The sequence below is a fragment of the Solanum verrucosum genome, unplaced genomic scaffold (assembly GCF_900185275.1).
Source record: "Solanum verrucosum unplaced genomic scaffold, falcon-dt-bn FXZP01000278.1, whole genome shotgun sequence".
NCBI classification, from domain to species: Eukaryota; Viridiplantae; Streptophyta; class Magnoliopsida; order Solanales; family Solanaceae; genus Solanum; species Solanum verrucosum.
The window spans coordinates 4524721-4588545 of record NW_026020332.1 but is presented as its reverse complement, the minus strand read 5'-3'; the positions used below and the strand labels follow the sequence as shown (position 1 = coordinate 4588545).

Genomic DNA, 63825 nt, shown 5'->3' with positions numbered 1-63825 from the left:
AACTGCAAATCGTGTCAAATCGGAATAAAAATTGGTTGATGGTTTGTTTTGATTTTTGAAAAAAAAATCCAGACTATACTTAGGTTTCTTTTTAGGGAAAAAAGTCTGAAAAATACTCCAACTTTGGCCAAAATTGTTGTTACGATACCAAACTTTATGGAGGGCCTTTTACCCCTCTGCACTATTTAATAGTGTATTTAATTTTAAAGGTATATATAAGTCCACGTGGACACATTAATATTTATAATGATGCAATATTTATGATGTCCACGTGGGCACATATATACCTTTTAAATACACTATTAAATAGTGCAGGGGTAAAAGGTCATTTCCAAAGTTCGGTATCGTAACAACAATTTCAGTCAAAGTTCGGATATATTTTAGACCTTTTTCCCTTCTTTTTATAAATAAAATAAAATAAAATATTCTGGCTATACGGTTGATTTGGTTTTAACTAAAAGAAAGTCGATCCGAGACCAAACCAACCTAACATTATATATATCATTATCTTTTTTACTTTGATTTTTATACTTTACAAGTCCCTCAAGAATAATATACGTCTAGATCTAGAAGTTAACTAGTAGGTTGAATAAGTATGGGGTCTCATTCAAATTTCCAAATTATAATATAATTATATGACTAACTTTGAGGATTTGTCCATTTGTTGAAATATGTACTTGTGAGTTTTTCGTAGTTTTTTATCCAAATTTCGTACTGATTTGACTTGAAAGTTTTTCATAGTTTTAAAGCAATACTTAACTTCCTCTTCCAAATGGTCAAAAAGACATTCAGGGCGGTTTGGTGTGAGGTATAAGAGAAAATAGTCATAAGATAAAACTTTAGTGTCTCAGTGTGAAGGAAGGAATTATCATCACAGAGATATTAGAAACATGTTTTTTGAAATATTTATAAAAGGTTGTTCGGTACACAAAACAAAACATGTCATGTGTTAATAGGATTCGACAAAGGTTGCACTCAAGAGGTGATATGTAGACAATCTATGTACCAAAATGCAAATGGTTAGTGACTACTTTTATGTGTACGGTCGAACCATTGACCAATAAGTCACAAAGAAACAATTTTATTGTTGCTCCAAGGCTCCACTTCAGTTTCAATATATAGTAAAATCTAAGAACCGTGTCTTTTTACAATTTACTCAAGGTGATATTCTTCTAAAAGTTTGAAATGATGAGTATTTTACCACTACAACAACTTTTAGCTGAATGTAGTTGGCCATGAAATCATCATATATCCATGTTGTTGTAGTAGTTGGTGAGGGTAACCAACAAATAGATCAAATTTTCTACATAACTTTCATTTAATTTTTTTCAATTATTACTTTCTTAATTGTTCAACAAATAAAATAAAATAAAGTGAAAGTAGCTAGGTTGCTCAGATAAGGGGGAAATAACAACCTTGCCAATCATATTTATATTCACCTAATATAGGGACTGAATTCCTTCAAAATTGTTGAAATTGATTGTGCAAAATATGATACGTGGACGTTGAAGGAAAAATAAAACTCAAACTTTAAAGGTACGTACTTTTAATAACCAAAGGAATATATTTCTTTTTTGTTCCAAAGTATGTTTACATATATAAATTAACTATATATTATAACCTTTTTGATTTATTATAGTACTTATGAGAAAAGATGGAAGATAGTCAAAAGTAGTAGATTCCGTTCATGAGATCGATATTGAAGGTGTCTTTTTGCAAGAAAGATATTAAAGATCATATACGTGTGTCTATATTTCAAGAAGTATAAACAGATGCATGAGTAAAAAATACTGAATTTTTAGTAATTCGCGAAGTGTATATTTCAAGAAGTATAAACGTATAGATGCATGAGTAAAAAATACTGATTTTTTGGAGAATTCTTAGTAATTCACGAAAATTTTAATCCGTTGATTGCATAACAGAGTCTCATCATTATTATTTGTATGTCACTTATTGGATGGAGTGGGGAGCGGGGGTTCGGGGTGGCAATTGGCAAAGGTGAGATTGTCAAAGGTGAGGTTAGGAGCGTTGAGTAGGTGGGGGAGAATATCAACGATGAAGCCAGGATCATCACTAAGAGGGTTCAAATTTTGAAAAAATAGATACACAAACTAACTGAAGGAGTTTGACATCTATTATATATACATGAAAACTTTTTTAGCCATGTATATGTAGAATAATTTTCCAATTGAGGGGAGATAATAAAACTTAAAATATCATCTATGAAACTTATTTTTCTTATAACGGATGCAGAGTTAAGTGGGCCAAAAAATAAAATTCGAATTAACTAGCCTAAACAAAAAAAGTTAACTGGGCCACAAAAATAAAATTCAAATTAACCAAGCCCAAAAATAAATTCCGTTGCCGGGACTTGAACCCGGGTCTCTCGGGTGAGAGCCGAGTATCCTGACCAACTAGACTACAACGGATTGTTGATATATAATTCGTAGAAATATTTATAACTCTTTTCACGTTTATGTATCTGTTCTAATACGCTACATGTCATATAATTTTAGTAAAATTAATATATTTATGTTCGTTAATGATGATGGAAATGATTTATCATGATTGTGATTAAGAACTCACCACCTTCACAACACATTTTATCAAATATTTATATTTAAAATTCAAATTCGAGGCATCGATTATGAAAGTATTTTGATTACATTATTCAAGTAAGAAGGAATTCTACTTTGCCAATCCATCCCAATTCCCACAAGGAGAAGTCAAAACATATATAAATGCTTCATCTAATCCAACCAATTACTTTGCTATATAACAGTTGTATTCTCTTTCCAATGCTAATAAATGCTACAACAATTTTCAAGTCAGTATAAAACATTTATTATGGGATTATACGTATTTCTTACGTTTACTTTTATCTATCTACCTATATTTAAAATTAATATTTATTATTTTTAATACATTAAGAGAGTTTTTTAATTCTTTTATCTTTAATATTAATTATATATATTTCCACTTTCTTTTATTACTTTTTGTCATAGCAAGAAAAAATATATTTTATTTATTTATTTATTTTTAATATTAATTATTTTATATATTTTACTTTTACTTGTCATTTTTAATACATTAATATAAAAATATTTTTTTTATCATGTTTACATTTAATATTAATTACTTTTTCTAAATTATTTCTTAAAATTAAAAATTATATATTAATTAATATGAATATTATGTTAAAATATAATAATATGTTATTTATTCATTTATTATAAATTACTACCAATTGCATTATAAATCATCTGCATATGTATATATGTATGATAACTGTTCATATAATTTAAGGGGCGGAGCTTGTATGTGACTTTGATAGTCAAATATATGAAATTCATAAATTAAAATTTTACTTTTATTCATAAGTAACACTTAAAATTTACCATCAAAGGATGTAGTGTAGTAAATAAAACTGTTCCTTTCTTAATTAGCGGTCTCGAGTTTGAACCTTGAGTATGAAAAAATCTTTGATAAGGATCAATACCCCCGAATGAAATGCATAGATTAGTCTAGGAGCAATTCTCCTTGAATGGCACGTGATATAACATGAATTTAAATTAGTCAAACTACAATTAAGATATGAATACGAAATGGAAAAAATAAAAAGAAACCACTTATAGTCCTACTAGGCCTGGCAGGGGGATCAGGTCGGCCCGCCCCGCGACCGGTTCGAGAACCGGGTCGCCGGACCCGATCCTGTATATTTTCGCGGGTTGGGAGGGGTTCGGGATAGGGGACCGGTTAGGGGCCGGTTCACCCTTTGGGCCCCGTCGACCTGGCCCAGCTGAACCGGCCGGTTCGAGGGATCCCCTAATTTATTTATTTATTTATTTTATTTTTTTGAATTATATCCGTTGGGGCAACGGCTAGTGGGCCCCCCAACGGATTTATTCACTTTTTTTCCCTTCCCCAACACCCCCTACCACCCCTACTTTTAATACTTTAATTTAAACCCTCAAGTTATCATAAATACACTTTAACCCACTTTTAATATTATAAATACCCCTCTATCCCTTATTATTTCTTACAAAATCATCTATTCTCTCATCTATTTTTTATATCCTCTCAATCTTAAGTCTCAATTTTTTATTTCATTTAAGTCTCATATTATATCATAATACATATATTTCAATTCTTAATTTTCATATTATATCATAATATATATATATATATATATATATATATATATATATATATAAAATTCTCATATTTGCTATCAAGTATTGGACATTGGAGTTCCAAATTACAAGTTACAACAAACTACAAGCTTCAAGAATCGGTTATAACGTTTGCTATTAACGCAGACGTTTGGTACATTCATTTCATAATATTTATATTTTATTTTTCGTCATTAATTTTTGTGTTATTATTATTTTTTATTACACTTTACATATAATTAAATATGAGTTCTAACAAAAAAGATACCGGTAAAGGAAAAGAGAAAGAACCAAGTGGCATTAATAATTATTTAATTTTAATAAAAAAAGTAGTAAGGAAAAAATAAGAGTAAATGTGGTGGTACTTCTTCTAAATCAATGTCTAGAGTTAGATTTAATACAAATGATTCTACTTATGTTGATGATACTTCTTATGATATTGATTCAAATGCTCAACTCGATCATGAACTTTTACAACAAATTTATGGTGATTTTAATCCTTATCTTGATGAAAATTCAGGTGAAGAAGTAGAAGTTGGTTTGGGAGAAGATGAATTAGAAGATACACCTACTAGTCCGGTAACAAAAGTTCCAAATGAAAGTACAAATTCAACGGAGCAAAATTCTGGACGCCCACCCCTTATACCTCCTACAAGGGAGAAGATAAAGTATCAACGCCCTAAAACTTCTGTTGTGTGGCAATTTATGACTTTAGATAAGGAAAACTCTATTGCTATTTGTAATAAGTGTAAGCAACTTTTTAAACATAAACAAGGTGGAGGTCAAGGTGGGACGGGGAGCTTAAATAGACATTTGTTATCTTGTGTGCCGATTTAATATAAAGAAGCTAAATCATTAGCCGATAGAAAAAAAGGAATTCCAGTTAATGATTTTGATATTAATGTTAATGAATCGGTAGGGGCTTCTAACATGGTTCAAGGAACATCAGATCCTTCTAACCTCGGTGGTCCACTAACACAACGTAAATATAATAAGGAAAGAGATTGCGAAAATTTAGCTAAAATGGTTTCTGTTTGTGGTTTACCTTATAGTTTTCCTTCACATCCCGGTTTTATTGAATATATTCAACAAACTTATAATCCTAATTATAGAGGTTTTTCAAGAAATACTGTTAAATCTAATGTTTTTGTATATCAAGGTAAACATTGTCACTATCTTCGTTGTATATTTAGCATATTAGATTGTAGAGTGTCTATAACTTCGGACATGGGTCATAGTGTTAATGGACGTGATTATTTAACTATTACAGCACATTAGATTGATAATAACTGAAATTTGCAAAAAAGAATCTTAAGTTATAAAGAATGTGTAGAGAAAAAAATCGGTGCATATTTAGCTTCAAATATTTTGAGTGTTCTAGATTATTACATGCATATAGATAAAGTAACGTCTGTCGCATTAGATAATGCATCTAATAATACAAACGCTGCTAGTATGTTAAAAGTTAGATTATGTCCAATTGATGTTAATGTTTTTCATGTTAGATGTGTTGCACATGAATTAAATTTAGTTGTACAAAATGGTATTTCATTATTTAAATGTGGTTGTCTGAAAATTAAATATGTTGTTGCCTGGATTTTTTATGCTCATAGACCTGCTAGAATTAGGGAATTTAATGAGTGTTGTGTACTATGTGATTTGTCAGCAAGAAAAATTCCAAGATATATTAATACAAGGTGGAATTCTTTTTACGAAATGTTTTCAGTTGTTTACGAATATAAAGGACCCACACAAATGGTGTTTAATGCTCATAATGCTGACCATTAGACAACACGACCCAGCTATACTGGGTAATTTTATTTTTAAAAAAAATGCTGACCATTAGACAAAATTTGTGAAGAAGATTGGGAAGAAAGTAATGAACTATTAGAATTTTTAAGACTTTTTTATGATGCTACAATCATGTTTTCTGGAATTTATTATCATACTATTTAATCAGTATTAATAAATATTTGTGCTATTTCAATTCAATTTTCTAAATACAAAAAAATTGAAAAATTTAGAGTTGTAATTGAAGGTATAATTGAAAAAAATTAAAAATAATTTTTTTCCTTTTCCTCAATTTTTTTTAACTGCTAATTTACTTCATCATGACTATAAATTACGAGGTGTGCAGGGACTTGTTGACACTTTTTATGATACTTTAGAAATTCTACCGGAAATAAATCCAACTTATGAAATGTGTAAGTCTAGCATAAAAGTAGAAGCAAAAGTTTTGTATGAAAAATATAGAACTACAGGAAATACTCAAGGAGAAGTTGGTCAAACTTCTAATTCTCAGAGTAAAGCTCGAATTTCAAGTTATATGCGAGGTTTTCTTGGTCTTAATTTTACTAACCGTGATGATTTTGAAGAATACCTTAATCAATCTTTAGAAACAGTGGAAGACGGAGATGGCAATGAATACTTATTAGCATGGTGGAGGAGGCGGAGCGTTGCATTTCCAATTTTGAACAAAATGGTTCGTGATGTTGTAGCTATTCAAGCTTCATCAGTTGCATCAGAGGCTGCTTTTAGTGCGGCAAGGTTTCAACTTGGCGATCATAGACATTCATTGGCGAAAGAAAGTTTGAAAACATCAGTTTTATTTAGAGACTGGGTCAATGCCGAGAGGAGGAATTCTAATTTGCCAAAGTTAACTTCCAAACAATAATCTTGGATTTAGAGCTGTCAAAATGGGCTGGCCCAACCCAACCCTAACGGGCTAGAGAGTTAAATGGGTTGGGACGGGCTGGCCCTTTAATAGCAGCCCAACCCAGCCCTAAGCGGGCCACGGGTTGGGACGGGTTGGCCCTTCAACCAAAAAATGAACAATATTACACTCTTAGAAAGAGTATCGAACTTTGACATCTATGAACACGACATCAATACATACAAAAAATCATTTATAAATCACACTTCGGTGAATACTTACAAAAATACATTTTTGAATCCCACACGAAGTGAATACTTACAAAAATACATAATAGCCAATGTAAGATTTAGCGGATAAATGTTGATCATTCCAATTTCCACCATTCCTCCCACAAAAAACTAGCTGATTTACAAGATTTCCAGCAACACAAGGCAGCCCAAATACTTAACAAATCTAAATTGCTAAATATTACATGACCCGTTAATTAAAGTTTCACGACTCCGCTTCCACTTGTACCATCGATCACATTTGAATCAGCATGTGATATTGTTTCCTTAAGAAGTTCATCTTCATCTACAATTCACCATACAAGATGTTAGTTAGATAATAATTAACAAATACTTTCAAAAAAAGAGTGATATATTAATAGATTAGATAGAAAAATATTACCCTCATTAGGTTGAGTAAATCCATGCAACCAATTTCTGGTAGTGACAAGAGTTTGAACATTTTCATGATGGATAGAATTTCTATATTTGGTAACAACATGACCACCAATACTAAATGCCGATTCAGATGCTACGGTGGTAATTGAAACACTGAGGACATCTCGTGCCATTACCGAAAGATTAGGATATTTTTTTTCATTATCCTTCCAATACTTAATAACATCCATCTCATGAAAAGTCTGATAATCGAGCTTTTTTCCCTCCAAATAAAGGTCCAATTCTGACTTTCCAGCAATGCAAACTGATGTACCCTCAAACTCTTTAAATTCCTATTAATTTGAAACATGAAATATACTAACGATAAGAAGACGAACCCCATCATAGCAAGTAAAAAAGTAAACTGATTTTAACTTCAAATAAAATAGAGAAAGGTAACTCTACACTAATTTTAACTTCAAATAAAATAGTGAAAGGTAACTATAAACTGATTTTAACTTCAAATAAAATAGTGAAAGGTAACTCATAATTGATTTTAACTTCAAATGAAATAGTGAAAGGTAACTCATAATTGATTTTAACTTCAAATAAAATAGTGAAAGGTAACTCATTTTTATCTAACTACACATTAAATAGAACTACAAAAATCATCAAGTAGACAAAATTAGTTCTAAAATGTGTAAGTGCTTTTAATCACAACCCATCAAAGTAGAGAATAGAAGCGTTTTTAAGAAAAGATACATAATGATTTAAAGATAAAAAATTAAATACTTACCGCAAACAAAGTAGACTTCTTTTGTTTGGATTGACTTCCTTCTTCAGTTGGTTTGGACCAAGTAGTAGGAGCAGTTGTCCCTATTTGATTATTTGCATATTGTTCATAGAGGTTGTATAATTTTAACTTTATAGTTGCAGCCTGCGCTTTTGCCGAAGAAGAGTTCACCTTTGAGAAACAATATTCTAAAAGTTGCATCTTGAAGTGAGGATCCAAAATTGCTCCAAATGAGAGTACCAAACTATATCTATTCCAATATTTCTGAAACTTATTGAACATTCTTACAGCCATTTCCTTAATAACTTCATCTAAATTACTTGAATTCTCTTTCAGCAAGCATTCAATTTTCCAAACTTGCATAAAGTACAAATTGGAAGTTGGATAACTTGAACCAGAAATTAAGTTTGTTATTTCATAAAAAGGCTCCAAGAATCCAAATATTTTTTCTGCCCTTCTCCAATGATCAAATGTAGGACAACTTGAGTAATTTCTATCAATTAACTGTAGACTAGAAAAAGCTTTTTCATATTGTAGTGCACTCTCAAGCATCAAGTACGTTGAGTTCCATCTAGTTGTCACATCCAAACGTAAACCCAAATTTGTACTAATTCCAACTTGCTAAACACATTGCTCAAACTTTCTCATTCTACCATCTGATCCTTTAACATACTTCACACTTTCTCTAATTCTAAACAAGGCATCATTAGCTACTTTTAAACCTTCTTGGACAATCAAATTTAGAATATGAGCAGAACAACGTACATGAAAGAACTCACCATCACATAACAAACTCTTTTGCAAACCAAGATGACCTTTTAAAATAGTTTGCATGCTATCATTGTTAGTGGCATTATCTAAAGTGATAGAGAACACCTTCCTATTAATTCCCCACTCTTTCAAACAATCATATATAGTTGTAGCCAATTCAACTCCGGTATGAGGAGGAATCATGCGACAAAAGTTCAAAATTTTACTTACTACCTTCCAATTATCATCAATATATTGAGCAGTTAAACACAGATATCCTTCAGAAGTACCTGCTGTCCAGCAATCAGAAGTTAAGCAAACTCGATTAGGAATCTTCACCAACACTTGTTTTAATTTTTCTTTCTCTCTGAAATACACTTTTTGAACATCCACAACAGAAGTGTTCCTTGATGGCATTACCAATTCTGGATTTACATAATCTGCCCAAGCTCTAATTTTTTTATATTCAACAAAAGAATACGGCAGATCATGCTCAATAATTGCTTCAGCAAGCTTTTCACGGGAAATTAATTGATCGATCTTTCTTGATTGTATGTTACCTTGCTGATCCATATACATTTGACCCAAATCATAGAACTTAACCTTTTTACATTTAATTAAATGACGTTTCAAATGTGATGTTCCATAGTTCTTACCATTAGGTCCAGGAGTAGAACCAACCCTATATGGTTCCTTACAACCTCTGCATATTGCTTTTTCCACTCCATTTTTATCTCTACCAATCTTCTTGAAATACCTCCAAACAGATGATTTTAATTGCCTCACTTTCTTCTGTGGAGATTCTTTAGATTCACTCACCCTTACACTAGTTTCATGTGCACTATATTCATCATCATCCTCCATTGATTTCTCTGTATACGTTAAATATGTCAAAAGTTAGTTTCAAACTTCAAAATGAACATGTAGAGAAACTAACTTTTCTGATTACTCATTAGGAAAACACAACTAATACACATGATATCATACAATACGAAAATAATTAAGAAAAAGATGTTATATATGAAACTATCACAAAAGATGAACATGATTAAGAGTTAAGACGAAGTTCAACTCGTTTTGGAGAAGAAACAAATCGAAAAAATGATAGATTCTTACTTGTATGGTTGTATGCTTGTATCAATATTCAATACCAATCTGAAAATTGAACTTTGAATGAGCTTGGAAACTCTAAAACTTCAAAACCCTAATGTCATTCCTAAAATGAAAGAGAAAGCTGCTGCCTGCTAAGCTAAAAGACAAAGAGAATATATATGATTATATTATATACTTATAATAAAATGAATCAAAAGTCAAAACTCTAATAAAGTAATGGGCTTGGGCAATTAAAAAAAATTGTGGGCTCATGGCCTAAAATGTAAAAGATTTGCAAAAGACTTGATTTTTTATTTTTCAAAATATTTATTGATAACATCTTTACAAATAAAACACTACTAAAAATATATATATAAAAATATTTTAAAAAATTAATAGCCCACGGGCTGGCCTCTGAGGCTTGCGGGTTGGGCCTATGAGGCTGCGGGCCAAACGAGGCTGGGCTAAAAAGCCTCGTTCCTAAATGGGCCAAAAAAATTAAGCCCAACCCCACTTAATTCAAGGGTTGGGTTGGGCCGGCCTCGCGGGCCAAGCCCATTTTGACGGCTCTACTTGGATTAATGCGGTAATTGGATCTAGTGATGATGAATTAGAGTCACAAGAGTTTTTAGCAAGTTTGCCAACATCGGAGGATGTCACCGTCGATATGATGCGACAATTAGAATTGAATTTTAAAGGACAATACAAATATTAGATTACATCCGAGAACTAATTGAAACAAAACCCTTCCTAGAAGGTGGCAGCGTAAATTAGTTACTCATCTAATATTTGTAACAAATATTAGTTTTACATATGAGAACTTATTGAAACAGAATCCTTCCTAGAAGGTGGCTGCGTAGATTAGTTACTCCACTAATATTTGTAAATTGTAACTTCTAAGTTCTAAGTTGCAATTAGATTTTATTGATTAAATTTGAAGGCTTTATTCAAGTCTTTTTTATATAACTATTGTCTTGCATTTTAATTTTAATATATTCATACATATTTACATATATACTAAACTAACTTTAAAATACTTAATTTAAAAATCGAAATTTCAAGTTTAAATTACTTTAAAATATTTAAAATACAAATTTGAACTTCTCAAATTTGAAATTTGAAATTTGAAAATTGAATTATTTGAAAATTGAATTTGAAATTTGAAAATTAAAAATTGAAGTTTGAAATTTGAAAGTTGAATTTGAAATTTGAAGTTTAAAATTTGAAGTTTGAAGTTTGAAATTTGAAATTGAAATTTGAATTTTGAAATTTGAAAACTTAAGCATTATTTATTAGTTAAAAATATTATTGAAAAAAAATCAAATAAACTAAAAATGTTATTCAATAACATATAATTTCAATATAAATAAATAAGTATATAAAAAATAAAAAATCTCCAGTCCCGTCCCTCTCCCCAAAACCCGTCCTATCTCGTATATATAGTGGGACGGGATGGGACTTATTTTTGTGCCCCCAATCCTGGTTCCTATAATCCCGATCCCGGCCAAATCCCACCAGCGCTGTCCCCCGTCCCATCCCGTCCCCCAGTCCCCGTCCCCTTGCCAGCCCTAAGTCCTACTTACAAATAACGAGGCAAGTACACTAAAATCCCATAAATGTCACTCTCTATTTCTTCTTTAATTGGAATTCTCCTGCCATTCTACATTTAATTCTTTCAAGGAAATGATGAAGCCATTTTCTTGTTTAGCATTCTTCATTTTTCTATTTAATTATTTGATTGTAAAAGAGGCAAATGGTTCTCTTAGAGAGTTGAAGCTTTATGAATTCCAAAAAGGACTTGAAGACAAACATTTCCATTATCCTTCCTCTTTCATCTATTCCTCACCACCTTCAACTTCTCCACAACCTTCTATTCCCACCTCCAATGCCAAAAAGGTACTCAAAATAATACTGCTCAGTTTGTTTGACTATTTGAACTTTGACTTTATTGACACTTGTTATTTAGTAGAATTTTATAAAATTTCTTTCCTTGACAACTTCTTTTTTGTTGGTTTTAGAGTGAAGGAGGGGTTATATATCCAATAGGGTATGGTGCAGATCCAAGAGGGACAAGTGATAGTAGTGAAGCTATAAAAGAGGCTATTAATGATGCATTGAAATTGCAAAATAATGGACTTACATTACTGCCTGGTATTAGTGATCTTGGTGGTCTCATTATTGATTTTCAAGGTGGAAATTATAAAATCAACAATCCTATTGTATTTCCTCCTGGCATTGGCAATATTGTGGTATGTCATATACATCCTCCCTCTCTAATTTTGATTATTTGTTTAAGTTATGTACACTGACAGTAATATACGTAATTATTATGCAATACGGTTCCATGTAAAACAATCACAAGGAATAGAACAAAAAAGAAAATTTTCATTTGAAAAGAGAATGTGAACGTGAATAAATTTTTTTTGGACTTAGAAGTGAGTCCACTTTAGGATTCAATATTAGTTCATAACTTCGCAGTAACACGTTATTTGAGCAAATAACACATTATAGGTAATTCGAAAACTCGTTAATGGCTAACTATACATAAAATATGAGATGAGAAACTAATTATTTCCTTAGTTTTAATTTGTTTGTCTCCTTTTAATTCAAAACTAATTTAAAAATATTGTTAGCTTAATTTGAAAGTGTTAATGGCAACACTAGTGGTAGCAATCGATTACAAGATATTGATTTGATTGGGCAGTGTTCAAACTGAAAATGCAATTAAATTGTCTGTACAGATGTGTCCTACTTTATTGGAAAATGCATCTTATTTTCAACTTTTACCTATGACAAGTGCCTACCTATGTGGCAATCTAGGGAGTTAAAAAAAACGAAAGATAAAAGATTTTCAGGATAGTTAATTGATACGTGAGATAAGAATAATAATTTTTTAATAAAATTTTAGTTTAATTTTATTTTATGTTTTATTTGAGATATTAAGTTGATCTGAAAATTATTTTATTCCATCATTCTCACTAGATGGTGAGATCTATCCCATACCGTGTAGTACCAAAATGAGGTGTTATTGTACTACTTCCACCGTCTCATTTTATGTGGCACCATTTCCTTTTTGGTCAGTTCCAAAAAGAATGTCACATTTTCTAATATGGCAAGTGTTTAAAAGTACAATTTCTTTTTTACCCTTGTTGGTTCTACTTAATTTTAAAATAATACTCCAATACATTTATGAGGAGAAAGAAAAGTGATCTATTTTTTAAAGGGTAATTTGGTAAACATTTCAAGCCGGAAGGCTGCTATCCCAATAGGAAGGGCGGAACGAGGAGAGGAGCTGAAAGCCACTTGACTGTAAGGAGAGGGCCCGGCAATCATACCACGGCGGTCAAAAAAGCGTGTTCCCTTCAGATAAGACGCACCGTAGGCCATCCTCGGCCTTCTTCGTTTTCGATGAAAATAAAATTTCAATCTCCAAAAGCAAAGTCTTCATTTATTTCTTAAACTTCGTGCCCGGTCTAATGTTGCCACATAAAATAGGACGGATGGAGTACTTCATAAAATGTTTTAATTCAAATATTGAAGTTAAAAAAGTAATTTTTTGAAATAAAAATTATTAATTGAGCAATCATTTGAGAAATTAACATCCTTTATTGTATCTGCTAGCTAAACTAAATGCTCCAGTGTTTTGAAATATATGTTTTATAGTGAGATAATATCTATTCTTAAAAGAGGCAAAAGGCAAAAGATTAAAGGAGGATTTTCCCTATTGTTATTTGTTAGCCCAACGCATATTTTTCTTCTTTTGATCTGGTCCCCCTTGCATCTAATTATTCTTTGAACTTTTTAATTGAATTTTGTTTATTAGAGTTTAAAAATGAGTTGTTTATCAGATTGTTAGTATTTATAGGTTGTGTAATTTTTGTATTAGTATACTCTATACCCATACTTTAGTGATTTTTGCGTCAGAAGTTATGGTTAATCGACTCTTTATAATAATAATAATGATAATGATATTTAAGTGACTATATGTAAAATTTACCCATTTTATTATGTATAATTTACTACCTATAGTGTTAAGAGTTAATTACATTATTTTCCTATTCTTTTTCAAATTACAAAAATTTCTTAAAATTTATGAATTTCGGATACATCACTAGATTTCGGAATACATCACTGGACATTCGAATACATAGGTGAGGAATGTATCAGAGAGGGAATAGGACATCTGGATACATCACTGGACTTTCGAATACATCATTAGACATTCGGATGAATAGGTGAGGGATGTATCAGAGAGGGAATGGATGTATCCGATATGGGATAGGGGATGTATCAGCGAGAGGAAAGTGATGTATTCGAGAGAAGATTTTTTAATTTTTTTAAAATGGTAGAAAATTTTAGAGATAACACTAAAAGAAGATGTGTATTTAGATATTTTATCCTTTTATTATTGGGTTTCTCTTTTTTTCCCCCCGCAAATGTTGGGTCAGTAAAGGACTACCTTAGTTACGAAACCCATTGGGTTACTAGTAAATTTCATTCTCAAGCCCAAAATGACAGCCCATATATTTTAGGATCCATTGTTTTCCTCTTCTGTTTTCTGTTGCAACCTGAAAATCATATGAAGTTGTGTCCTTTTACCCTTTTCTTGGCCCTTATATCTGTCCAGAGGTGTCAAATGGGCTAAGTTTATTAATTAAAAAAATTACCTAATAAGACATACATTCATATCATATTTACTAATTCTCTCTATAGTTTGAAATAATTACAGACTAATTAACAATTTCATAGTAGATTTTGAGTCAGATTCATCTAGATATACATATTTTTGCTACTAGATACACTAAAATAGAGAGGGAGGCGAGTGGATACCAGATACAGAGAGAGAGGTCAGCGAGAGAAGAGAGTGACAAGAGAGATAAGAGCGAGACGAGAGAGAGCATCAGATACATGCGAATTCATTTGGATACAGTGTATCCAGAACGAATTACACTTAATTTTGACCCCATGTATATCTAAGATACATGTATTTGGGCATGCCAACTACATGTTTTCGAAGTCCAAAATCAAGCGAGATTTGCAATGTTGCAAACTAGTGTGAATCTAAGTAATTTTTCTCTTAAACTAGTGGAATTTCTGTAAATTACCCTGCGATCTATTGATTGGACAAATTGAGTTTGATCTTGGTGAATTGCCTTAATATTTTCAGGTAAAAGGGGGAACACTAAGGGCATCTGATACATTTCCGGGCGATAGACATCTAATTGAACTATGGTCACAAGTCTCTCCCAAGCTCATCAAAGACTACAACATTTCCCACCACCATAGTAACATTTTCGATAGACGTGACCAAAACATCGCGATTCGTTATGAGGGCATTACGTTCCATGACATCCTCTTCGACTCAAACTATCGAGGAGGAGGTCTATATGTAGTTGACTCAGCTAGAATTCGCGTAACAAATAGCTTTTTTGTTCACTTCAACACGGAAGGAGTCCTTGTCCTGAGGGGCCACGAGACCTTTATATCGAACACGTTCATGGGCCAACATCCAACCGTTGGCGGTGATAAAGGTGAGAGAGATTTCTCAGGTATAGCAATTGATCTTGCTAGCAATGACAATGCAATTACTGATGTTACAATTTTTTCATCAGCAATTGGAATTGTACTTAGAGGTGAGGCTAATATTGTCACAGGGGTACATTGTTACAACAAGGCAACAAATTTTGGTGGAGTTGGTATTTTAGTTAAAGCATCACAAAATAGAATAGACAATTGTTACCTTGACTATAACTCTATAGTCATTGAGGACCCTTTCTTAGTTCACATCTCAAATGGATATTTTCTTGGAGAGGGAAACATAGTTTTGAAAGCGATTAATGGTCGAATTTTTGGACTAAATGTGATTAACAACATGTTTAGTGGTAACCCTACAAAAATGACACCAATTTTGAGTTTGGATGGAGTGTTTAATGATATTGATCAAGTTGTTATAGACCAAAATAACGTGAATGGCATGAGTTTGAAGTCTACTACTGGAAAATTAAGTGTTGCTGGAAATGGGACAAAGTGGATAGCTGATTTTTCATCAATTCTTGTGTTTCCTAATAAGATAAATCATGTACAATATTCATTTTATTGTAGAGGAGGGGTTGTTGGATTTCCAGTACATGCTATAACAAATGTATCAAGTAATGTTGTGGTTATTGAGAGTGAAAAAATAGTTGATGGTGTGGTGTCAGTTTTTGTTGATCAACATAATATTGTGGGTGAAAAGAATTTTTTCATGTGAAAAAACAAGCTATTGGAGATGATGTTATTTAAATACTTGTTACCTCTTTTTTCTCCTCCTTCCTCAATGTTTGGTATTTGTATTGAGATTAGACTGATTTGAATTCGCATTAGGAAGTTGCACGTTAATGATAAAGCATTTCATATCTCCTTTAATTTTACTCCTCCCAGCTTGATGTTTGATATTTGTATTGAGATCAGACTAATTTTAATTCACACGAGGAAGTTGCATGTTAATGGTAAAGCATTTTATAATAAAAATACTAATTAAATATTCAACTTTTGAACTCGAGATAACCAAGAATAGAAATACTACTTGTTATCTTATGGTTTCTTTACTTAATGAATGTCTTTTGATAGAAAAATTTATCTTAGGATTAAATTGTAAGTACAATGATAAAGGTTTGTCATGTATAAAATATAATAAAAGAAATATATATATATATATATATATATATATATATAATGTTTAGGAAGTAATTTAAAAACATCCAAACACTAGTGGATATTATAATGGGCCATTGCTTTTTCCTTTTTGTTAAAATTAAAGCAAAAGGAGTTGATGATCACATATCTTGTCCCACTCCCCTTCATCTTTTTTCTTCTTCTGCTTAATTAGGCAAAGAAAACTCACAAAATATCTAAAAGACTAAAGAAAAAAAAAGGAATTGTACTCAAATAATTGGCCAGATTCATTATTTACTATTTTAAGCCGTCATATATAAAATTTACATTAATTATACATGATTATACATATATTATACATAAATTATATAGATATTAGACATTCACCTGTTATTTTTAGTTTAAATGATTGGGTGAGTGTACGTTATTTAGATTAATTCTACGAGAAACAAGTGTTACAATTCCACCAAATGCCCTCCATTGTTTTTTTTTTTGGATGGTGGGTTACCTGGTATCAGATATCTGTTTAGTGATCCTAACTAATTCGACTTTGTATGTTCCTTTTCTATCCGAATTTTTTCCATTTCGAAGGCTCGAACCTAGTATTAAATGATCAAGGGTGAGGAATCATATCCAACCCACCAAAATCTATGGTAGTTTCGTTGTTCTGCCTTTCATTTCCCAGTATTCACGTCCACTCTCATCCAAAAGTTTTTAAAAGAAAAACAGTTGATTAGAAATCAAGTTAATTTTCTTGAGAGTAATGAATATTCTTAGGAATATTTAAAAGACTAAGCCAGTCATAGAGTCACATAATGTGGTTTGAGCTTAATTTGATCCCACATTCCAAAAGTATCATAAAGCATTTAATAATTTCGACCCTTCAGCTTTCCTAAAAGTAAAAAATTAATAGCATAATAATACGTAAATGTGTCTATTAACTTGACATCAATTGATATTTATGTCTTTCAATTTTAAAGGTGTATAAGTAGACACTTAAATTTGTATAAAATTGAACAATAGACACACATGTCCAACGTTGCATAATACACGTAGAACACCGTGTAGGACATGTATGTCTATTTGTTCAATTATATACTGGTTTAAGTGTCTATCTACTTGTGAACACACAAAATTGAAAAATATAAATATCAATTGAGATCAAGTTAAAAGAGCAATTTTTGTGTATTATGCCTAAATTAATTAGGTCAACAATATGGTTCAGTGACATCTTTGTGAATATTGACACTGCCTATACTTGATGGTTTTTTTTTTTGTTTTTTTTAAAACATCCTTAAACCCTATTGTCGTTTTCGGAGGATGATGGATGTGATGGAGATGGAGATGGATTGGAGAAGATGAGACATTGTGAACAATGGAGAAAAAATAGAATGATTTAGGAAGATGAATAGAATGGTGTAGAAAAAATGAAAAGCATTAAAATTGATGTATTTTGGTGATGAATTTTTTTTAAAAAAAATTATTCTGAAAAATAGGTGTGTGCATATTACACTCAATAACAAAGATTTGGGGGTGACGCTTTAAGGGTGTCAATATTTGTGTTTAAAATACTCTAGGGGGGTAATAGGACCCCCATGAAGTATAAGTGTGTAGTAGAGAATCGGGTAATAGATTGAGGGGGTATTTGACCGTTTTCTCTATTATTTTCTTTCCATGACCAATCATCATCACATTGATTTAGTAGTTACTTGCACCAATGGAATTTGTACCACCAAAACATACTATCTTCATCATTAAATTAATCAAGAAAATGTAGATTTTCTTAATATAACTTTGGACTAGACTAGTTTGCACGTATCTTGACTTAAACTAATTCCACAAGATACATGTTACATCGTATTAATAGCAGATATGAAGTAATTTTGTTCATCAAAACTAAAAAAAATAAAAAGAAATTATATTTTTTCTGTACATAAATCTCAAAAAAAGCCTTCAACATTAGTATTGCCTTTAATTAGATCTCTCGTGGGACATCAAAGTAATATGCCTCCAAAATTTTAATATTTTATTATATTGTTGTCCATATACTTTGCTATCTTTCAATATCATCAAATCAAACATGTTATCATCTTATTCATCTCTTGGATAAGAACAAATCATGTTCATAATTCTTTTCTTATATACCTCCTTTGTGGGAGGGGGGTTGGGGGTCCCAAACATGTTTTTTTTTTTTTTTTTGGTGATAGTATAAACTAAAAGGCTAGACAATGGATAACCAACTAGCCATATCCTAATATCCTATGCCACCACTTTTTTTTTGCTTCTTCTTTTCATGAATACCATTGAATTAAGTTTCATTTTTCACTCCCTCATATATATCTCATGTTGAAGCTCCACCCTAGACCAAATTAAAACTCGATAAGGAAGGAGAGGTTGTTCTAATTCCAGAATCATTTTTCTCTACTTAATTAATATTTTCATGGCTAAACGTCCCCTCATGCATATGACTCCAACACAAAGCCCAATCATGAGCCTAGATCCTTTTAAAACCCCTTTTCTTGATCATGATCAAGTCTATAATAACAATGGAAGTACACTAAACTTGAACATGACATTGATCATTGCTGCCCTAATATGTGCTTTAGTTTGTGCTCTTGGCTTAAATTCCATGTTACATTGTGTGTTTCAATGCACTCAAAGGACTATCTCTGAGCCAGTTGAATGGGTAGCTTCAAAGAGAGTCAACTCTGGACTTAAGAAGAAAGATATGGTTGCTTTGCCAACATCTACCTATAATAATGCAATTTCAAGCACTATATCTTCATCATCATCATCGTCATCGTGTGCTATTTGCTTGTTGGATTTCATGGATGGAGAAAGAATTAGGGTTCTTCCTCAATGTACACATTCTTTCCATGTGGTTTGTGTTGATGAATGGCTACTCTCACATTCTTCTTGCCCTACTTGTAGGCTTCTTCTCAAGTCTAGTAATTGTTTGGGAATTTTCACATCTCTAGTTTAAAATTAATATGTCTTATGATAACTATGAGAGTTGTTTTTTTTTTTAAAAAAAAAAAACATTTTCATCTAAGAGATGAAGTGTTGATGTTTGATTTTGCTTTTATGATAATTGTGTGCTAGCTAGACACTATGTCATTGTAACAAAAAGTTGTTACAATTAGTTCTTGGTAAATTCTACCATAGTAGGAGAGAACTTCGAATATATTCATGTTATATGTTGATGAGGCGGGGTATTAAAGATGATTAATTTTCGATTTAGATGTCACCTTCAGATTTGGAGCGTATTTGATCTTTAAGTTTGAATAAAAGAAAGGGTCAATTGAGGATCAAACATAACATTTTAAGAATACAAGATATATGTATATAATCTAGGAAAAATTACAGAAATTCACATTTTAGTTTATTTATTACATTATCCCCTATAAGTTTTACAAATCTCAAAAATCCCTCATTTTCGCGCATCAGATCAGTGTATCAACGCTTATATTATTATATCTCGCGCATCAGACTAATGTATCAGCGCTTATATTATTGTATCTCGCGCATGTATCAATGATTATATTATTGTATCTCGCGCATCAGATTAATGTATCAGCGCTTATATTATTGTATCCGTTTGAGGAATTTCTGTAATTATAAACTTTTAAGGGATAAATTGTAATTTTACCTTAAAAGTATGTGATTTCTGTAATTTGCCCAATAATCTATCATAATTGCCCTAATTCTTTTTCAAAAGTTTAGCAATGAAATGTAACTTTAATTACAATAATTGAGAGTTATTTTTATGATAGATGAAACAACATGCCACTAATACTGAAAAGAAAGAAGGCCACATGAAACATGATCAACTTTTTTATGCCCTCTTTTTTTCAACTTTTGGACAATTTCCACTTAAAAGTTTTTCAAATAAATGGACTTAATTTGAAGTATTACTTTTGGTACTTTATTAGACTAATTGTCTTATGAGTTTATTTTCATTAATTTAATCCAAATTAAAGAATCTTAGGTGTAGCAAGAAAATACAAAATATTGAAACGACGTCTTTCCACCACAAATTAAAGGTACTCTTTATTGGGATTATCCTCCAAGATATTCTTTCTTATCACAAAAATTATTTGGGAACTGATACTCCAATCAGTTCATTTCACGCTCTCTATCCGTCTCATTTCAACTATCGTTTTTATTCATTACACATCTATTAAGAAATCATTATAAATACAACGTACAATACTTTACTAAGTTATCCTTTGGTTCCTTTTAAGTATTACTTTTTCTAATTTTTTGAATTCAATTTATATGACTTATTTTTCTTTTTCATCACTTTCAAAAAGAATGACACATTTTTGGAGATCATAGTACTCTAGCTTAGTTGGTTGACTATCTAAACTCTCACCTTATTAGTGAAGGTTCAATTTTCCATATTGTAATCCCCTTCCTCCATCTCCAATTATTTTTATATTTAGTAACAATTTAACTTTAAAATACTCATTTTATCCATAATGAAATAATTTTATAATCACACAAACATCTATGACTTGGTTAGGCCACAAATTTAACAAGTCTTTCATTCTTTTTAAAAATTCGTGTCAAGTCAAACTACATTATATAAATTAGGACGAAATATGATATTAAGGCCTAAGTGTATAATTGACTAAGTGTATAAAAACCACAAAACTAGAAAACCTAATTTAAAAAAAAAATCTTACCTAAAGGGTACGGATATCTAGAAAACCTAAGGGGTCGTTTGGTTTGAATATGAGTTATGATGGGATAAGTTATGTTGGGATAAGTTATGTTGGGATTAGTTATGATGGGATAAGTTGTCCTGGGATTATTTCTTATTGAGTGTTTGGTTTGTTATATTCAAAATAATATATATTGATAAATTTTAAGAACAAGTTGTTTGTTTACAAAATTACCCTTCACTTTATTTAAACTTTTTAAATTTTTCTTTGTGAGCTTTAGTTATTCATTTTTTAAAATAAAACTTTTATTTTTTTTAACTTAAATATTTTTGTTTATGTATTCCCATGATAAGTACCATGTGTATTTAAAAATATAACTTTTTTCTTATTTAGCTTAAAAATAGAACTTTCCTCTTAAGTTTATTAAAGAGAAGAAAATTTATGAGAAATCAAAATAAAATAAACATAAGAATTAGTCAAATAAATTCATAAATAAAAATTATATTTATATAGTATAATTTTTTAATAGAAAAATATGTATAATTATCATAAAAATAAGGAGTAGTAAATATTATTATACATGGTATTAAAAAAAATGTAAATATACATAAATGTAAAAAATGATATATAAAAAGGATTTAAAGGGACATATTTGTCATTTACCTATTCTATCTCGGGATAAGTTATCCCGGGATTACTATACCACCCATGGGGAGGGATAACTTATCCCGGTACTAATTATTAATCCCGGGATAAGTTATCCCGGACTTGCCAACCAAACAACATAATTTTTTTTTTATCCCATCACTATTTCCTTATCCCATCACTATTATTTCTAATCCCTCACACCAAACGAGCCCTAATAGTATTTGACAAAAACTAGCAATCCAACTTTGGGTTGGATATTTTTCTGTTCTCACAAAGTGAAGCCCACAGCTTAGTGTATTCTCACTTTTTTTGCTTTGTTTTTATTTCAATTTCATATAAAGTGATTAAATTTCCTTTTCCATATGTCCCTTTTCTCCCCTATTTGTCTTCACTCTTTGTTTATGTTGTCAACTCACACACATATTGTGTGGTTAAACATACATATCTTTTTATAATGTAGACTCTCCTTCACCACCAGCGAAATCATAATTTTTACGAAGGCAATTTAAAATATAGAAAGATAAACACATGGGGAAGTTTTAGCTCGAATTCGAGGAGTTTCATGCCTTATTAATCAAATTAGACATTACTAGTAGCTAGGCACATTTAGTATAGCTGAACTTGTACAACATGACAAGCCCATGGAGAAAAATGAGTAGAAGATGTCGTTCAAGTTTTGAAATTAGAATTAGCGATATCGACTTGGTCAAATGTGATAAAATAAAAAGTCGACCTAATTAGAGTAATTAAAAACTATGGGGGGTATATATTAAAATTTCGAATTCTTATGAAAAGTTAAAAATGCTGACTGGGAATCATTTTTGGTTCATCAAGAGCAGTCATGAAACACCAATCAATCTTCTGCCTCCAGATATATCAGTATTAGTTTTTGCTCATTTGCCAAATTTAGTAATCAATTAAAACAGCAATGTCTTCAAATTACTAGTTTTTGCTCCCAAAGCAAATTGACTATGACTATAAAATATTTGGTGTAATAAACCATGTATCAGTAAGATAAACAGATCTACATATCCATTTTGCTAACAGTAAGAGCAGCCAGCTCTCCCACTCCAAATTTGCAGACATAAACCAAGACCTTGCTGTCTAGAGCTGTCTCTCATCCAAGTGCTCGGGATGATGGTCTCATATGGCGGTGATGAAAACGTTTTATCTGTGTTACTCTGCAATTCACTCTGATGAACTCTATTTCCTGCACACATCCCAGAAACAATTAGCAAGAAATGTTTTGATGCTCAGTATGTTTCTTTTGAAACAGTATACAAAATGGCATAAGGACAAGTAGGTCGATACATGCAGAGAAAAGATGAGTTCCGTTACTTGAAACCTAAAGCAGGGGAAGTTGATGCATTGTTGTCATTACTTTTCTTTTCTTACAAAAGAAACAAACAGACAGAAGCTTTAATTTTACATTGAAATGAAGAATTTCCAACTGACCAACACCGGAATCAGGAACATGAAGCTCACTATCAAATTACTAGTTTTTGATCCCAAACAATTGGTAACAAGTTTTGGTAATTTTCCGCACATTTTGTTGACCCCAAGGTGTATTGTCAAAATTTATGATCAACTATGATGCCATAAGGAACGTGCACAAAGCTCACTGTCAAAAACTTTAAAGAAAAAGAGATTACTCCGCAATTGTCTGAGTGTCACATGGTTTACACACACTTCAAGACAACATGCAATACTTCTAATTTCAAATAATAAGCAAAGCCCAAACCAGAAAGCCTGGCTTAATTTCAAACAACAAGCAATCTTTACTAACCTGCTACTCTTTTTTGAAGGAACAACTAGTCCCCTTTTCTCAAGGCTTTTAAACCGATCTCTTGCAAGGGTGCAACATCCCTGTTCGAAACAGAAGACAAATCACATAAGAGAAAAACCTTGAAAATAGAAATAAATGTGACAACAGCCAATTTAGAGAAATTGAAATCAGGAATGCAACCTTTAATTTACGGAGGGAACCAGTAATCTCTTCAGACAGTAAAACCTGAGCAGGAGCAGGCACAAATCTGAAATGACAGAGGTCATTAATCTTTTTGTCAACATCGAAGTTATAGCAGGAGTAAAGCAAAACCACAAGAAAATGAGTCTCATTGCTCAGTTCATGCAATCATCATTCTTTCAAACCCCAAGCTCCCAGTTGAAACATTTTTAAGACTTACAACCATAAGAATTCCTTTGAAATCTGATGTTCCATAAAAACACTTTTTCACAGCAAATCAATTGTTGAATTTTTTTTACTTCAAAATGAAACAGCACATACTTGCGCTTTCCCAAGCGTGGTGGACAAGATTTTAGTTTTTCTTTTATAGCAGTAACACGACGTAGATGTCGTTTCTGTTTTTCTCCTTCCTCTCTCTCTATTTCTTGAATTATATCCGGTAAGCTGCAGGCACAAGAACATATCAGAATCTATACAAAAGGCAAATTCTATTTAACTGGAATATGATTAGCCTGATAATCCAAATATTAGCGAACCTATCAATCACTTTGGAGAGTTGTGCTGCTTTTGTTGCTTCAGCTTCTGCTTTCAACTGTTCTTTGCGTCTAGCCCGTCGATTCTTCTCAACCTGTGTCAGCATTTTGGGCTTTTGCGACCTGAATAAAGTTCAAAAAATGATGTATAATAACATTTAGTGTTAAATGAAAGATCTGACGAATAGCAATAATGCACTCAATGTAACATGGATTGCCAACGAAGCTGAAGATAGCGCACTGCAAACTTTCAGAACACATAACTGACTTACAAAAAAGAAAATGTTGAACACTGGTTCACTCTACAACTGTTCATCATTAGGACATTTGGATCATGACCACCAAAGGAAACAGATATGACGTCGGATATCACACTTACTGGGGACTTAGCTCACAATCTAACTCAGCTAGATTAAGGATCAAACCTCTTTACATTTAAAAATATGATTTCAGATGTAGTTGACTTAAACTGAAGTCTGAACATATCCAAGCAACCAAATATTAGTGATATACAATGTACTCATTCAGCATCTTTAACCAAATATAAAGGATGTTCCTTGCACCCAAGGGTGTGGCCTAGCGTCAATGAAGTGGTTGAGAACCCTGAGGTCTCAGGTTCAAAACTCAGTGGAGACAAAAAACACTAGGTGATTCTTCCCATCTGTCCTAGCTTTGGTGGAAGAAAATAAGAACTACTACTAATGCTGGAAATAAGAGCTTCTTCCCCACCAGCAGCAAAAAGTAAACAAACAGAACAGGGCAAAACTGGATTCAAATAAATAAGGATGAAGGAAGCATGAGGTCTTAGACCATCAGTGGTAGCGGTACATATATAGCCTTTGACCTCATAAACATCCATCAGCTTAGGACTATGTGAAAACTATTAAACATGCAAAGCCACATAAAATGAGATTGTGTTTCTAGTGAGCATGAATGAAAAGGAATTGGAAGTAGAATGCGACAATTATGAGCCCCTAAACAAAAACGAGGACAAGGCAACTCATGTTAGCCTTGTAAAGTTATAGAAAATTTTTTAGGACTTCAGGCTAATTGGGTATAACCAGTGTCCAGAGATTGAAATGTCTGGACACTGGTTAATTATGTGACACTGGTTAAAAAATTTAGGCAACTCATGTAGATTTAACATATCAAACTGTCACATAATTAATTTCGCTGAAGCCTAAAGCCTAAAGCCTAAAGATTGTCAAAGAAGCCTCTATTCACTATACAAATATGAATAGACACAGGTGAGTAAATTTTAAGTACTCCAGAATACTAAGCTAGCAAGGAATAGAACATGTTTCAACCGCTAATGCTATCATGACAGACGAGCAATATAGAAGCTTACCTTTTATCCAAATCTGTTTTTCCGTCTTCCACTAGATTTTCATTCTCCGTGTCACTCCCACTGTCCGCTTCAAGGAAATACATCTGAGGCAAATGAATCTTCAGTGTATGCTTTACCGAGTATAAGAAAACATTGCCCATGATGCATCTGCAACAGCCATGGTCAAAAGTACTAACAAGAAATTAACAGCTTAAACTTACATCTACTTCATTAACTGCTTCTCCAGGAACAACCAGTGGAATAGGCTCCGGCCCCAATTCATTTCTATAAATTTTCTGCATTTCATCTGCAACAGCACAAGCTAGTGCATCCTGAATTGAGAAGACACGGACGGAGCGAATTATTAATTGCATGGACTAGGAGCTCGGTAATAGCAAAATATGACATACAGAAGAAATTTTACCTGATGACTTTCGGATGGCGGATTGAATGAGCATCCTGGAGGCTCAACTTCCACAGCAGGTATAACAGAAGTCTTGGGCTTCTGTCACAGGCAATGCATATAAAATTGATTACACATACTAATGCAGATTTGTCTCTTCCCTTTTCGAAAAGTAAACTGATGCAAAATTGTTCTAGGAAAGTTATAAGTTTACAATTCAAATGCTCGAGCTTTAGGACAAAAAATAAATAACATACACAGTTAAGATAATAAAGAAATGAAACTAAGAAGAAGAAGACAGGGAGGTACAAAAAATATACACCGAGGGATCGCTAGAGACAAGTTATGCGAGGACTGTAATGTAGGGATTGTATCTTAGGGATTAGAGTAATACAAGGATTCTAATGCATGCATTATATTGTAGGTTAAATACGTGTTCTGTTTAATTTAAGAAAATGATCAAATATGACAGCTATTTTGGTCATTGTAGTTGTTTTAATACTGAGTTTATAACATCATAGTACTGCTACCAAACAAGCTTGTACCAGCCAACCCACCCCAGCTGCTGAAAAGGGAAAATTATGAAAAGACTTCACCCCGCAACGGCAGGAAAGTACATAAAATCAAACCCTAAAATGTAATCACAATCTAAACATGCATCACATATTTTGATCAAGATCTATAGACAGTCTAGAGCATCAATAATGCTAAAAGGAAGGATTTCAAATTGCCAAATGAAGGAACGAGCAAAATGGAAAAGAATCTCTTTTTGGATGCATGTTATCTTATTCGACGAAATCTTGTATCAGTTACAGATCATTGTATCTGCATAATCTAATTCGTCAAATGAAGTGGTGAAAGTGTGTCGACTGTCGAGTGAATGGAAAACTAACTGAATCAATCAATCAACTATGCATCAATCACGAACATAGTTAGGGTCAGCTATAATGGTTCACCACATCCATTTTTCTTTATTTACGTCCATTACCTTCCACGATAAAGGATCTTTTATATCCAATCTCATGCCTCTTTTTTCCTTTATTACTCTCATCTATCCCTCTGAGAGGATAAGCAATGCGGAAGATGTGCAAGGAAAAGGTTCATCGCAAAGATGCTTATTATATGTGATGTTTTCTTGAAAAATAAGAGATTCAATTGACTTAAGACGACTCATTTTTAAGTGGACTAAGAAGTAATCACTGTAAGGCAAAAATAGTAGTGCTCTTAAAGAAAGGCAGGTTGCATTAATAAAACCTATAGCAGGTATTGCATTACAACTTATAAGGACAACATCCAGCTGATTTAAAATATGTTTTTCATGTAAAAGGACACCAAAATTGAAAAGGAAGTTCCTGACAAGTGGCCACAAAAAAGATAAGGAGAGGAGAAAAGAAATAAAAAATTTCAAATACAGGTAGGAGAAAAAAGTGTACCTTTTTGGTTTTGATGACCAATTCGCCTGCAACAATGCAATGAAGGCTGTATTAGAAAAGTCATTTTACTACAAAAGTGACGAAGAACAAAAAGGCTCTAATCACAAAGACACCTTTATCATCCCAAATGTCAACCATGCCAGAGTCTCCACCAGACAAATCCTAATCACACAAAATTAAGAAGAAATAAACAATGAGGATCCATTAGTCATTTGCACTCAAAAGAATAGATTTTTCTCCTATTGAGAAAAGCACATTATGGCAAGGAAGGATCAGCCATAACATCTTGCACTTGGTGAGTTGAACATTTAAAATGAAATAGTGAACAACCTTTTGACCCTGTTGAGCAGTATCTCTGGCAATCTGAAGTTTACTTTTCTTCTTGGACTTCTTCCCAGTTGAAGAAGGTACAGGTTCAACAAAGGCATTGCTTTGTAGTATACTATCATATCGAAGTACTTTCTCCCGGTGTTTTTCAATTTTCCGTTTCACAGAAAGATCTGGATTGTAGACATAAAAACTTGTCATTTAATCATTGAAGAAGGATTCGCCAACAAAAAACGACAGAACTGCAGTAAAGGGACAAGGAAGATGCACCCATGATGAACATCAACTGCTACATATTCCAGAGATATAGTACTTAAGGTGATTCTAAACTGCCGTCTTCTATTCCTAAAATGTCAGTTACAATCTCCAAATTTCGTCCGGCTTCATATTACACCCAACAATTGGATGGGAATAGGAACCATTGACTGAAAGTAACACCTAAACAATTGTTCCTGAAACGTTTCTGCAAGTCTAAAACAGACATGAACATTCAATCTGCTCTTAAGATTGAATTTTTTCCATAATTACAACTCTATGAGATACCGAATTATTTTGTCTACTTGTCTTAGTACACAATACTCTTGACTGATTCCACCAAAACAAAATTCTGGAGGAGATTATCAGAGCACCCAGTTATTTCCCGTGTACCAAAAAATTACTGTTAAAGAAACAACCATTTTCAAGTGTGGGGCAATCCAGTTATCCAACCAAAAGTAGTTCAGTACATCTGTTGAAACAGTAAATAGCATACATGCCAATCCATCTAAAGACTATATCAACTGCTAGAACATATACCTGAACGCCAGCCTGATGTCAAAATCGGCTTCTTCTTTTTTTACCTTGCTATGTACTTGAACAAAAGATATTTTCTGGAAATTTTCAACCGGGAAAAAAAATGCTGAAAAATAGAATACCTCTGGATTTGTCGACGTAAAAGAGAGAGTCACTGGGAACTTGAGCAAGAGAACCGCCGGAAAGAGCATCTTTAGTGGAGTTGTCAAAGAAATCTTCAATATCCTCCGTACTTATGTTCGCTCTCCATGCCTTCTTCCCTTTCCTTGAACTCTTATTCTTGCCCATCTCTCTACTTAACAAGTGCGGTAAAAGTCATATTGAAAACATGGTTCCAAAACAGATTTAGCATTAATGTAAAATACTCACTTGAGATTTTATACCTCTTAATTCCTAAGTGAACAAGTAGCAAAGTCAAAGAGATGACTGGACAGTGTTAAGAATAAATGTGTCAAGATTTGGCAAGTTAAAACTCTCATAGAATGGGATATGGTTCTCTGACAGCTGCTGCACAAACAGGGAGGGCCAAACCAATCTAGAAAATAATTACCACTAAATTCGTAACGGATTTAGTCTTAACTAATGATACCGTGGGTTTATGAACAGTGAAATGAAGAAAAATAATCGCAAAAAAAATAAAATTGCATAGGAAACTGCTACTCCCTCTATCCCTAATTACTTGTCCACATTTCCTTTTTTAGTGTCCCTAATTACTTGTCCATTTTGACAAATCAATGAAGGACCTATTAGACCCTCAATTAATTACTTTGAAAAAGGTAGAACTTCTTGAATATCCTAAGTTTTTAATTCATCCACTTCATAATTAATAAGGGTAAAATGGTAAACTCACTATGTCAATTATTGTTTTCTTAGTAGGTGTATCAATTCAAAAGTGGACAAGTAATTAGGGACAGAGGGAGTACTTCTTACTCACAACTTAAAAAATAAAGAAGGGTGCTATGTTCAGAACTTCAAAAGGGGCTCATGTAGTGAGTTTAAACATACTTAAGCCATTCAAGACTAGGAAGGGGTACCATTAATCTCAAGTAAGCAGTAACAATTCTCTTAATTGCCAACTCTTTTCATTTTTAAAAATACAAACACAACCAGAGAGCATAGTTTTGAACAAAATTGATCTTTTCTTGAACAAAAATAAAAATCCTCTCAAGTTAAAGGGGAACTTAAATAAACAAAGAGACAGATGTTACCCAACCACTTAACGGGATATGATAAGTCTCTTATGTCACAGATCAACTACTCAAGCATAAACATGAAGGAAAGCTTAACAAGTTTAACAAACTAGACTCGCAAACTAAGAGTGGCAATGGGACCGGAACCGGGCACCACGGGCCGAACCGGAACCGGTAATTCCGGAAAAAAATATGTATACCCGTCCCGGACCGGGAACTAGGTCCCAACGGCTATATTTTAAAAAAAAAAAATTATTAAAATTTAAAAATTAGGAACATTACTCAAATAATATTAAAACTTTTATAATTTAAAGTTAAAAATTTATACTTTTAAATACAAACTTTAAAAGTATAAAAGTTTAAATTTCACACTTTTTTTGATGACAAGGGAAACCTGCAGCCGCTACCCTTTGGGTGCGCACAGGGTAAAACCCCCGCTCCTATGCAATAGCTCGCAAACCACATAGGAGAGGTAACCCGCACTAGGCAAGCCCGATGCGACGAGCTCGACCCAGAAGGCAAACCCCTTGCTTTCGCTGGCAAGGGGTTTCGAACTTGAGACCTCCAACATGGAAGTCCCAAGCCCAAACCACTGGGCCACCCCTTTAAAAGTTTGAAAATTTAAATTTAAACTATAAAAGTTTAAATTTCACCCTTTAAAAGTTTGAAAATTTAAATTCAAACGAAAATGTAATGCAAAGTTTTAAACAAATAAATAAGTAGAGACTAATTACTCACAAAATAAATAACTAAATGAAAAGTGAGCTGAAACGAATGTACCAAACGTCTACTTAAAAAAGTAAACGTGTATGATCGAAAGCCGAAAATTGAATTTTGAAGCTCCAATTTCCAAAGACCAAATTCGTAATTTTAACGAGAATAAGAGATTAGAGAGAGACTTTTGAGAGTTGTTGAGAAAGTAGAAGATAATATTTTTGTGAGTGAAAAGAATGAAAGATAGGGATATTTATAGTTAAAAAAAATGATAAAAATGTAGTTTTTAGAAGGTTGGGGTATTAAAAAAAGTTTGAGGGGGTAGGGAAGTGTAAAAAGGAGTTATGGGGTTGAAAGAGCAATTGGTGGGGACCAAAACCCGTTGCCCAACGGCCATATTTAAGAAAAGAAAAACCGGACCGGAACCGATATTTACCAAACCAGGACTAACCGGTATATCCCGGTTTTCGTCCCGTTACCCCTCCCGGACCCCCTAGACACCGTCCCTAACTGGTACAAGCCAGACCGGTAACGGACCGGGACAGAACGGCAATGGAACCGGGACTTTCGTTGCCATTCCGTTACCGGTCTGATTCCGTTCCAGCTTGTACCAGTTAGGGCCGATGTATAGGGGGTCCGGTCCGGTCCGGTTCGTTTTTTTTTTTTTTTAAATCTTAAATATAGCCGTTTTGAGAGCCGTTGGGCAATGGGTTTTGGACCCCACCAACGGCTCTTTCACCCCCATAACTCCCCTTTACACCTCCCTACCCCCAAACTTTTTTTAATACCCCAATCTTCTAAAAACTACATTTTCATCCCTTTTTTTTAACTATAAATATCCCCAATCTTTCATTCTTTTCACTCACAAAAATATAATATTCTACTCTCTCAACAACTCTCAAAAGTCTCACTCAAGTCAGACTCTCTAATCTCTTATTCTCGTTAAAATTACGAATTTGGTCTTTGGAAATTGGAGCTTCAAATTCAACTTTCAATTTTCGGCTTTCGGTCATACACGTCTACTTTTTTAAGTAGACGTTTGGTACATTCGTTCCAACTCACTTTTCATTTAGTTATTTATTTGTTTGCATTTAATTATTTATTTTGTGAGTAATTAGTCTCTACTTATTTATTTGTTTAAAACTTTGCATTACATTTTTTTTTTGAAACTGGTAACTTAAAACTTTGCATTACATTTTCGTTTGAATTTAAATTTTTCAACTTTTAAAGGGTGAAATTTAAACTTTTATAGTTTTATAGTTTTAAAGTTTGAATTTAAATTTTCAAACTTTTAAAGGGTGAAATTTAAACTTTTATAGTTTTAAAGTTTGAATTTAAATTTTCAACTTTTAAAGTGTGAAATTTAAACTTTTATACTTTTAAAGTTTGAATTTAAAACTTTAAAAGTATAAATTTTTAACTTTAAAATTATAAAAGTTTTACTATTATTTGAGTAATGTTCCTAATTTTTTAATTTTAATAATTAATTTTATTTTTTTTAAATATAGCCGTTGGGACCCGGTTTCCGGTCTGGTCCCGATCCGTTACCGGTCCGAGACGGGTATACATATTTTTTCCCGAAATTACCGGTTCCGGGCTGCCGCTAGCAGAAACATAATAGAGTTCAAATAAATTATAGACTTAAGCTTAACAAGACTGATCACTCATCTCACTGACCTCTTCATACACTATTGATCCTAAATGGCATCTAATGAACATACATCACACTTAGCACTCAAAGGAATTATGAGCAAGTGAGTACTAGGATTAGCTACTGATCTCGAGAGCTAGTTCATATTGTAAACAAGCTAACCATTTCTTTTTCTCATTTAGATCTGATAAAAAACACACAAAGCGTAAACACTTACGAATCAAAACAATAAAGAAGATAAGATTCTAACTCTAGGATTTAGCCCTTCTTTTCATTTTGATGGTTCCAAACTCACATTGACATCTCTATATAGAAGTAGACTAGTAAAGCCTGGAAATGACTGCATGTATTGCACATTTACAATCAGGGGCGGCTGTATGCATTGGAAAATAAGGCACTTGCCTTAGGCCCCCAAATTTGAGGGGCCCCATTTTTTAGCAATAATAAGATAATTAATCAGTACTCTTAAAAATAAAAAAAGAAATGTATAGTCCGTTTCAATCTTTAGTTTAAGACTAGAAGATTCAACTGTCTTATTTACTTTTTTTTTCTTTATTTGCTTTCTTGTATCAAATTTCGGTTCGGTTCTTCGGTATCCTGTTTTGAAATAGTGTGCACCAAATGCCGAATCAAACTTCGGTTCAGTGTTTTTAAAATGGGTTTTTGGTGCAAATGAGAACAAAATTATCAAAATATTTAACTTATAAACCTAACATGAAAATTCAAATAAATACAGGCTCTTAGTCTCTTAATGTCTCTTTTTTGATAACACTCTTCTCAGCCTAGCAGCCTAGCATTCTTCGGTGTTATCAAATATCAACATTCATTATCTAAGTAATAAGTTAGCACTGCTCTTAGAACTATGAACTAACTTAATAGGCTGAACTATGAACTAAATTTATTCTATTTCAAGGTAAACTAACTTAGCAGGCAGCCACTCACAGGCTCGCAGCAGTGCAGCACGGGTCACTTGCACACAATACTCTGGAACACAATAGGCTAACCAGTTGCCAGCACCACAGCAGCCATGCCAATTGCCAATTGGCAAGTTGCTTAGCAGTCACAAAAAAAAAGAAACCTAACTTGGCAAAACACTTAAGCAACAGCAAACCAGCAACACAATCCAAAAAAAAAATTACCAGGCACTAGGCAGCCAGCCCAACAACATCAAACACAAGAAATCAATACTTAAAACAACAGAAATATCTTAAAATTTAGCTTGCTGTTTTGCTGTAGGCAGAGAAGAGAGACCGAGAGATACATACTAAAAATTACTAAGGTGAGACGAGGTAGCTTACAGTCCGTCACGCTGAGAGATTGAGAGTCGACAGACGAGAGTTTTGCTGCGCCGCTGTGCTTGCTGGTCGCCGACACAGTGGCTGTGAGAGTTCAGAGAACAGAGAAGAAAGGGCTGGAGGCTGTGGCCTGTGACTTTTGATTTAGGAATTAGGGCTCCAAATACAAATAGGCTAAAATCTGATATGGGTTCAAAATATATAATTAATATAAGTATTTTAAATTTATTTAATAAAATTTCAGCTTTGGTGCACCAAAAAGTCATGACCCTTACATTGAGTCAAATAACTGAATTTTCAAAAGATAAAATCTACACCAAATCGAAACACCAAAGAATCGAATTTGAAAAATTGAATTTATTCAATTCGATTGTATTTATGTCCACCCCTAATTAAAGGTATAGTTCACTAACTTTAGTCTTCATTTCTAATGTAACAATTATTTTAAGCTAGAATGACAGTTAAAATATGATGAAAGAAATATATATATACACGCCAAAAGGGTAAAGATATCTAGAAAATCTAATTATTTCAGAAAACTAGCAAATCGACTATGGTTTGGATATTTTTCTTTTCTTGCGTTGTTTTGCTTTCCTTGTTGGGGAAAAAAATAATCTAAATATACAATTTAAGCACATAAATAATGCGTTTTGTCTTCACTGTAGTTAATATACATCAATTTATACCATTGAAGCATACATCAATTTACAAGAACCGGGCTAGTAAGGTTGTAGCTCCAATTACTGGTTAATTGGGAAAATCATCATAATGATTTCATCTTTCAGGCACCTCTCAGCAAGTTATCCCAAATATTTTCTCACATATTCAATCGAGGAATTTTAAGAATTCATACACACAAAGATGACCGGAATATCCAATAATTTTAATATGTGACTCACCAAATGAGATGGTTTATGAGAGTTTTAACTTGTAACTTATTCACTCTGGAGTTATGATTGAGATAAAGTTACATATAATATTTATGTAGATATTAAAAAGTTTCATTAAGAACAATCGCTAATTATGCCTTAGCATATTATAATATAAGTAATCCTCTTGAACGAAAAACAAAATCATGCTGATACAAAGAGCATAGAGTCATTTTGACAGAAGATATTTGATCCCCCATCAATAAAAAGCTTAGTGCATCGCGATTCACTAATACATGTACTGTGCATAAATACACCTAGCCGTATCAATTGCCAAAAGAGGAAAAGAAAATGGCATTTTCAAGAACATATGATTATTCTTCTCATATTTAGACAAATCACTCTGATTGACAGCGTTATGGTACAAGACTATGCTTGATCACGGTTTACAACACAACTAATTGCCACTACATTCTAACAAAAGAAAACACGCGCATCCAACCGTTAGACATAATACATCTTCATCCAACTTGATCCATAAACTACATTTTACATCACCACATAACATGAGAAAGTGAGCAACCCTAGTCTTCATCTTCACCATCGTAGTATTCTTCATCTTCGTCGCTGCTCCCATAATAGTAGTCATATTCATCATCATCCTCTTCTTTGTCATATAGAAGCCCTTTTATACTCTTGGTCCTCATCTGCTCTTGAATTCGGTCTCTTATGACAGTTCCCTGTTGAAATTCCAATGCGTATGGTATGATCACAAGTGCAAATATAAACCACTCTCATTCGTGTGTGAGAGGTGCTACTGGAAAACTGTAGGGGATTGAACACCAGATAGAGACAGACAAGAGGAAAAGGGAGGGATGGGAAAAGCGGCAGAGAGATCTTACCATTTTGTGGCAACCCTCTTCAAACATCTCAAGGAAACCAGCAACCAACCTATCAGCATTCTCCACCCAAATATTTCGATGCTTTGCTACTGTTTGTATCTGCAACAACTAGTCTTTTTAACGTGTTTTGTGCTAGAAGACTAGAAATAGCTTTTACTGAGAAAGTGATGGTTCTTCAATGACGACAAGCATCTGTCTTATGTTTATTTCATTAACATACGAAAAAGCTATCGGAACTGCTACATACTGCTCCGTTTTTGTTAACACTGAGTTACAAAAGACATAGTGGGAATAATCACGGAGAAGAAAGAGCTTTCTTTACTCGGAAACCTAGCATATAAGATGAAAAGTAGCTTCGTCTATCATAGTTTAGCACTTCAGCTCACTCTTCAAAAGTCCAGATAATTGCAACTTCCACCATCTCCACCACCCAAATTCTACAAGGTGATAAACTATAACGAATCGGAAATTTATACTCCACCTGTTCCAATTTCCCCGATCATTGTACATTTCAATTTGAATTAGTAATTTTGTGTCCAACTCTAAACAGTCCTTACCAACGTATGCATCTGATCATATATGTACTATCTATTCCAACAAATAATATAAAAGAACGGGGTTTGGATGCATTGGCAGTTCATTCCAATTTATGTGAAGGCATTTGACTAAAAGGAAGCTTGAAGTTCATTTTTTTTTTTAAAAGGATGATTTTGAAACTTGTGGTCTAAAATAAGCTATAGAAATTTACGTGGCGATAAATCATTTCAATAGGGATAAAATGGAAAGTTTGAAGTTAAATTTTACTAAATTTGAAAAGATGTCATTCTTTTTGGGACCAACTAAAAAGGAAAGAGTGTCACATAGAGGAGTAGTAATTAGTAGAATAGTAAGAGGAAAATTTACCCAGAAGTTAGTACACATTGCAACACAACATTAACCATAATCGGATGCAAGCTCAATGATAGAAATAAATATATATACTATCCCTATTAAAAAAAATATATACTTATATACTATTAACCGAGCCGCATCATAATGGGGAAGCAAACCGCAAAAGCTCATGAACACTTCATTACAGTTTGAGAAATTACTTATACTAATTAAAAGCTCCAGGTTTCTCAACAAATGAAACCATACCAGTGTTGATTTAAACAAAAGAACCATCCACCTACTAAAACAAACAATTCGGTCAGCAAAGATATCTACTTATGCATCTAAAAGTGGTTGGACATCACCCTACTCATAAGAAATAGCAACTAAATGCACAAGCATTGATCCAGGCTAATATAGCTAATATGAAAATGTAGCTATTGTTTTGTATCCAAAAGTTCCTATGCATGACATAATACGAATGCTTCATCTCCTTGGGGACAAACTTGACCTTATGAAAATGTTGTCAGCTTTAAATATAAAGGATCTAATAATACGAGAACCTACAAGAACATGTCAGTTGTACAGCGATGATAAAAGATTAGAACACCTAACACTAACATATAATGTTGATATTCCATTATAGGATGTGTTAAACCAAGTCGCCTACACTTCATAATATTCGCCACCACAACAACAACAATATACCAATATAGTCCCACAAGTGGGGTCTGGGGAGAGTAGGGTCTATGCAAACCTTACCCCTACTGCCTACCTTTGTGGGGTAGAGAGGCAATTCAATTGTATCCTCGAATTCAACCTTACCATATATACTATCACATTGTTTTCCGTGCTACCCCTTCATTGCTCAAAGTGTCATTTGCACAATATTTCTATGTGTTCTAAATGCCTTCTATGTGGAGAGAAAATGAATTAAAGAACCATCTATTATTTATCCATCGCAAAGTTACCAGTACTCTGAGGCAGCTCTTTAGTCTTGTATGAAAGGGCTCAAATGGATAATGAATGAAACAAATAGCCAACTATTTATCCATTGCAAAGTTGCTAGTACTCTGTGGCAGCTCTTACCGAGTATGAAAGGGTTCAGATGGATAATGAATAGAACAAGTAGCCACCTACTTATCCATTGCAAAGTTACTTGTAATCTGTACAGCTCTTACTGAGTATGGAAAGGCTCAAATGGATAATTAAGAAAACTGCTGAGTTGCTAGCATGCTGGAATGATCCAGACAATTTTGTAAGGCAGAAGAGATGGTGGAGAATTATTCCTACATGCATCTGGTGGACAATAGGAAAGAAAAGGAATGTGTGGTGTTTTGAAGATGTAGCCGACTCAACAGAAGACTAAAAATATATTGTATATATTTTTGTTTCATTTTCGGTGTAAGGAGGGCCTAGCAGAAGATATAGAGATTATGTAGTTGACATTATTGGGTCATTGTAACTAGTTAAGGGATCGGTTTATGTTTTTTTTTTGGGTTCCTGTAACTATGTTTCTCTTATATACTCTTTTGGTTATATAAAATATGGTTACCTTCTTTTAAAAAAAATAATTTGCACAAACGATAGAGGACATAGATCTCAATATCCTTTTTCCTTGCTTTTTTCAGATAATTGCCAAACTATATTCAAAACCACATATTCTATGGAGATTGGAGACACTTCTGACAAGCTTGTATTCGAAATAGAGAACTGAAAAGCAGTCAAATAATTAAGAATATACCTTCTCTTCCACTTTCTCTTGTTGTTTCTTTACTCTCTCATGCAACTTTTTCAAACCCCTGTTCACTCTCAGCCTTTTTTCCTGAAAGAAGCAATAATGAAATTAATACCTGGCAAAGCAAATAATGAAACAAAATGTAACCTTTGACTCTGTGCCATTGATTCTACTATTATTAGTGAGGAATAAAGCTAATGCTAGCAGAAAGTCTACATCATTCAATTAGCACACTTATTCTTTTCATTGCATTTGCAAAATAAGAAAACTTCTTTCCTGAGAAAGGTAAGGTATTATTACATCACCCAATCAAAACACTAAAGAGTATAATACCTTCACATAGCTCAGACCAAGATCCGTTCTTGAATATCCTCGGTCCAAATTGCGCATCACATATTCATTGTAGTCTTTTACAATCCTCATTATTAAATCTGAAGTAGATATTCCATCAGTCCGCTTGGTCTCCAAGAACTTACCAATGGACTTAACCTAATAACACAGGTTTTAAAAATATTCACATTACACATGGCTTCACAGCAAGCATTAAAGAGTGAATATCAAACTAGATATCTTATACTGATTAATAAAGGATCAACAATGAGCAAATTAAGACTGACTTTCATACAGCATGTTAAAAAGATGAACAAGTTGCAAATCACCCTGGTTTATGCACAGAAAAACTCTGTACAGACACAAACTAAATTGTTTAAAAGAAACATCAAATGAATAAGGTAAAAGTCGCGTATGAAAACTGAAGTTCATTTTGGACTTACATACTCGTAAACGTCATTTCCAGCTCCACTTGCATCCGCATAACTGACGTGTACAGACAAGAAGACGAAAAATTAAAAGAAAAATATCTATGAACCCAAAATGAAACACAACACAAACAAATAAAACAAAGATAATCACACAACGGGGGAAGACCTTAAATTAGTTATGTAAAGCTAAATCCATCTTAAAGTAAAATAATGAATTAGTCAGATAAGGCATATCAAAAGCTGGTCTAAATATAGTTCCAATCAACCAGGGACCCTTATGCAAATCAACAGAAGTAAAAATTTTATGGGACGTTTTGCCTTACGGAAGAGCGTCATGTGCCACATAGTCAATCCGATGTTTCTCAATGAACTCCGGGGTAACAACCCAAGGCGCATCTGGAATAACTTCATCAACCCATCTGCATCAATGCATACACAATTAACCTAATTGAAAACGCACCATAACAAAATTGAAGATAAAGGCAGATATCAACCATTAGAAGCTACAATATTAGAACAATCATAAGCGACATTTTTTTTTTCAAAGTAAGGTAACAGGCTTGTACTGATAATAAAATCAGCACCTGGCAAGTGCTGATAACTTTATGTATAACTCAAAAAGAGAAAAAGAAGAGAAATCTAATGTAATAGTTACTTGCAAGCCACCTATTAAATCTATCCAGTCTCAGACATAATCCAAAAATTCCTGTTTACACCAAAAATAGAACAAAGAAAGACGATTCATCTTGATCTTCAAAATATAACTGCTTTTGTCTTCAAAATATTTTGAGTTTCTTTCTGTCTCCGTCTTTCTCACCATTTATACTACCAATCCATTTCACATTGATCAGAAGCACAAAAGTTTATCAGCCATAGGCCACAAAAACTAAGCTAACACTCAAGAGCTGATGAACTTCAAAATTTAATAGGACAATTTACAGGGGAGAGATTCTGCCCACTATACAACCATAAAAGACCTTCAGCCTCGAGAAAATAAGTAGGAGTTGAAATCCCATTAAAACATCTACAATTGTTTTCTGTCCAGACACATCAAAAGATACAGGCAGGAATCAATGTGATGGACTTATCAACTTTCGATTTAGACCAGCATTCATAGGCCTCTTTTATGCTTTGTGGCATAACCCAATTGCGACCAGAAATAGAGAAAAACATGCCCCAAATATCTGTGACGATTGTGCAGTGTAGCAAAAGATGTCTATTGGAATCTAATTTGTTTAGGCATATGAAGCATCTACTGATTCTGAATTTTCCTTCTGTGGAGTTTATCCTGTGCAAGGCATGCTTCATGTAAAGCTGTCCAGCTAAAACATATGATCTTGAGAGAAGCTTTGATTTCCAGAGCCACCAATCAATTATCTCATTGTAGGAGAGCATAGGTGAGCAAAGCCTTCCTTCACTGAATAGGGACCATCCTTCCATTTTAGGTTGTCAGTAATACATGACATGACAAGAGTGTTTTAATTTAAGCCATAACTCTATAAGGTGAGGCAGTTCCCAGTCTTAAATATTCCTCCTGAACTGTATTTTCCAGCAGTTATTTTGCCAATTCTGAGAGATGGTGGAGTTATGTTCTGAGCTTCTGATACAAGCTTGGAAAGTCATTCTTTAGTGTAGACCCCCTAACCATTTGTCTTCCCAGAATTAAATGTTGGTACAATTCCCAATTTAAAGGAAGAACTAGGGGAAAATTCACACCATAACTTTCTGATATTCTTCCAGAGTCCCACACCATGAGGTCTTCTTGAAAGATTGTGCACCAAGGGCTTTGATAACCATGCATTGCCTTTGAAGCCTCCATCCACAAAGAGTTCTCCTCCTTGCAATACCCCCACAACCATTTCATAAGCATACGTTTATTCTGAATGCCAAATTCTTAGTGCCTAGACCTCCAAGCTGCTTAGGCACTGTGATTTTTTCCCATCTAACATGTTTAATTCATGGTTCTTGGCTTCTTGTTTCCCCCTTTCCAGAGAAAGGTTCGACTTATCTTGTCGAACTGCTCGACAACTTTGTAAGGCAGTGGTATGAAAGACATTTGGTATGTGGGAATGCTATCCAAAATACTGTGTATTAATGTGAGCCTTTCCCCATAGAGAGGTTTTGCCTCTGCCAAGATGCAAGTGTATTCTCAAACACTCCACTCCAAACATCAGGGGATCTGAATTTATCACCTAGAGGGAGGCCAAGATATGGAGTTGGTAGTGAAGTAGTACCATGCAACAACATAGAATAACTTCTTTTCCCTTTCTGATACATGTGTCCTGAACAACCTCTTTTCTTTTCCAATTATCAAAACATGTATCTAGTGTAACGGCCTTCTCCTTTTTGATTTAGATTGTAGTTGTTCACTCAATTCTCACATTTTAAATGGGTCATTGCCGAAGTTATACAGTCTCTCGGCTTCAAAAGCAGCAGTAACCACTGCATTGTCAAGAACAAATGCACACAGCAAAGGATGGTCTTGATAAGAAGGTTGGTAAAAAGGAATACCTAGAGTAAGCCTTTCTGTAATTTTATCATCTTCTACCATTGATAAACAAAAAAATAAATTGAGATAACCCCTAAAATTTTTGAAATTAAGGACTTAAATTGTGATTTTTCAGTAGAAGAAGCTACCAGTAACACATACCCGGCATATTTACGCAAAAACCGTTACCTAATCTTGAATAGATGTGATCCCCCAAAAATTTAATGATTTTGTGTGCAATGTAGTCCCAAGTCCCAACACAATGGCCTCCCCTTTTACTTTGTAATATAGCTAACAATGTCTTTCACTTTTCTACGTTCTGTAAATTTTGCATCTTCTTGATGCCTTCTATGAAATTCATTAAGCAAGCATTTTTATACAAAATATCTAGAACTGACCTCAACTATTCATCTCATTGGCATCCGAAAGGAAAATGAACAGACAACTACAATCATTTTAAAAATCAAAGTAACCCTCAATATACACAATATAAGAAACATCTACATAAAAACAAAAGTTCATATATTTGTAATTTGTGAATGTATTCAGAAGACATCAGACAACTGAATGAATCTCACCCCAGCAATTAGAGATACTCAATCATTTCAGTATTACCAAAGAAGAAAGATCATTTCATTAAGATCTGGCTGAAAAAAAAGAAGTTAAACTTTAAACAAAATTGACAACCCCATAAAACCAACCTGCAGTGGCGCAAAGATTCATATCGCTCCTTTTCGTTCATAACAGTTTTTCCCTTGAATTTGTGAGTGATTTCATCATTGCAGCATCCAACAAGAAGCTGAGCGTTAGGCAATCTACATTCAGGCAATAAATCACTCAGTCCAAGTAAAACATATGTTCAATTTCACAAATTCTTCATGGCTCAACAATCATACAACTAATAATATTCCAATAAGAATAAAAAAACAACTTAGACAAACACCTATTTCGTTTTCTTCTTTTCCCGACACCTAGATACTTTATCACGTAGGTATCGTTAAGTCTTCTCACCTAGGCTTACCTAGATGAGAAGAAATCAACCAGATTTCTCATTGGATCCCTCTCACAATCACTCAAAAATCCAGCATCACAATAGAGAATATAAAAAGGCATGAACCACAAAATTTTAATTTTCATAATAAAAGTCAATTAATAATTCTAAAATCCTATGGAGAGTATTACGCCGGATGAATAGAGGAGAAAACATACAGTTTCTTAGCTTGTTCGAGGGCGCGAGCATGTCCGAAGTGAAAGAGATCATAGATGCCGTCGGCGTAAATACGAGCCGGCCGATCTGTTGGCGGTGGATTCGGTGGGATCGGCTTCAACCGTCGCTGCGGCTGTGGTGGTGGTTCTAATTGTGGATCTTCTCCTCCTCCATTCTCCATTACTATATTATTTCGGCCTTCTCTTCTCTCTCTTCTCCAAAAAATGACTTCTTATTTAACCTCTTTTGTTTCTTCTGCACCCCACACCCAACACTCCTCTGCCACACACAAAAAACACGGACTACTCTGCCGACTACTACTCCCTCCGTTTCAAAATAATTACCATGTTTCATTTCTCGAAAATCAATTTCAATAATTATAAAAAAATATATTACTCTAATAATATGTTTTGTATATTTAATTTAATGATAAGGATTTGATACATATCGCTAATTTTTAATTTGTTTTCAGATTATTCAAAATGTAGAGATAAATGTGAATTAACTAACCAATTTGACGGCGAAATCGGCCAAATAAGTAAATCTATGACGCTCACCGTATTTTGTGATTAAATAATAATGAGATTTGTTGGTTACTACTAACCACTAGATTGATCTTTCCGGTTATTATTATAAGGAGAATCAATAGAATAATAGCATATCAAAGTTATCATAAAATGGTTAGTATTTTTTCATTTTTAATGAAAAGTTTTAAATTTGATGGAGTGAAAAATATTTTTTTATTTTTAATTAAAAGTTTTGAATTCAAGTTCTCTAAGTATTGAGTTGTCTTTATTAAAAAGCGTTTTATTAAAAAAATTTTAATCAATTTGAGCTCTATGATATCCTGCATAGATTTTTATCTTCTTTTCATAATTTTCTTTGGTGACGATGCTATTTTCTGATTTATATTTTTGGTAAGGTACAAAAAGAAAATGGACAAAATGGAGTGGGAATGAATAATTGAAAAAAGCCTCGTGGTTTCTGGGGGTCCCAGTTTATTTCTCCTTATTTTGACACGAGGCATCATGGGTCCCAAATTTATCAAAGCTTTTATATTATTGTTCTTGTTCTAATCTAAAAATATTCAGAAAGAAGATAGAGAAAATGATCAAAATAGTCCTTCACGTATAGGATTTGAATTATTTTGATCTTTTATATATAATATCTTATTCAAATAGTCCTTAATGTATATACCAAATAATATCATTTTGGTTCTACCCTTAAAAACTAACTGAAAACATAAAAATAATTGTTAAACTTAGTTGTGGGTCCCATACTCTTCTTCCTCCCTCTTTCTTCCGCCATTGCTTCTCCTTCATCTTTCTTCTTTGCTATTTCTTCTTTCTGCTCCCAAAATCTTCTCATACACACAAAAATTTCTTCAAATTTTAAAGAATATTCATAAGGTTTTTGTTTTCTATCTATGCCCGTTAAAATTTTACCATTTAATTTTAAAAATAGAATGAAAAAAATGACTTGAAAAAATTACTAATTTTGAAAAGGAAAAAACGAAAAGAAAAGCTATAATCCTCCTCATAGATCGCTTCAACAAGAGAGAGAAAATGAATCTTTTATTTGATTTACTTAGTTTACATTTGTTTTAATGATCTTGATTTTCTTCTTCTTCTTTATGTAGGATAATGGAAACTTCTAAAAATTTTGTTTCAATAGAGATAAAAATGGGTGAGGTGTGCAGTATTTTTCTTATGAGAATATAAAGCAGGAGAGAAAATGACGGAAGAAAGAAGTTGAGGAGACGGGTCTACGATGGTAATGGTGAAAGAAAGCAGATTGAGGAAGAAGGGTTAGCCATTTGTCAATTCCGTGGGATCCACGGTTAAATCTAACAATTTTTTTGGTTAGTTTTAGGGTTAAAGACTAAAATGATCATTTTTTTTATATACATTAAGAATTATTTAGATAAAGTGATATATATAAAAGATCAAAATAATTCAACCCTTGTACATGAAGGACCATTTTGATCATTTTCTCAAGGAAGATATGTGATTTAAGTTTGTGTTTCCACATAAAATCCACATATATTAACTTTTTTGCTTTTCTTAGAAAAAAAAAATAGACATTTATTAGTTGTATTTGGAGTTCGTAGTTACAGTCAAGGAGATTTGACTTATCATTATTTCATTATTTAGATATATTATTGCAATTTTTTTATCTTCCTTTATTAGTCATATTTAGAATTCATAGTTATAACCAAGAAAATTTAACTTAACAATCTCATTGTTTCGTTTATTTGTGTGTTGATATTTGAGACTGACATTCAATTAGTTTGTAATGATTTAACTTTAGCATTCTACAAAGAATCAAGATAAAAAGAAATTTTGATAACGATCTAAAAATAGGATGAAGTTTAAGAAATAAGACTACCGATGTGCTTAGGATTGTTGAAGTTGTGTCGATTTGTGACTATAATATGTTTGAATATTAATATAAAATTATAATAATTCTATTTCACACTTCGATATTATTTTATTATCTCAAAATAGTATCGATCGAGAGAGTTTATTTATTTTTTTAAATGATAGTACCTAACGCATGCATTTAACATCTTGAGATAAGAGCCCTCTTGAACCATGAGAAGAGGATATCCCATTTGTAACAAGATAAATATTCTCTTGGAGAGGGTTACAATTTTAAATTTTAATATCCAGTTAAATTACTCTTTCATTTTAAAATTCTTTATCATGTTTTTTCATTTACATGTCCTTTTAGAAAAAAATAATTAAGAGGGGTATTTAATTATTTTGTTTTTTATTGAATAGTTATTCTATTTATGTGATAAAATTGTGAAGTATCTGTAGTTTTAAAAATTAATTACTACTAAGGATAATATAAAATTAAAAAAATGTTTTAAACTTTTAGAATGATATGTATTTTAAAATAATGTTTTTTTTCATAAAAATGATAAATATTTTGATGCAATGGAATACAGTACAATAAAAGTGGAAACTAGAAACTTCCATTTTGTTGTACCTTTATGTAACTTCGAAACATTTAAGCTTTATTTCAGAAAAATAAATTGCATCTACTTTCAATAAGTTTTACTTAATTTGGTTTAGACTAATTATTTTTCAATAATTAAGAAAGTATTAATTTTTCTAAGTAATTCTAAAGGTTAATATTTATTGAATAAGTAATTCTAAAAGTAAATATTTGTGTGATAGGGACCAATGTAAGCTATCACTTTCTCTTTAATTATTTGACATTGAAATGTGTGGCACTAATTCATGTAATAACTACTTCCTTTAATTTTGACCAATGCTGGATTACATAGTACAGTACTATGATTTAGATTGGATTTTTATTTTTTTTCCTTCTCCATTATTTTAAAAATAAATATTAACTTTTAACCTATAAAAAAATATAGTCTTTTTTATTTTATCTTTAGCATTAATTACTTATTTCTCAAATTATTCTTCAAGTCATAAAACTATATACGTATTAATTAAAATGAATACTATGATAAAATACTTATATTAGTATCGATGCTATGGTGATAAATAATCTACCCTACAAGTAAGATCAAGAAAGAACACATATAAGTCGTTTATCATACTATTTTTAATTTTTGTTAGCCTTTTAAAATATAAATCATTTTTTAAGCTATTCTATAAGGGCATCTCCAACTCTATCTTTTTTTGAGCTATCACTCAAGGGCATCTCTTAATCTATCCTCTATTTTACTATCCAAATATATAATTTTCTATTTTCTCAAACAATCAACTCCAACTCAATTCTCTATTTTACTCTCTAAAAAAATTCTTTTTTTTCCTCCTCAATATTATATTATTATTTTAATTTCATTTTTATTTTCTTATTTCATAATATAATTTTCTTTCTTTATTTTTCAAATAATCACTTTGTATAATTTTCATGTAATATAAATTTTAGGTTTTTAAAAAATTTATTTTATTTAAAATTTCTAAATAACATACTTGCAAATAAATATTATATAATATATAAATTAGTGGACATAAATTGCAACCAAAATTTTTGTGATAAAATTATTATGTTATGTATTGTGTTATCTCGTTATTGTGTTATGTATTGTATTTTTAAATTAAAATTTTCATCTTATTATTTTAATTTTATGCATTCATCATAGTGACAGATAATTATAATAATATATTTTTTAAAATATTATATTACATTTAAAAAGAATGATGTATATTAAATATTTAATTAATGGTCTTATATGAAAAATAATGTGTTAATTATAAAATAATAGAAATATAAATAAAATATCAAAAAATAAAATAGAGAGGGTGAATGGTAGTTTTTCAAATTTGGAGAACTACTATACATTTTTATAAGTGGAGAATAAAGAGTGAAATGGAAGGTGGTTGGAGAGCTCATTCTCTATTTTGTTTTCCAAATAAAGAAAATGAAGAGTAAAATAGAGGTGGATTGGAGTTGGTCTTACGCTGTATAGTCCAAAAAAATAAAGTGTTAATTAAGTGTGACATTTAAAAAAATAAAAATAAATAAAAGATGCTTAGACAAATATTTTTATAAATTAATTAAGATATTTTTCTTAGTATTTTCCAAGCGTGGAGTATTTATATATTTATTCGAAAAAAATATTAAGTCATAACGTGCTCCAACACGGAGCACTAGAAAAAAAGAAGCTTCAGAAGAATATTCTAAAAATATTCATAAAGAATACTTCAAAGGGGTCTTTCAACTTGATGGGCTTCCACATTGTAGGCATGTATCCATGTCTTGGTCATAATAGATATGCTTTGATTAAACTAAAGTTGATCAACAATATCTTTTTATACGTGAAGAGGAGATGTACATACACTAAATGAGGAGGTGTAAGACGTTAAATATAGTGGATATGAGGTAAGGTAAAAGTAGGCCGAAAAAGTATTGGAGAGAAATATGATAAGGTATGACATGACATGACATAATTTAATCTTACAGAGAATATGACCTTAGATATGAAGGTATGAAGATCACGGATCAGAGAGAAAACATGTAGGTAGTTGAGTTTTATATATCTTGCTTTTCAATGGGATTAGGTTCAGTGAGAGTTTGATATATAGCACCATGTCTGTCGTGGTATATATTAGTAGTAGATTGCTTTTGATATTTGTTACCATAAATATTGTCTATTGTGTTTTAGTTATAACATTATTTAGTTGTTGTTACTATTATTTTTTTGGAATATTTTGTATTCCTTTTCTAATCAAGTGACATGTCTTCTTCATAGTTACTTTCATTTGTTACACTTGAGCACGAGGGTCTTTTGAAAACCACCTCCTTACCTCCACGAGGGAGACGGGTAAAATCTGCATACACTTTATCCTCCCAAAGCCTCACTTATATAAGATTATATTGGGTATATTATTACTGTCAACAATATCCTTTCGACAATCCAATCAATTACAATTAAACTAAACATAAAAGCAGATTATAATGCAACAAGCAAGTCCTTGTCACAAACTTGTGACTCACAAGTTATTGATACTAACCTTTCTAGCCCCACTCAACTGTTCCATCATCCATCATAGAAAAATAACTCACTTTAATACATTCGATCCCAAATATTAGTCGTTTTGGCAAAACTGAATTTATTTCAAAATATTTGACGGTTGAGAGAACCGAGAAGTCACTTAAATAGTTTTTTCAATATCTACCCTTTACTGTTACAATTAATGGAGTGTTAAGACATGCATGTAAGGTACATTTCGACGAATACTAATTTTTGAATCCTTTATTTCCAGGGCAACTTCCAGACCCTTGGCAGCAGCCTAAAGTACATCATGATAGTCCATTTTCACCGCGTAAAAACTCTTAATACATATATACCAGCAGAACCTGACCATCAAACTAGTTACATCAAGTTGACAAAGCACAAGTCTTGCGATTTAATATACATGATTCTAGGTACAAGTTTTGTAAGATGGCTGGAAGTACACTTAGCCTCTTCTAGTATGCAGTAATTGACCTGGACTGACATGCAACGCGCCATGCCTCAGAGAACAAACACAATATATATGTGGGCTTACATGCAAAACACAGGGTGCGATGACAGAACAAGTAAACTAGTCCTGTTGCCTGTAGGAGTGACCTAAGAGTGAAATTTTACGCAATAGAATTTTTATCAAGTCTACCCGAAGCTGCAGCATAGTAGTTTCCAGAATGATGACTTGTGGAACTGTCATTCACCTATCAATGAATAACATTCTAACACTAGCGTAAGCCTTACCTTAGCAGTTTTCTTTTAGGTCTGGAACTTCATTTTCAGATGGTAATCTTTCCACAGGTGGTCCACAACTTTTCGGGTATCTGCCAAAGTCTTTCTTTGTAGGCTTTGCAAGTTCCACAGAAATAACCCTGCCATCGAGGTACTGACAAGGGAAGAAAGAATGTGACGAAGAAGACACTGTGAAAGGAATTAAAAATCCAAAGCAAATTCACGGAGTATAACCTTGTGATCCATGCTATCAAGAGCAAGCATGGCATTTTCTTGAGAAGTGTACTGAATAAAAGCATATCCCTTTGATCTCTTGGTCATTTCATCCTTGACAATCTTAACTGATAAGGGAAGTAGATACATTTAAAAATGCAGGTCACAATCTCAACTACAAGAAAGAGTAGAATAGATAAGAGAAATTATCTTCAAGCAACAGCACATACCTTCAGCAACATGACCAAAATTTGAAAATATTTTCTCCAGACAACTTTCATCAGTGGAGTATGATAGATCTATGGTTCAAAAATAAGACAGAAATTTTGGAACTTTAGAGAACCACAACCGTTGAATGAAAAACATGTGATATATCTAAGACAGCAAGTGAATTCTGAACTTGTAGCATAAGGGTTAAAGAGAAAAAAGTCTTAACATTTCAGTGTCTCAAAACTATTTTTTTTATCAAAACTTGACATTCATTACATCTACAATTTGGTCAATGGAGAACTATAATTAGTGCAATGATAGCTTAATACTTTAAGGTAGGATTTTAACTTAGTTAAATATGGAACCTATCATTTAGAGGTATCAAAGAAGAAAATTCTGGACTCTTCATTGAGCAGCACTAAGTAAGTTCCAGCATATGTATATTAGTAACTAGAAAACCTTCGAGTTTACAACACTAGAAGTCGACATTTTATTGCTAAAATGATACTGGACATATAGTTCCTAAAGGGAAACTTACAGCATTACATGGAGATACTTATCTCCTTTTACATAGCCTCATTCTTTCTTCTATTTTTCCTCTCTTTTTTCTGATCTTTTACAAGCAAATATCTCCAGTGACTGCTTTCAGTAGTCAGATAACAGTACTCTTCTTACTACCTTGGAATGTCGAGGATAGTCAGAATGCAGTTTACATTGGAATTGCTTTCTAATATCACTATTTTACATATTTAAAATAATGACTAGCTGAAGCACTACAAGCCTGTAGCCCCTTTTTAATTTCATTCCCTTTAAGCTCAAGAAGTGGGACGTTACCCAATAACATGAAGTGTTTACTTTTCATCAAATATCATAACTACTCGGACCAAAGATCTGAATTCTATTCAGCCTGAAGCACAGTTTGAACCACGTAAATGTCTAGACCTAGCATATTCGAGTAACTTCTTCAACAAGAAGCAGCATAATTGTAGACTTGAAATCATGAAGTCTAAAGCAGCTGATAAGATTTACATATACCACCACCACTATTGAAGAGCATCACTAGCTTTTATCATCCATGTGAAACAGAAAAATGCAACATTACTATATAGGCAGTAAAACCTCAAAATCCTGAATCTTTACAATGATAGATTGACGGTCTTATCAAATATACAATGTTGCAATGTCTACTTTTTACTAGTACCAGAATGCAGAGACAAGATATAACATAAAGAAACATCAACTCCTAAGAGGTTTATTAGTCAGTGTTATTGCAATATTGCAGAGTCAAGATAATGTATAAAGGAACATACAATATTATGAGGCTTATCACCTAAGTTGCGCGAACTTTTTGCTTTTGATGCCGCACCCGTGTCGGATTCTCCAAAAATACACTACTTTTGGAGAATTCGACACGCACCCGTCAACATTTTTGAAGAGTCCAAGCAACATAGCTTATCACTAGTTACTACATCACTATTTGATCAGAATAGCAAGCAAGCAATGTGGGTTGTACATTACTGGTGCCAAGCAGCCTCAGACTACAACAAATTCCACCAATAAGGATCCTAGCCAAACCTATTTCTATCTTTGATTTCATTTCTGCCCACCCTTTCTTGGAAAAGATACTATAAAGTCAATAGAGTTTTTCAGCTTTGACCTACAGATGTTGTATCCAAGCTTCAAAAAGTCTTAAAGGTTTAGCTTTTATAAGACTTAGGTGAAACATAAAACTAAGACAAGTTCAAAAACAATCATCCACACTACTCATGGATAGTAGATACTGTATTATTGATTCAAGCAGTAAACTTTCAATCTGATCCAAGCTACCAGTAAGAAGCTAATGTCATCTTTCAGATGTGTTTTTTTAGTTTAACAAGCACCTTTTCTTTTTCTAGTAGCAATAACATTGTGCAGGGAAGTAAATCTGGGCCAACAAAAAGTAAAATGTTAGAGTAGGTTAGAGTCTCACATTGGTCGGAGAATGAACTGGTGGTATATTTATATAGAGTTGAGCAATCGCAATACTCCCCTCGTTAGCTAGCTTTTGGGGTTGAGTTAGGCTCAAGTATCGTAAATGAGAGCCAGGTCCATCCCGTTAAACTCCCCTCATGAACTAGCTTTTGAAGTTAAGTTAGACCCATATGTCATATTTTTATCCAGTTAACTTAACCTAGTAAAACAGATATCTAGATTATCTCCTCACCCATTTCAGAGTTATCATTTGGGATAAAGTACAGTTGTTGATATTAAATGTTAAATATAAGGAGGAGGGAGTAAATTGCTTACTTCTAACCATAACTTTGCTGGCGAGAGGGTAGCTAGAAAAGCTAGCTTGGGTTTTGAAGGATTTGTGTCCATTTGGTGGCTGCAACAGAACAATGGATGAGCTGCTTGGCCATACCCCTTTGCACATCAACATCATCATCACCAATTTGTCAAGATGAAAATAATCCAAATGGTCCTTAATATATAAGTGTATGAATGTTTTAGTCCTTCATATATACTATGCTACAAAAAAAAAATCATGTTAACTTTTCATATATAATACTTAACTAAAATATTTCTTAATGAGTATATACTATTCTTGCTTTTCTTATAACATATTTTTTGTTCTTGCAGCACAAGACATAATTGAGTTATGATTTCAAAGACACGAATATATGTTAATTATTCATAAAAAAATTTTCATAAAAGATAGCTAAAAGTTAATCTTTCTACTCATTATATAAGATTTGATTATAACCAAAAAGTTTCACTCTCATTTCTATGTTTTTATATAGTCACTAGTTTTGATTCACGTGCATTGCGTAAGTTGCTGATTAATTTCTTTTTAAAATTTACTTACACCATTACCCTTGTGACTCAATTGGTTGGGGAACAAGTTATTCCGAAATTAGTTATCACGAGATTGCTATCACACCCTCAATGTGATACAAAAATAATACTATAATTTCGTCATTTTTAAAGTTTAAGTCATAGAAGTAAGAGTTATTTTAAATAACTTTGTTAACAATAGGGGTATAGTTATTCTAAAAGTATAATTGTAGGGCTGTATTTGTTCCAAAAGTATAATGAAGGTTAAATATAAATAATTTCTGAAAATACAGGGGCAAAATTAAGCACTTTCCCCAAAGATGTGGGCAGTTGTGCGTAATTTAAAACTCTTGGGGCTTAAAGTCTACATTCAACTCTTTCCATTTTTAACTTCCTGTTTCCAGTTTCTACTCATCAGCGAACAGCAAATATCCAATATCATCAGTTTTTCCCCTTGTTGTTTCTTCGATTCGTCTCTGTCGAGCGATTGGATCCCTCAAAGGCTAAAAACTTCAAAGTAAGCTTGGCAAAAGGTTACATTCACAACTTCGAAAGCTTATTTTTTCCGTTCAATTTTGTTATTTCAAAGGATTTCGATCTGATTTGTCTTGATTTATTCGATTGTTGTTTAACAACTTAAAATTTAGGAAAATCCTTACTGGGTTTTCATCAAACTTTGAAACTAGTGATGGGTTTTGAAAATTTCAAGGTTTTGAATATTTAAGCTATGTTAAATCTGATTTCTTTTTCTGCTGGTGGTTTGTTAATAGTTTAAGATTTGATTTGATATCTGAATCTGTCAATGTGTTCAAGATTCTTACTTTTTGAATCGTGACTATTTTTATTATAGTTTATCTGTGGTTGCAGAAACCTTGCTTTCTTAGATGGCTAACCGAGCTCCTGTCAGAACTAACAACTCAGCCCTCATTGCCATGATCGCTGATGAGGTGAACTTTTCACCACATTTTTTTGGGTGTTGCTATGTGTTCTTATTGATAGACTATGCTCTATTTGCATTGTATCAGCCAATCAATGATGGGCTTTGAACCATGTTTTTCTTTGATATCACTAAACTAATAGAGTCTAAGTCGCGCAGACTCTTCGATTTGATGCTGCACCCATGTCGGATTCTCCAAAAATACACTACTTTTGGAGAACACATCGGTCGACATTTTTGAAGAGTCCGAACAACATAGAATAGAGTAGATGTACTTTGGTGCTGGAATCATTCATGTGTATGGATTTTCCAAGGAAATAAGTTTTGGGGGATCAAAGTCCTCATGGGAGAGAGGTGCATGGCCCATATAGTCAAGTAAACTATTCTAGCCTGAGTTACTCACTATGCTATATATAAGATGGGAAGTGAAAAACTGATGGACACACAGACCAGGAGTGTGATGACTGAAAAATGATGAAAGCCAATAATTTAGATTAAATAAATCATGGCATCTCTATTCCTGAAATACAAATATCGATAGCTTATCATTGTGGATGAGCTGTTGGTTGTTATTTCTCTAGTGTGTCTTTATCATGATGCCTCAGGGTCATCAGCCATCTTTGAGCATCTATAATATACTCTTTTCCATCAGATCTTTTATGACATGAGTTGTCTTTCACAGACTAATTAGAAGATGATTTGGATGATATATTACATTTGATGTGAGTTTACAGTTGATGTGACTGACGGAGCACTGGTTTTAGCTGGGACTTAATCATGTTTATGTTGTGCATCATATGTACGATCAGAACTCTGTGGAGACGGGATAGCAATTATCTATCTCATCTGTTGCTTGATTAAGTTTTTGTATGCAACTTTTTGAATTGGTAAACAATTACTACCCACTTACTGTCATGGGACTTTTATGATGAATAGCTTGTTAGTCTACATACATGTGATAGATGATATCTAGACATACTGATGCTGATGGAAATAACTTGTTTATATAGGACACAATTACAGGATTTTTACTGGCTGGAGTTGGCAATGTCGATTTGAGGAGGAAAACAAATTACCTTATTGTGGATTCAAGTAAGTTTCAATTTTGGAATTACCAGCTCTTCAGTAGTTTTGAGGATCTTTCATTAACTTTATGCTGTAGCTTCTACTCTGCACCAAAATAGCATAGTTAGTTATTTTCCAAATTAGCAAATTCTCTTCCAACCGGTTTGTCTCTCTTACCTATGTGGAGAAAAGAGCTTTGAATTTGGGGGAGGGAATTTAAATGATAGTTTTTGCTGCTACATATCAGAAACAACCTCTCTACCTTCAAAAGGAAGGGGTAAGGCTGTGCACACACCACCCTTCCCAGACCCACTTGTGGAATCACACTGTTACGTTGTTGTTGTAGTTTTTGCTGTTACATCTGGTTCACTAGCTTCCTATTGGTAGGAATTATTAGATGTCATATGTGATCTGAAACTTAGAGGCAATATGATAGGGGGAAGATGAATCAATGATAATCTTTGCCAAATATTACTCAATAGAGAGGATGATGAAGGGATTTTGTTCAGTCACATAGTAAAGTGAAGTGCTCAAGCTAAAGAGGAGTTTCTGATATCAGTGTCCAAGATGAAGGACTGGAATAGCAAGTACCTTAATATCCTGTGCCCTCCAAGGTAGAACAACAGAATGCTTCAGACTTCAGTGGATAAAGACTCACATTGCATATCCTTCCATATTTGAACGAAGAATAAGTAAATTAGACAACCAATGATAAAACGTTGAGCTTCAGGTATTTTCTTGGAAATGTCAGCCACTGACAGTGATAAATTCAGAAGTTCTGGGGTTGCCATTATAGCTGAATTTTTTCTCTATTCCAAAAGTTATCAGAAATTATTGGTCATGTTCAGTTCCGAAAGTCATTTCACTATTTCGTCTCTTCCTTTTTCATGATAAGTCATGCCTCTATGGTTATGGAGAAGAAAATATATATATTTTTTTCAATTTGTAGATAGCCTTATTAGAATGTCTCAAGAAAATGCCCCCAAGGCCTCTAGCTCAAGTGGCAAAAGGTGGAGGATTTGTGGCTTAGGTCGCAGGTTCAAGCCCCACACCATGCAAAGCGAAGCCCGGTATTTAAGTGGAGAAGGGTAGAGGGGCGGGCCCATTATCCACCGAGTTTAGAAGGCTGTGATTGGTCCAAAGGGCGGGTCACAGACGGATTTCTCGATTATCAAAAAAAAAATGTCTCAAGAAAATTCTGTTATGCACCTGAAGAAAATAAAAATATTTCTACATCTATTCTTGTCATCTCTGAATAGTAACATTTTTGAATTTCATTTTTATTGGTGTAGTTTTATTTCATAATATCATATTTCCATATTTGGGAAATAGTTAATATTATTATCCCCATTTTACCTTTAATGACCTAACTTGTTGGGACCAACTTCATATAAAAGTTCATCTTTTCATGTGGAGAGAGATATAGAATTGTTGGTAATAACGGCAATTTTTGCACTTTGCAAAATATTTAGCTTATGTGTAAAGTAAATTCATTTGTTTCTTAAACTTTTGTTCGGTAAAACACCCGCCAAATAAATTGGAATGGAGGAAGCACAATGTATTTCTGGGATTTGGATCTCCAAATTTTGTTTTCCTGATGACATAAAAAAATACAACTTGATATATAACTAATCAATATGGATTTTTTCAATCTAAAAATCCTTCCCAATGTTAATTATTAATAATAATTGTAACAACAATTATGAGTATTAGAATTCCCACTGCTTAACTTTCAATTCGCCTCTGACCATCAAATGAAATGTACTTTATTGAAATACTTAAAAGAGAAACCAGTGCATGTTAGCACTCAAGGATATGGCCTAGTGGTTAATGAAGTGAGTTGATAACCATGAAGTCTCAGGTTCAAATCCCAGCAGGGACAAAAACACTAGGTGATTTCTTGCCATCTGTCCTAGGCTTGGTGGACAGAGTTACTTGGTTATTGCTTTAGCTGCAGAGACTTGTTAAAACTCTAGCCTTAAGAATGTAGCTAGGGCTAGAGGAGATGCCTTCAAAGCATCTATTGTTTCTTTCTGTCCCAACACCAAACAATGCAAGCAGGGATCATCTTCCATACTTTCCTGATGGGGTTTCAACCTTCCATGAGTTCCAACTAATCAGGGCATCTTTAATGCTCTCTGGCATAACCCATTTGAGACCAAAAGCTGAGAAGAGCATGTTCCATATGCCTGTGACTGCTGTACAATGAAGATGTCTGTTGGTCTCTAAGGCCTGATGGCACATGTAGCAGCTGTTGTCAATACGGATTTTTCACCTGACGAGGTTGTCTTAGGTGAGGGAGGGTTCATGAAGGGCTAGACAGCTAAAACAAATCACGTAGGGGGTAACTTTGCTTTCCAGATTAACTTCCATGGCCAATTAACTAACATTTCACAGGCATATGGCACATGCTTTTGTTTTGCTAACTCTCTTATCTAGACTAATATAGGAGACTCTCACTAGAGTCGATCTACATGTTTAGATTATAACCAAACAGATTGACCTTTTTGTTGGTAATGAATTCAAAAGTTACTTCTAATTTAATTGCTGAGTGAAGGATGGTATATAGGGAGCTGGCGATTCCTGTGAGTGGTAGAACTTTTCATCTTTATCTCAGAGTTCAAAATTATGGAAAGAAAGTAATATAGATTTCCTATGCTCATGTTCAGAAACAACGGTGAAGCAGATTGAAGATGCTTTTAAGGAATTCACCACAAGAGAGGACATCGCAATAGTGTTAATCAGCCAATATGTAAGTTTCCTACTCTTCTCCTTTGTTGTTTGGTTTATCAATTTTTACATGTCCATATTATGTAGTCAAGAATATTATCTGTATTTGGTGGTTGCGTTACATGTAGCTCTGCTCAAGTGCCACAATAGAATTGGTTATGTTTCAGCTGCTAATTATGTCGTACATAGTGTTTAACTGTTTATTGGTCGAATCTTTCATTGTTTGAATTTTGGAACTAACTATTATCTGGCCAAACTTCAGTTGCTCTCAAGTCATCAGAAACCTGCTAGAGTAAAAAAGAGTAATGTGATCTGTATTTCCTGTTGGATGCTTAGATTACAGTGGCTACTGCATCAATCAGCTTACATTTTCTCCTCCAAAAAAACCAACTCCATAGGACTTGTAAAAGCAAAGGTCGATAATACTTGATCATAGCCATTTAAAGCCTGCTTGTCGAATCTCTATCACCCCCATAAGGTGAAAGTGTATTTGGTTGGATAAAGGCAGGAGGAGGGGACATAAAAAAGAAGTAGTCCTAGGTTATTTTCCTTGTTTAGTTATGCAATACAAGTGACGAGGTGTGATCTCAATGTCAGTTTTTTAGCCAGTCTGAACCTCGTCAAAATGAGGAGATAATCGTTCATGCATTCTTTCCAAACAACTTAAAGAAATGATTAGTGTTTTTAAAATTTTTTTGAAATGATAAGTGCTTTAACAAGTAAAGAAAACCTCTCAGTTACTCAAACAGAGGTTTGAAGCTATCCGGTTAAGTACTGTACGTCTGCCTCTATTAAATTAGTCGTTTGTAGACATGGAACAAACCGAGGCTGTGCAATGGAAGTACTCCTTTGGTATGTTTAGCATATAAAGGGAAAGGTTACTAGTTTGCTAAGGATAAGAAAAGCAGTCAATTCCCTCCCTCTCCCTGTCGAATCAAATTTGTACGTACACGAGCTTAGCACTTACCATTTCTTATCTGCCCTTAGAATTATTATTGTTTTTAGATGCACTAAAGATTGTGGCTTGCGGTCAAAATGCATCTTTTACTTTTGTTATACTCCAGTTCAATTTCAATCTACTAAGTAAATCCAACTAACACTGTGTAATATGGTGGAGGAGTTCTCTATCTACCGCAAGTACTTTAAATTATTAGGCTGCAGTTTTATGTCTGGGGGGAACTGGTGGCCTCCATTTTCTAAAATTGAAGACTCACGGAAAATAAGGGTCTAAAGTAGAGTTAATTGGCATTTCACTCAATTTATTCCTCTTGGTTTATCCTTTTCAGGTGGCCAACATGATAAGATTTTTGGTTGATAGTTACAACAAACCAATTCCAGCCATTTTGGAGATTCCTTCAAAGGACCATCCATATGATCCTGCCCATGATTCTGTTCTATCACGAGTGAAGTATCTCTTCTCCGCCGAATCAGTAGCCGGCGATAGGCGTTAATGTTGGAGTAATGTTTCTATATGCCCCAACTATTTCATAATTATCTTGATATTGTATCATGTCCCCACTCTATCAAGAGATAATTCATTTTGTAATCTGTTTTAGATATTTAAGCGGTTTGTGTTGTTCTTGAGTGTTGATTCAAGAAGTTGTATAAGTTAAAAGTGTGACTGGGAGTGAACAACTTGTTGCAAATAAGTCAGTTGCTCTGTACTTTGGGAGGTTCAGTTGATATTATGGATGATTATTCTTGAAGAGGAATCAAATAAACTATTTGAGGACTGCATCAATTTTCTGCTCTTTGATCTCACTGTGCTTGTGGAAAATTTCTTGTTAGCCCAAGAATGTACTCTTCATTTTTTGTCTACTCAACTCTGCTTCTGAAAGTGACCATTTGTTACTTTGTGCTCAAAAGTGACAATGTTTTCTTTTGCGGAGACATGATTTGAACTCGTGACCTCAAGGTTATGAGCCTAGCGAGCTACCAAACTGCTCTACCCGAATTCGTAACCTCTATAAGCAGATTCATTTTCTATGTTTTTCCTGATCAAACTAGAAGTGAAATGGGTGCATAAGGATATTGTGCTCGGCCTCCCTACAATCATAAAATTAAAAGTATCGAGTTTTACGTTTGAAACTCCAACACAATTATTCCTTAGTAGTTCGTTGCTACAACTTCTATTTAGGTGTTTTCTCACTTCACTCTCTCTCTTGTTCATTATCAGTTGTTTATTCTTATAGGAAAATAAGTTATTTTGAACTCATGTTGGCTCCTGAACTTGCAAATTGGCCCTTCTATTACTTAACCGCCAAATCTGAGTGTAAACAAAATATACCTAAAGTTTTTGAGACATAAAATGGTTTTGTGGATAATTTATTTTCGACTAAAATCATGTATACATTTATAAAAGAAAATAACTTTAAATTGAAACAACAAAAATAACACAGGCAGAACTTTTACTTTTTCAAATAACAATTAAGGTGAAGCAGGGTCAGGAACGATGAATCTCTTTATGATAAACAGATCCATTTTGCAAGTTCGTTATTATAGGTAGTTCCTACAAAGGATCGAACTAATGACATATTCAACACTTGGATTCTCAATGTAAATGCTGCATAGTTTGATTCTCATCCTTCAGAAACTACGAGTTTAATAAAAGCATCCGTCGACAAAAGAATCACATCATCTCGTGGCTATTGAAAACTAATGAAATCATGACTAATTAAGAACTCATAAATCACATTAAATCGAGAGATGATATTGATATCACAATTTAATAATAATGACATCAAATAAGATAAATTAAATATATACATGAATAACATTCTCTTTTAACTCACCTTACAAATCGAAGAAAAGAAAAAAAAAATTGAGGTATTGAACCTCAAACCAAATCTATCCATTTCTTTTCTTCTTCAAAAAAGAGTAAAAAAAAAAAAAAAAAACATGCACTAAATTAAAAGATAACCATCATGATCCCAAATACTTTCACTAATTAACTGATCATCTCCAGTAAAATCACTTAAACACAAATTCTCCAATTCAAAATCACCTAAACTCGAAATATCCATCGTTGGACTATTACTAGAATTGGTCGTTGAAGATGAACCAAATGTTTTATTTTCATTAACTGATACTAACATACCTCCCTTATGTTCTTTCTCCTTTTGATCATTGCAATTATAACAATCATATCCAAATGAAGATACATGAGTTATTGTATTATCTTCTTCAAAATCGTCGTTGTTCTCATCTAGTCCAAAATTTAAATTTATTGGACCTTTATGAGCTCCTAAGAAAGTATTAGCAGTGTGACATCCAGTAAATTGTTGTACTAGAGCTCGAAAATTCGAAGCATCTGCATTGAGATGAGTTGTTGGAGTTTTCTTTGATGCTCGAGATCTTCTTCGAATTGGTGACTTTTTTATGGTACCATTTTTAGGACTTAACTCATGACTACACAAAGAGTTTGTAACAGTACTAGTAGTAGTAGTAGTGGTGTCACAGTTTAAGGTTGATGATCTTGTCATTTGAGGGATAGAAGAGTTTTGCATGGTTTTTTTTTTGTTTTATAATTATAACTACTTGTGTTGTGAAGATATGGAAAAAACAACCTAGGCAAGAATGTATATATATAGTGGATTTTATTTTTTGGTTGAAAAATAATTAAAGATGGATGGTTGACTATTTTTTTTTTTTTTGTTTGAGTTGGGATTAAGTAAGACCAAGATATATAGGTGTGGAGGTGTGTTTCGAGGAAAGAACATGGTTAGATAATGATATATGTGAATGCGTCATTCATCTATATATATATATATATATATATATATACTTTTCTTATCAATATTATTTTAGAGAACTATATATTATAATTAACTAAGAGAGAGAATGAGAGTAATTTCAAAGGATAGATGAAATTATGTGTGTTGTGAAAGTAATTATGGTATGGAAGTGGCGTTTTTGAGCGGTGAGAATCAATTGTAATGATGATGTGATTTATTCAGAGCGTCTGCGTTGGAAAAAAATCTTTGGTTCCATTAGTGATAATACATATTATTGAATCATGATTTATGTTTTATAGCTTTCAATTTTTTTGATTGATGAATATATTCTTTGATGTTATTCCTTTATGATGGTTAATTTGAAAATAATAGAATAGTTAAATAGAGTTTGTAGCTTGTAGGGTCTTATAAAGTAGAGTATAAGTATAATCACCTAGTTAAGTTAACTAATTAAGCATCCTTAATCATCTCCGCGTTGTAATGGAAGGGGCATGTGCTACTTGAAGATTGCGATAGATTTATAAATCATTGTCTTAAATTAATATTCTATTTAGTGAAAATGATTAACTAGTGATTATATTATCTAATGCTTGACCATGAATATTGACACGCAACCAACTAAGTTTTTCATATGCCTATTATCAGGTCGTGTTCACACCTTTTGCTTTCTATGTTGCAAAGAACACAGATACTGTTGAAAATTGATCAGCCACAATATTTACATTGTTTTACTTCTACCTCGTGAGGGTAAATATTGTTTTCGATAGACCTTTGATTTAAGTTATAAAAGATATAAAATAAATACAGCAATGAGTAAATCTTCTCCTTTGATATGCTATGTCAGTTCATCTATTACCAAGACAAGTAGAACACGCTAAGAGTTGATCTCTAATGCTATCCCCATTACGATTGGAAGTGATTTGAGTTTTATCACTCGGATCTTGACTTTATTGTACAGGTTTTTAATGACCCTAATGTTAGCTACATATACATCTTTAGCCTCAAAACATCAATGAAACCTCATAGGGACTTTGTCATAGACTTTTTCTAGGTCAATGAACGTCGTATATAAGTTCATCTTCCTCACCCTATTTGGTTCATCAACCTCCTTACGCGATGTATGGCTTTTATAGTTGCCCCCCACCCTCGCCTTGGGCATGGACCAAATTGTTCTCTCTGATAGACACATTTCTCTTCATCTTATCTCGATTATCCTTTCCCAAATTTTCATTGTGTGGTTTAACAACATGATACCCCTATAGTTATTACAATTCTGAGCAATATCACCTTTATTCTTGTACAACAAAATCATTGACCCTACCTCCATACCTACACTCTTCCCAAATTCCACTAGAATCTTGTATGACCCGATCAACCTTTCTTTTCTTATCTTATGCATAACCTTTTATAAATCTCCTCAAACTTAATATTCCTATAATAACATTCAAAATCTCGACGACTTTTAGAGTGCTCTAAATCATTCTGTGAAATATTTTTATCTCCCTCTCTCTTTAAGATACTTCAAACTATATTTCTATAACATTCAAAATCTCGACAATTGGAGTAAGTGTTTTAAATATATACCATTGTATTAGAACCAAAAAAGATGTGGAAAAATACATGATATATCATATCTTTTTTGAAATACTAAAACTTGAAACACGGTTATGACAAAAGCAGTACAACATATAAATGGAAGAAATAATTTTTTTTTATACTTGAATAAAAAGGGACTGTAAACTCAAACACATGTCAAGTCTTTATAAGGTAGTATATGTAATTAACTTTATTTGTCTTTATCGATACATCTTACATACAATACAAATAAAATTGTACTGCTATTTGTTTTTTAATCAATTATTTTGGTCTTCTTTCAACGTCAAATTATCTTTTTACATTTTAAAAAAATCCAAGATTCTTTCGAGAAATAGCTAAGGAACATTGAACGAATATAAATATTTTTAGGATTTAGTTGTATATACTGAAAAATAATAAGAGTTTTTACAAGAGTAACATAGTATATTAACATTTTATAACTATAATCACAAGTTAATTAATTGCAATATTAGTTAGTTTCACCTACAAATATTGCCAAATGAACTTATATAGTCGTTCTTCTAAAAATTACTCAGTAAACATATATATTGTATCTGTATAGTTAATTAGGATATAACATATACATGTGTATGTATTGGTTAGTGACTGTAAATATTTTTTATCGAACAACCAAACATGTAATTTATTCTTATAAAAATTTACTTATAGTATCTTACTGGTGACATTAATATTTTTTACACAATCAGTGCTTGGTATATGAACGTTTGGTATATATATATATATATATATATATATATATATGAAGAAACTCTCAACCTATCGGTTGATGGTGGAGATGCTCGACTTGTCAAAAAGTCCAAACAAAAGTGTCGATTCATCATGTTCTTTCGTTTGTCTATGAAGAATTCTTCTGAGCTTGAAAACTCTCTTTGTATTTCTTCATACACAATCACACGTTAAACTAAATTTGTTTAATCTATTTGATTTCTTTTTCATTAAACACTTATCATGCCTTAAACGATTTAGGAAACTAAACCTTAGTTAAACTATGATATCCATGTTTAAAGTCAAATGTACTCAAAAGTCTAAACCAAACAAGAAAAAAAAAGTACAAAGATGATTATAAATAATTGTTTGTGTATTCAACAAGAGATACAAATATGTCTAATTAATTAAGCTTCATGTATTGCACACTTAACTTTCAGTTGCCTATCTCTACTCAAAGAAAACTAGAGGATCGATAGAATTTAATTTACAAGTGAGAATACAACAACTTATTAAGAAAAAAGATTCATGACCGCAGTTTGCACTTTAGACATATAGTTTAAGATTGAATATTAAAGAAGAATCGTCGATCTCCGGCTCACAGACCAGTATAAATTATTTGTGTCACCCTGCAAGCTAAGCTTTAATTTGTCACACACTATCTACTCATCTCTAGTCCAACTTTTTTGTACCTCTTTACAATCTATACCCTTAAAATTTTAAAATAAAAAATATTATTATTAATTTTTTTTTAAAAAAAGAAAAAACTTGGAAAAAAAAACGTGTGTGACATAATTGACATCATTGCTTGGTGAGGACTGTTTATTATTTCACCTCAGTCCTCATATATGTATTTGGTCAACGAAAGCCCTTTAAGATGGGAAGGGGTGAGTATATATTTGTGTTTAATCATATCTTTGAAATTTGAAATTAAGACTATGATGATAAACTTTGACCAAATTTTATCTAAAAGTCAAGAGGATTTGTACACTTGAAAAAAAATATATTAAAAAATTAGACAGAAGTACTTTCCCT

At 32.8% G+C, this 63825-nt stretch overlaps 5 protein-coding genes and 1 non-coding gene across 11 annotated transcripts; 2 read left to right on the top strand and 4 right to left on the bottom strand.

Annotated features, from left to right (window-relative positions):
* Positions 1–2356: 2356 nt before the first annotated feature.
* On the bottom strand, positions 2357–2429 carry TRNAE-CUC (transfer RNA glutamic acid (anticodon CUC)). Its single transcript has one exon. It is a non-coding gene; the product is annotated as a tRNA-Glu (tRNA).
* Positions 2430–11723: 9294 nt separating this feature from the next.
* On the top strand, positions 11724–16357 carry LOC125836674 (polygalacturonase QRT3). The gene is given in 4 exon segments (XM_049515879.1): positions 11724–11768; positions 11770–12003; positions 12126–12356; positions 15275–16357. Coding segments are annotated over 4 exon segments (1593 nt in total).
* Positions 16358–22952: 6595 nt separating this feature from the next.
* Positions 22953–33878, bottom strand: LOC125836676 (ribosome biogenesis protein NOP53-like). Of its 3 annotated transcripts, none has more exons than XM_049515883.1 (13): positions 33711–33873; positions 28980–29149; positions 28069–28238; positions 27852–27900; positions 27739–27764; positions 26327–26407; positions 26124–26234; positions 25924–26006; positions 24579–24698; positions 24364–24486; positions 24043–24109; positions 23863–23942; positions 22953–23286 (listed from the first exon to the last, which is right to left on the bottom strand). In XM_049515883.1, exons 2-13 carry the CDS (start codon positions 29143–29145, stop codon positions 23280–23282), a joined length of 1083 nt encoding a protein of 360 aa, XP_049371840.1. In that variant the 5' UTR covers positions 29146–29149; positions 33711–33873; the 3' UTR covers positions 22953–23279. The 3 variants fall into 3 exon arrangements, with proteins under 3 accessions (XP_049371840.1, XP_049371839.1, XP_049371838.1); XM_049515882.1 differs by lacking the exon at positions 22953–23286 and adding an exon at positions 23622–23697 and having other exon boundaries at positions 28980–29152; positions 33711–33878; XM_049515881.1 differs by lacking the exon at positions 22953–23286 and adding an exon at positions 23622–23697.
* A 1082-nt stretch (positions 33879–34960) lies between these two features.
* Positions 34961–42758, bottom strand: LOC125836678 (choline-phosphate cytidylyltransferase 1-like). Its single transcript, XM_049515884.1, has 8 exons — positions 42545–42758; positions 42037–42150; positions 39171–39266; positions 38860–38902; positions 38420–38575; positions 38093–38173; positions 35479–35577; positions 34961–35316 (listed from the first exon to the last, which is right to left on the bottom strand). The coding sequence occupies exons 1-8, from the start codon at positions 42721–42723 to the stop codon at positions 35161–35163; spliced, it is 924 nt and encodes a 307-aa protein (XP_049371841.1). The 5' UTR covers positions 42724–42758; the 3' UTR covers positions 34961–35160.
* A 5120-nt stretch (positions 42759–47878) lies between these two features.
* LOC125836679 (uncharacterized) lies at positions 47879–51610 on the bottom strand. Of its 3 annotated transcripts, none has more exons than XM_049515885.1 (5): positions 51475–51610; positions 49209–49277; positions 49000–49106; positions 48778–48919; positions 47879–48386 (listed from the first exon to the last, which is right to left on the bottom strand). In XM_049515885.1, exons 1-4 carry the CDS (start codon positions 51608–51610, stop codon positions 48779–48781), a joined length of 453 nt encoding a protein of 150 aa, XP_049371842.1. In that variant the 3' UTR covers positions 47879–48386; position 48778. The 3 variants fall into 3 exon arrangements, with proteins under 3 accessions (XP_049371842.1, XP_049371843.1, XP_049371844.1); XM_049515886.1 differs by lacking the exon at positions 47879–48386 and adding an exon at positions 48390–48542; XM_049515887.1 differs by lacking the exon at positions 47879–48386 and adding an exon at positions 48494–48516.
* Positions 51611–52418: 808 nt separating this feature from the next.
* Positions 52419–58475, top strand: LOC125836680 (V-type proton ATPase subunit F). 2 transcript variants are annotated; one of them, XM_049515890.1, is made up of 5 exons: positions 52419–52519; positions 52870–52949; positions 53950–54031; positions 56674–56756; positions 58021–58475. In XM_049515890.1, exons 2-5 carry the CDS (start codon positions 52887–52889, stop codon positions 58183–58185), a joined length of 393 nt encoding a protein of 130 aa, XP_049371847.1. In that variant the 5' UTR covers positions 52419–52519; positions 52870–52886; the 3' UTR covers positions 58186–58475. The 2 variants fall into 2 exon arrangements, with proteins under 2 accessions (XP_049371847.1, XP_049371846.1); XM_049515889.1 differs by having other exon boundaries at positions 52497–52535.
* Positions 58476–63825: the final 5350 nt, after the last annotated feature.

Coding starts and splice junctions, on each gene's coding strand:
- LOC125836679 (XM_049515885.1), bottom strand. CDS start 51,610: ATGATGTTGATGTGCAAAGGGGTATGGCCAAGCAGCTCATCCATTGTT. Junction 49,278..51,474: donor CAGCAAAGTTATGGTTAGAA/GTAAGCAATTTA, acceptor TTTGAACCATAG/ATCTATCATACTCCACTGAT. Junction 48,920..48,999: donor TTGATAGCATGGATCACAAG/GTTATACTCCGT, acceptor TTCCCTTGTCAG/TACCTCGATGGCAGGGTTAT.
- LOC125836678 (XM_049515884.1), bottom strand. CDS start 42,723: ATGGAGAATGGAGGAGGAGAAGATCCACAATTAGAACCACCACCACAG. Junction 38,903..39,170: donor GTGGCACATGACGCTCTTCC/GTAAGGCAAAAC, acceptor TGTACACGTCAG/TTATGCGGATGCAAGTGGAG. Junction 38,576..38,859: donor GAAATGACGTTTACGAGTAT/GTAAGTCCAAAA, acceptor CTGTGTTATTAG/GTTAAGTCCATTGGTAAGTT.
- LOC125836676 (XM_049515882.1), bottom strand. CDS start 29,145: ATGGGCAAGAATAAGAGTTCAAGGAAAGGGAAGAAGGCATGGAGAGCG. Junction 28,239..28,979: donor TTACGTCGACAAATCCAGAG/GTATTCTATTTT, acceptor TCTACAATCCAG/ATCTTTCTGTGAAACGGAAA. Junction 26,408..27,738: donor TGGTCATCAAAACCAAAAAG/GTACACTTTTTT, acceptor TGCCTGTGACAG/AAGCCCAAGACTTCTGTTAT.
- LOC125836680 (XM_049515890.1), top strand. CDS start 52,887: ATGGCTAACCGAGCTCCTGTCAGAACTAACAACTCAGCCCTCATTGCC. Junction 52,950..53,949: donor TTGCCATGATCGCTGATGAG/GTGAACTTTTCA, acceptor TTGTTTATATAG/GACACAATTACAGGATTTTT. Junction 56,757..58,020: donor TAGTGTTAATCAGCCAATAT/GTAAGTTTCCTA, acceptor TATCCTTTTCAG/GTGGCCAACATGATAAGATT.